The sequence below is a fragment of the Microcaecilia unicolor genome, chromosome 8 (genome assembly GCF_901765095.1).
Source record: "Microcaecilia unicolor chromosome 8, aMicUni1.1, whole genome shotgun sequence".
Taxonomy (NCBI): Eukaryota; Metazoa; Chordata; class Amphibia; order Gymnophiona; family Siphonopidae; genus Microcaecilia; species Microcaecilia unicolor.
The window spans coordinates 186,247,473-186,317,490 of record NC_044038.1 but is presented as its reverse complement, the minus strand read 5'-3'; the positions used below and the strand labels follow the sequence as shown (position 1 = coordinate 186,317,490).

Sequence of the window (70,018 nt, the reverse complement as noted above, 5' to 3'; positions counted from 1 at the left end):
ATGGTGCTTCCCCCCCCCCCCTTGCTAACTGGGTCAGAGTGTGCCCTGTTTTGTTTCCGGTAGTCCATGAGGTAGTGGCCATTTTTGTAAGCCAGTTTTAGATCCCTTTCACGTGTCACCCAAGTTAGAGAACGTTATAACCTTGAATGTGGCTGAAAGAGGGCATTGTATACCATTCTGCCAGCTCTGACCTACTGCTAATCTCAGTACCAGGGAGACTCTTTGCCAGTGGGGCACAACATCTGATCTGCAGTTAACTGTGAGTAAACGTGCTTATTCAAATAAAGGACTTTTTCAAAGAGATTAGTCTTCAGGTGTCAACTGGTGTGCCAAGGTTATACATCAGCAACAAGTCCTAGAGGCCTGCGTGTATGCAGGTCCCTGGAGCACTTTTAGTGGGTACCGCAGTGCACTTAAGGCAGGCGGACCCAGGCCCATCCCCCCCTACCTGTAACACTTGTGCTGGTAATGGAAGCCCTCCAAAACCCACTGTACCCACATGTAGTTGCCCCCTTCACCCCTAAGAGCTTTGGTAGTGTTGTACATTTGTGGGTAGTGGGTTTTGGGGGGGGTTTGGGGGGTTCAGCACCCAAAGTAAGAGAGCTATGCATGTGGGAGGTTTTTCTGAAGTCCACCGCACTGACCCCTAGGGTGCCCAGCTGGTGTCCTGGCATGTCAGGGGGACCAGTGCGGTACAAATGCTGGCTCCTCCCACGACCAAATGCCTTGGATTTCGCCAGGTTGAAGATGGTCGGCATTTTTTTCCATTATCACTGAAAAACAAACCCGGCCATCTCAAACCCGGCGAACTCCAAGGCATTTGGCCGGGCTAAACCGTATTATCGAAAAAAAGATGGCTGGCCATCTTTTTTTCGATAATACGATTCCGGCCAGCTGTAGCGCCGCCGCCAACATAGATCGCTGGTGATCTATTTGGCCAGCGACGTTCGATTATGCCCCTCTATGTTACTATCTTTTCTATGTAATTGAGGTGACAAGTGCAGTTATATAGATGGAGACAAGATGGGTGGGCCAGAGCCTACTTCCTGAAATTCACTCCCCTTATATATCTGGTTTTCATATCTGGACTGAAGGCTTGGCTTTTTACCCAAGCCTTTCATTCATCCTAGGTTCTCCCATGGGTTGGCTCCATTTGCCTTGCTGTTCCTTTTCCCTTTTCCTCCCTATAACATTTTCTCCTACTCCACCCTCCACACTTCCTTGCCTGCCCTTTCCCCTAACTAATGTAGTTTGAAGTGTGTTTGCATTCTGCTGTTTGTACACCTGTCCTATCCATTTATGGTCATTCCTTTCCTTTTTCTTATGATTGTAATTTTTTATTTTTGATTCATGCAAACTGCCGAGACCTGCCAGTTAGCCTACGTGGTATACTGAATTTCTAATAATGTATAAATAGATGGGTGGCTAAACTCAAAGCAACATTTTTGTACAGTTAAACAAGATATGAGAACATAAGAATAGCCATACTAGGTCAGAGCAATGGTCCATCTAGCCCAGTATCTTATTTCCAACAGTGGCCAATACAGATCACAAGTACATGGCAGAAACCCAACTCGTAGCAACATTCCATGCTACCAAGCCCAAGGTAAGCAGTGGTTTCCCCATGCCCACCTCAATAGCAGACTATGGACTTTTCCTCCAGGAACTTGCCCAAACCTTTCTTAAACCCAGATACACTAACCACTGCGACCACATCCTCTGGCAAGAAGTTCCAGAGCTTAACTATTCTTTAAGTAAAAAAGATTTTCTCCTATTTGTTTTTAAAGTCTTCCCATGTAATTTAATTGAGTGTCCTCTGGTCTTCGAGGAACTGGTCTAAGTTACAGGGTGTGCAGCAAGCTAGTCCATGTGCAGAGTGAGGTTATTGTCAGTCATAACGTGTATTAAAGGTTTGCGAGAAAAGCCAGGCTTTCACTTTCTTCCTGAAGTAGAGGTAGACGTGTCCCTTCTGGGAGTAAGTTCTAGAGTGTTAGGACTATTCCAGGGATCACATCACAAAATTTATTTTGATGAGGGTACAGATAGTGATGCTCCTTGAGAAGACCTTAGAGGTTTCAACTGTGTGAAGAGAGCTAATTTACCACCACCACCACCACCCCCCCTCGGTTTACAATCACGCTGCTTGTAGCCTTCTATCAGTTGTGCTGCAGCATTCTGAATTAGTTGGAGCTGATGCAAACTCTTTTTTGGTTTTGCCAGTGTACAGGGCATTACAGACGTCTAGTTGTGATGTTAGCATGGCATAGGCCGCTGTGGTCAGACTCATCTTTTCAATATATGGAGAGAGATTGTGTAGTTACTGAAGCTCAGTTTTTAAAGGTTGTTTCAATTTGCAGCATTAGGGTGAGTGATGAGTCCAGAAGTATCCCAAGATTCCTGACTGTGATTATAGGGGGAGTGCATGCTTCCCAAAAGGTATTTTGAAGTCAGGTATTTATTTACTTGTTTTGCTTGGGTTCAGTCAGAGTTTGTTGTTTTCGTGCCCATTCCTGAGTTGCAGTTAGACAAGCAGGCAGTCAGTTTATTCAAAGCTATGGGTAGATCTGGTTCAATGGGCATGAGTAGTTGCACAGCATCAGCATAAATGTAGAATTTTGTGCCAGTTGACTGAAGCAGCTTAGCCAGAGGCTTGAGGTAGTTATTTATTTATTTATATATTGGCTTTGTATCCCACATTTTCCCACCTATTTGCAGGCTCAATGTGGCTTACAGTGTTCTGTTATGACATTGTCATTCCAGGATAGCAGATACAATTAGTGATGTACAAAGGTTGAGTGAGGGAAAAAGAGGGGAGTTGGGTGGGTAAGTATAAGAGAAAGATTTTCTTGACTTGGTGGGTTTGCGCGGTACATAAGTACATAAGTACATAAGTAGTGCCATACTGGGAAAGACCAAAGGTCCATCTAGCCCAGCATCCTGTCACCGACAGTGGCCAATCCAGGTCAAGGGCACCTGGCACGCTCCCCAAACGTAAAAACATTCCAGACAAGTTATACCTAAAAATGCGGAATTTTTCCAAGTCCATTTAATAGCGGTCTATGGACTTGTCCTTTAGGAATCTATCTAACCCCTTTTTAAACTCCGTCAAGCTAACCGCCCGTACCACGTTCTCCGGCAACGAATTCCAGAGTCTAATTACACGTTGGGTGAAGAAAAATTTTCTCCGATTCGTTTTAAATTTACCACACTGTAGCTTCAACTCATGCCCTCTAGTCCTAGTATTTTTGGATAGCGTGAACAGTCGCTTCACATCCACCCGATCCATTCCACTCATTATTTTATACACTTCTATCATATCTCCCCTCAGCCGTCTCTTCTCCAAGCTGAAAAGCCCTAGCCTTCTCAGCCTCTCTTCATAGGAAAGTCGTCCCATCCCCACTATCATTTTCGTCGCCCTTCGCTGTACCTTTTCCAATTCTACTATATCTTTTTTGAGATACGGAGACCAGTACTGAACACAATACTCCAGGTGCGGTCGCACCATGGAGCGATACAACGGCATTATAACATCCGCACACCTGGACTCCATACCCTTCCTAATAACACCCAACATTCTATTCGCTTTCCTAGCCGCAGCAGCACACTGAGCAGAAGGTTTCAGCGTATCATCGACGACGACACCCAGATCCCTTTCTTGATCCGTAACTCCTAACGCGGAACCTTGCAAGACGTAGCTATAATTCGGGTTCCTCTTACCCACATGCATCACTTTGCACTTGTCAACATTGAACTTCATCTGCCACTTGCACGCCCATTCTCCCAGTCTCGCAAGGTCCTCCTGTAATCGTTCACATTCCTCCTGCGACTTGACGACCCTGAATAATTTTGTGTCATCGGCGAATTTAATTACCTCACTAGTTATTCCCATCTCTAGGTCATTTATAAATACATTAAAAAGCAACGGACCCAGCACAGACCCCTGCGGGACCCCACTAACTACCCTCCTCCACTGAGAATACTGGCCACGCAATCCTACTCTCTGCTTCCTATCTTTCAACCAGTTCTTAATCCATAATAATACCCTACCTCCGATTCCATGACTCTGCAATTTCTTCAGGAGTCTTTCGTGCGGCACTTTGTCAAACGCCTTCTGAAAATCCAGATATACAATATCAACCGGCTCCCCATTGTCCACATGTTTGCTTACCCCCTCAAAAAAATGCATTAGATTGGTGAGGCAAGACTTCCCTTCACTAAATCCGTGCTGACTTTGTCTCATCAGTCCATGTTTTTGTATATGCTCTGCAATTTTATTCTTAATAATAGCCTCCACCATCTTGCCCGGCACCGACGTCAGACTCACCGGTCTATAATTTCCCGGATCTCCTCTGGAACCCTTCTTAAAAATCGGAGTAACATTGGCTACCCTCCAGTCTTCCGGTACTACACTCGATTTTAGGGACAGATTGCATATTTCTAACAGTAGCTCCGCAAGTTCATTTTTTAGTTCTATTAATACTCTGGGATGAATACCATCAGGTCCCGGTGATTTACTACTCTTCAGCTTGCTGAACTGACCCATTACATCCTCCAAGGTTACAGAGAATTTGTTTAGTTTCTCCGACTCCCCCGCTTCAAATATTCTTTCTGGCACCGGTGTCCCCCCAAATCCTCCTCGGTGAAGACTGAAGCAAAGAATTCATTTAATTTCTCCGCTACGGCTTTGTCCTCCTTGATCGCCCCTTTAACACCATTTTCGTCCAGCGGCCCAACCGACTCTTTGGCCGGTTTCCTGCTTTTAATGTATCTAAAAAAATTTTTACTATGTATTTTTGCTTCCAACGCTAATTTCTTCTCAAAGTCCTTTTTTGCCCTCCTTATCTCCGCTTTGCATTTGGCTAGTTTAGTAAGGTTTTGGGTTTTCGTTGTAGGCCTTGTTGAAGAGGTATGTCTTCAGGGATTTACGAAAGTTGGTAATTTCGTCAATATATTTCAAGTCAATGGGTAATGCATTCCACAGCTGTGTGCTCATATAAGAGAAGGTAGTGGCATGTATCAATTTATATTTTAGTCCTTTGCAGCCGGGGAAGTGCAGGTTGAGGTACTTGCGGGATGATCTTTTGGCGTTTCTAGGAGGCAGGTCCACGAGGTTTAGCATGTAGGTTGGGGCGTCTGCATGGATGATTTTGTGTACAATCGTGCATATCTTGAACGTGATACGTTCCTTAAGTGGGAGCCAGTGAAGTTTCTCTCTTAAGGGTTTTGCACTTTCATATTTAGTTTTTCCGAATATGAGTCTGGCGGCGGTATTCTGGGCTGTTTGGAGTTTTTTGATAGTTTGTTTTTTGCAGCCAGCGTACAGTGCATTGCAGCAGTGGCGTAGCGGGGGAGGCTGCCACCCGGGGCGGGGCGGTTCGCAACTGCACCCCCCCGGGTGCAGCATGATGACATCCCCCCCTCGGCGCATCGACACCCCCTCCCCCCGACCAGCTCCTGCACCCTACCTTTAAAAAGAATGTCGGAATCCGAGGCGAGGTGCAGCCCCTCGCGCCTGCCCTGCACGTAAAAGAAATGTGGACCGTCGGGCCTTCTCTCACTCTGTCTGTCCCGCCCTTGCGGAAATAGGAAGTTGCTTCAGCGGAGGGCGGGACAGATAGAGCAAGGGAAGGCCCGATGGTCCACATTTCTTTTACGTGCAGGGCAGGCGCGAGGGGCTGTGCCTCGCCTGGGATTCTGATCGGGAGCTGGTCGGGGGGGGTGTCGATGCGCCAAGGGGGGGACCTGGCAGGGAGCACCCCCCCCCGAGCTGACACCCGGGGCGGACCGCCCCTCCTGCCCCCCCTTGCTACGCTACTGCATTGCAGTAGTCCAGGTGACTTATTACCATTGACTGTACTAGGGTATGGAAGATGTATCTCGGGAAGAAAGGTTTTACTCTTTTGAGTTTCCACATGGAGTAGAACATCTTTTTCGTCGTATTCTTCATGTGGATGTCAAGTGTGAGGTTTCGGTCGATAGTAACTCCAAGTATTTTCAAATTTTGTGAGATGGGAAGAGAACAATATGGTGTCGTTATAGTGGTGAAGTTGCTTGTGTTATGTTGTGAGGTGAGTACCAGACATTGTGTTTTTTCTGCATTGAGTTTTAGCTGGAATGCATCCGCCCAGGAGTGCATGATTTGGAGGCTTTGGTTGATCTCATTGGTGATTTCTTTTAGCTCATGTTTAAACGGGATGTAGATCTTGACGTCGTCTGCATATATGTAGGGGTTGAGGTTTTGATTGGCTAGCAGTTTGGCTAAAGGTATCATCATTAAGTTAAAGAGGGTTGGTGAGAGGGGGGATCCTTGGGGAACTCTGCATTCGGATGTCCATGGGGCTGATATGTCCGTATTTGTTGTTATTTGGTAAGATCTTGTGGTCAGGAATCCTTTGAACCATTTGAGAACTGCACCTCCTACTCCAAAGTATTCTAGTATATGTAGTAGTGTTTCATGATTGACCATGTCGAAGGCACTAGACATGTCGAATTGTAAGAGGAGTATGTTGTTGCCAGTTGCAATCGCTTTGAAGGAGTTCATTGCAGACACTAGAACAGTTTCAGTGCTGTGATTCGATCGAAATCCTGATTGAGACTCGTGTAGAATCGAGTGTTTATATAGGTAATCAGTGAGTTGTTTCGTTACTATGCCCTCCATGACTTTGGTTATGAGTGGGATAGATGCTACTGGGCGATAATTGGTTAGGTCCATTGTGCTCTTCTTAGTGTCCTTAGGCAGAGGAGTAAGTAAGATATTTCCTTTATCCATGGGGAAAAGGCCATTTTGAAGCATGTGGTTTATATGTTTCATGAGGTCTGTTTTGAATTGTTTAGGGGCAGATCTTATTAGGCTAGCAGGGCAGATGTTTAGTTTGCATTGCGATTTGGCATATCTTCCGAGCCATTGAGAGATTTCATCTGACGAGAGCGTGTCAAAGTTAGTCCATGATCGATCTGCTGGGTGTTCCCTGGGTATTGGGTCTAGGTATTCAAGGATGGCTGTGTACTCGGTTGCGTTACTAGGTATCGTGAGTCGGAGCTTTATAATTTTTTCATTGAAGTATTTTGCAAGATTGGTTGCAGATGGGGAGTCTGAATTATTAGAGGTCACTGGTGTAGTATTTAGTAGTTTGTTTACAAGGAGGAATAGTTTGTGTGTGTCCTTGTAGTTTGGTCCTATTTTGGTTTTATAATAGATTCTTTTGGTTCGCCTGATAGTGTATTTGTATTTTCTTTGTAGTTGTTTCCAGGCTGTGAGTTTATGTTCATCTTTATTCTTACTCCGTACTCTTTCTGATCTTCTGACCTGTGTTTTTAGTTCTTTCAATTCTTCGTTAAACCATGGTATTGAGTTTTTTCTATGTGAAATTCTGGTTTGAAGTGGTGCTATGTTGTCTAGTACTGTTCTGCATCTGTTGTCCCATTCTTGGAGGAATTGGGGTGAATCTGTGGGTGTTGTCCATTCGTCGGTGTAGAGTTGTTGCCAGAATGTTGGTGGGTCTATTTTACCTCTCGTAGTATAGGTTTGTTGCTCTTGTTTTTGTTGTACCTTTTTTGTTCTCCAGTGAAGGGAGAGGTTTGCTCTATAGTGATTGGACCATGGTGTAGCTGTCCATTTTGTATCTATTAGTGTGAGATCTGGTACTGATGAGAATTTGTGGGTAATGATATCTAGTGTGTGTCCCTTGCTGTGGGTGGGAAGCATGTTTGGCCAATGGAGCTCCCATAGTTGAAGGAAGTCCTTGCATTCGCGTACGTTACTTGCATTGGTATCTTCAAGGTGGAGGTTGATATCTCCTGCTATGAGAAGGTTCTAGGGGATTTATTAACTGCCTTTATAAAAAGATTCACCCAAGGCGGTGTACATAAAACATACAATTTTGTTAACAGCATAACAATAGTAAAATAACAAAGAATAAACTAAATACAATAAATGATAAATTTGAAAACAGTACATTGAAACCGAATAATAGAACTACCGTGAAACAGTATAAAAAATATACACATTTAACAGCACTGGAATTCAAATACCAGAAATATAGTACAATGTTAGCATAATACTAATAAGCATGCATTAGAACATCCAACTAACATAGATATGATGCTAAAGATTTTATTAGATAAAAAGAGGGACAGTATCAGGCTTATTTTCAAAAGAGAAGGGCGCCCATCTTCTGACACAAATCAGGAGATGGGCGTCCTTCTCTCAGGGTTGCCCAAATTGGCATAATCGAAAGCCGATTTTTGGCGTCCTCAACTGCTTTCCATCGTGGGGACGACCAAAGTTCATGGGGGCGTGTCGGCACCGTAGCGAAGGCGGGACTGGGGCGTGTTATCCAGTTAGTGTGTGGTATTCATAAGGTACTAACTGAATAATGCAGGAATGCCCACTCTGTACCCATCTGGAATAATATACGAAAAAAACCCTGTCCTTGGTAAAACTATATACTGGATACAACAACCAAGGATCCACGCAATGTGTAATAGGCTAACAGCACGCCAAAGTGAAGCACTTAACAAATGCTTATACTCCAATGCTCACGATAATTATTAGCAATACTTTTAATATTTTTGTTAAGAGAGTACCCTCAGAAAAAGCCACCAATTTTAAGGCAACATGATTGATTTCGCCCGGTGGTATAGCACATCTTTCATAGGGCTAACTCTCAATTACAAATGTAAGTGCTATTGCCTAAATTCAAGTGCTCACAAATAATATAGTGCTCAAAATGAAAAAATGAAAAAACGTGAACTTATCGTTCAGAAATCAATCATGTTGCCTTAAAATTGGTGGTTTTTTCTGAGGGTACTCTCTTAACAAAAATATTAAAAGTATTGCTAATAATTATCGTGAGCATTTGATTAGTGTTTCACTTTGGCGTGCTGTTAGCCTATTACATATTGCATGGATCCTTGGTTGTTGTATCCAGCACTCTGTACCCATGACATGCTCCCTTCTAAAAAATTTTTTTTTTAAATAGGTAACATGTGTGAGTTCTAACAGGTAAAATATTGCAAAATGTTTTTATTTGTCCCTTCACTCTCTGCCATGCTCTCTCCCCTTCACTCACATGCCCCACATGCTCATGCTCTCTCTCTCTCTCTCTCTCTCTCTCCTGGGGCCACTGCCAACTGTGCAGCAAAAAGTGCAGTTGGCAACTGGAGGAATGTGTCATGGCATACAGCAGAAGCAGTTAAGGCTCTGGTGGGTCTTTGCTAGCTGTATCTGGCAATCCCCACTGGCTCTTTTGATTCCATTCCAGCACTCCTCTTCTTCAGCCAGTATGGTCATAGTAACATAGTAAATGATGGCAAATAAAGACCAGCATGACCCATCCAGGCTATTACCCTATCACCCTTTTTTTTTTTTTTAGGGTTGTGACTGCCTGGTGCAGTCTAACCCACTTATGCCTTTTTTTTTCTTTAAAGTGCTCCTCAATAGTTCTGTCTTTTCTCCAGCACCCTGGACCAGCCCAACAGACAAGACTGGCAGTACCCAGGGTGCCACTTATCTCACCTCAGCTCACCTTACCTTACCCAAAGCTCAGCCCTGAAGGGGAAGGGAAAGGGGAAAGAGGATGGGATTTGATATACCACTTTCTCTGGTTACATCCAAAGCAGTTTACATATTATGTACAGGTACTTATTTTGTACCTGGGGCAATGAAGGGTTAAGTGACTTGCCCAGAGATGCAAGGAGCTTGCCCACTTGCTACAGTCTCACTCTAGCTTGAAACTGGTTCATGACAGATCATGTAGCTTCCTTAACTACCCTTAACTAGGGCTTTTCTTGTGTTTGTGACAAAATAATTAAGTAATAGTGTATGTTATATGTGAACAATACTCAGTATCAAATATCTCAACATCATTCAGGTGAGGTCCTGACTGACTGCACAGAACTGAAGAAACTCTGTTTGGCAGATTCTGCATGCTCCAACAGCTACAAGACCCTTGAGAATTGTTCCGTTAATGCCATCGCACAGCATAAGATAGAATCAGAGTGTCGCAAAGCAGCATTGGCCCTCCAGCTCAACCCTTTATTGCACTGCAAATGCCATCGAGGTATGAAGAGGGAGCAGCACTGCCTGAAGATCTATTGGGCTATTCACCCTTTCATGACACAGGGTAAGAGAACAGTAAGCTGCAAGATCAGAGGGACAGGGTAAGGTTTTGGTACTCTTACATTGGATATTATCAAGTGTCTAGATGGAGTTGGCGAGTGACTGAGGGAAAACTTGCTTAGTTTCGATGCTGGTAAGACCCATTGCCTACTGGATTCTGGTAAAAGAAAACCACCGATAATAATCCCAGGTTTGATGGGTAAACCAGCACTGTGGTAAACACCTTCACATATTTGGGAGTTCTATTGTACAGTCAATTTGACCTTTCATGAACAAGTTTCTAGCATAGTTAAAAAAGGTGTCTGTGTTTTGCAACAACTACGGATTGTCAAACATATTAGATATAAACAGTTTACATACTCTGCTTCTTGCACTTCTGATCTCCTGCTTAGATTATGGAAACAATATATACGCTGATTTACTCAACTCTTCCTTAAATGATTGCAAACAGTACAAAATGCCGCAATTCGTCTTATCTAATCTGATCCAGACATTTCTAGTCTACTTTACCCAGGAAGGGCTCAAGGTGGATTACAAAAGAAATAAAAATGGTACAAAATACCACTGAATTACAAAAAAAAAAAAAAAAAATCAAAAGAAATAACCAAAATTACAAAAGCAGAGACATATCAAATTTAAAACTAACAAAGTACTTCAGACTTATAAATCATTCTATTGGGGAATGCTCACAAATTTGATCACATATCACTCTTATATTTAGAATTTTATTGATTATCCATTCCCTATGGTATTAAGTTTAAGGTCCTACTATTAACACAAAGCATTTTACACCAACATGCTTCCTTACTTTGGAATCCTTAACCATTCCCTATGTTCCCACTAGAAATCTGAGATCGATACCCCAACATAGACCAATCATCCCTCCAATCACTCAAGCTTACTCGGAGTCCACTGGTGAAAGTGCAGTATTTTTGTCTGGCACCTGCTTTATGGAACCAGCACTTTACAAATATTTGTGAATAGGATCATTGCCTAAGTTTTGAAAAAGACTGAAAACTTTTTTTTTTACTCAAGTGTTTAATCTTCCAGCTATCTCAGAAGATGAGGTGATTTAATCATAGTGGCTTGGTGTGTGTGTGTGTATTTTTTCTGATTTTATTACTATGTATTGCTGTATGTTTGCCTTAGGTTTTTCCTATTTATAATATAGTTCCTTTTCTATTTTACATTCGTTTATTTATGTTTGTAAACCACCATGATCACTGGTTGCTAGGCAGTATATAAAGTTTTATTAAACAATAAATGTTTCCCATTCTTTGCTGCCAAAGGTTACAATTTTCTTGTGCTGTATTCTTATTCATCTCTATTTCTTGTTTTCCACAAAATGTCCAAAATCGGATTTAGACATCATATCAAAAATGCCCCTCCATATATTATACAAACACCATATGTTATACAAACAAGCACCATATAATACTGTATAGTTCACAACCAAAGAAAAAAAAAGGTAGTGCTTCAACCTGAACCAATCATATGTTCCCACAAATCATGACCCAGAAGAATTGAATAGAGGAGCATCCATTGTTTTCCTACTGTTAATGAAGGCAGTCAACTGGAGTGGATCTAAAAAAAAAAAAAGAAACATGTTTAACAGGCCAATATTTGACATCTCACTTACATGGAAACCAAAGCCAAAACCGAAACTGGCTTGGACCTGCCCCAAGAATTTAAAGTTTAAGTTTAAGTTTATTTAAGAATTTATTATCCCCCCATCAAAAAATATCTGGGCAGCTTACAATCTAAAATAGAGAGCATGAAGGAAGAAGACTACCAACAAACCAGAACAAAAGAAGGGGGGGGGGGGGAAGAACTGCAATGTTGATAGAAAAGATGGGGGGGGGGGGGGGGACACACATACGGGTAGCTTCGCAATTGTGACTCACTGCAAAGGGGACCGGCCTAGGACTAGGCATCCCTGGTTTTCAAAGTTGACTTGAAGATCTGGAGGGACAAAAGGAGCCAAAGCTGGGTTGGCAGAGCATTCCAGAGTTCAGGATCCTGGACTGAAAAAAATATAGCGCTTGATGGTACCCTGCACTATTTCTTGGAAAGAAGGGATGTTATATTTGCTTCAAATGCAATGTTCAGGTTGGACAGTTGGGCTATAGATGCTGGGAGAGAAATAGAGGTTCTCCAGTTGTAAGAATGTTGAATACAAGTAAGAGGAGTTTTAATATAATCTGGTGTGAAATAAGCAGCCAGTGAGCTTCTCTAAGGACAGTCATACTTACAGTGACCAGTAATCAGCTTGATGGCTACATTCTGAACTATTTGGAGATGTTTTAAATCCTTCGATCTGAGTCCATGGTAAAGGTTGTTGCAGTAATCAAGCTGAAGTTATAAAAAAAGAATGAACGAGGATGTTCAGAGCGGACTGGTCTAAGAACAATCAAATGGAACAAATCATCCTAAGTTTGTGGAATGAATGTTTCAAGATAGAAGATATCTGAGAAATAAATGTGAGCGAGTCATTGATGACACCTAAGATCTTCACACTATTAGTTAAGAGCACTGGAGTGGAACAGAGGAGTAGGGGAGTTGCCAAGGCCTTGTTGGGCACTTGGTTGGGTTAATGGATAACTTATCCTGAAGCCATGATGTGACCAGTGTCAAGTTCTGGTTTATGCCATGTATTTGTAATAGATCATTGAGGCAAGGGTAATAAGGACCTGAATATTGTCAGCATAGACAAATGCCTGAAAATTTAGTGACTGGAGAAAAGTAGGGGAGCCAGAATGATATTAAAGAGGGTAGGGGAGAGGATGGACCCCTATGATACTCTGGAGGCTAATGTGAATGATGAAGAAGCTGATTTAGTGGTATGCATCACATAAGCCTGATCTGAGGAGGTAAGAGGTAAACCATGCTAGGCTAATATCTCTGAGACCAATCTGATGAAGACAGTACAAAAGAAGGGGGTCAATGAAGAGAAGGAGGACAGACTGAGCTCTGTCTAAGTGTTACTAGATATTAGTGGTAATGCCTGAAAGGGTCATTGGACAGGAATGGTGTTGAGGAAGTCTAGCAATTGGGTATGAACAATGGATTCAAGAATCTTGGATGTGAATGTAAGATTGGCAGTAGGGCAATAGTTGCCACAGTTGCTGATTGGATTGGCAGGATCTTTCAGCTTGGATCTTACTGTAGCAGTTTTCCAAGCTGAAAAGACATAGTTGGACATAAGACAAAGTAACCACTGATAGGATAAAAGGAAGAAGTGTATCCAAGAACTGTTTAACAAAACTGGAAGGAATGGGATCTTGAGGAGAAGTAATTGGTTTCGTACATTGAATAATTCGAGACAGTTGGCTGCTAGTAAGGATGGAAAAGTGTGAAAGAGTGCAACTTGGTGGAAGTGAAGAGCCGTCTGAGTCCTGGCTACTGGGGGGTCACATTTGGTTGGTAAGGTCTAGCATAAAGTGAAAAGTTCATGCTCAAAATGAGTAGCTATAGAAGAGGCAGTAGGGATGAGGGCGGTGTGATTAGCCTGGGAACTTGGAGATGTAAGGGTCCTGAGCACTAAATAGAGAGCAGTTGCATTGGGGGCCTTTGCAACCTTATTACTGTAGCATTTTTTTTTTGGACACTCAAAAGGGCAGATTTATACACAGTAGCGGTGCATTTATATGCCAGAAAGAGCGGTATGGGTACAGAGAGGTTTCCTTCTGCGCTCTGATTGCTGTAGTTGATGCCTAAGAACAGCACCGACTCCCTTTACCCGCAATTAGACAGAGCCACCCCCAATGACTAGATACAGTCCCATCTTGGACCACCTTTGAGCCCCCCTGCTCTGGACCTACCAATTCACAATTGCTCCTGATTATGCTGGTTCCAATGTCAAAATGACTCTCACGACCTTTAGCTGCAGTCTTGTGAGACTGCTGCTAGAGGAATTGGCAGCCATTTTGACAGCAGAGACGGGGGGGGGGGGGGGCAGGAGTGACTGGGTATTGATCCTGCCCTAGTTGGCCACCAGACCACCAGGGCTTCTAAGGTATGTCTGGGGAGGGCCTAGGGGTGGTGGAAAGATAGCATTTATGGTTGAGGGCAGAGAGTAGGTGGCATTTTTGATTGGGGAGGAGTTTCAGTTGTAGTCAAATCACCAAAACCAAAATTCTGTTAGCCTCTAGTGTCTGGGGGAAGCCTACATGCCACATGCCTATATGTACATGCCATCCTGTTCCCACACATATTATATGTACATATCCAACTATGCGCTTTTATAAAAGCCCTGTCCAAAACTCAAATATTTTCAATTTCAGGTTAGTTTGTAACCCCAGAGGGTAAGTACTAGTTCCTCCTGATTGCTCTGCTCTCAAGCCTTGGCTCAAATGAGAGGTTTGTTCACAGTTTCACTTGACTTGAAGCAGCTGTCAGTGCTGTCAGGGAGATTTTCTGAGATAAGTGTGAAATATGAATGCACATGTATTATGGAGGAACCCCCGAACCATGCCCAGAAGATGAAATCTTCAGGTCCTGGCAGCATATACTTATAAGTGAACTTTTCTAAAACCTCCATGTAGACCTGTAGGCTGATGTCCATGAGTAAATCAGCTTTTCACAAACGTAAATGGTGCCCCTTAAAATCAGTTCCTATGTATTATGATACACTTTTTACCTTAATAACTAGAAAAGAACTGAAAATATTGAATACTTCTCTCATGTTCCCTTTTTCTAGGTTATTTTGATCTGGAAAGTTCTCCCTATGAGGATGAGGTTATTGAACAGACTTGGACTGGTAACCATACCCAGCTGGCTGCACCAGCATTTGGTATGCTTCAGAAAATCTTTATATGAAAATAGATAAGTAATATAGATACTTTCTTAATGAATATTGTTTAAAGACAATTAGATGAAATAATTTAATTCTTGATAAATTACTTGTTGCTATAACTCCCTTGTAAAGCATTTCTGGAGCCTTAAAGCAAGTGGAATGTCAGTTGCTCAACTGTAAGAATCTGTTTAACTTCAAGTCCTATATACCTCATCCAGAAAACTGTGAAATGCTTAATCAGAACCAGCTTAACCATTAGACAGACTAAGGGGCTCATTTTCAAAAGAGGAAAATGTCCAAAAAGTGTCATAAAGCAGTATTTGGACACATTTCTTCTCAAAACGCTGAAATCAAAATTTTTAAAAACCTGTTTTGCAGACATCTATCTATGCATTTTGTTTGCAATATGTCCATATCACAAGGGGGTGTGTTGGTGGTGTTGTAGAGGTGGGAATAGAGCAGGCTTAGGGTGGGCCTAATACTTGGATGTTTTAAGCTATAATGGAACAAAACAAAAATGTCCTGGGTAAAAATCTAAATGCTTGGGGCTAGACTTGTTTTTAAAATGAATAAGGGACTAAAAGATACCCTAAATGACCAGATGACCACTGGAGGGAATCAGGGATAACCCCCCTCACTCCCATCCCCCAACAATGTGCATAGAAAAATTACTCACCAACCTCTATGACAGCCTCAGATGTTATAGCCAGGTCTATCAGAGCAGCATGCAGGTCCCTGAAGTAGTGGAGTGGTCAGTGCATTGCACTTTAGACAGTTGGACCCGGACCCATACCTACCTGTTACACTTGTGGTGAAAAGTGTCAGTCCCCTCCCTCTAAAAACTCACCCAAACCCTCTTGTACTCACATATAGGTGACCCCCTCCACCCATAAAGGCTATTGTAGTGGTGTATAGTTGAGGGCAGTGGGTATAGGGTGGGTTTAGGAGGGCTCAGAAGACAAGATAAGGGGTTAATGCTGAGATGTGTACCTGGGAGCATTTATATGAAATCCACAGCAGTGGCCCCTAGGGTGCCCCATTGCTCTCCTAGGATGTCTGGGGGACCAGGCTACTAAAAATACTGGTCTCTCCTTGATTTTATGTGGGGTTTCTTTTTTTTTTTTTTTCAAAAATGGCCAAAAAAGAAACCCACAAAGCACAAAAGCTTGTTTGACGTGGTATTAAAAAAAAAAAAAAGACAGACATTTTTCTTCTTTCAAAAATGGGTATATTTCCTTTTCAGTTTTGGTGCGTTTAGCGCAAAATGACCAAAGTCCAACATAGACACACTATCGAAAATGCCTCTCTAAGTGGGTGTCACGTCTGTGGTCGTGACCACCCTCAGACTTACCCTATTTCTGGGAATCAGTGTCTGTCTACTTCTGAGTTGGCTCTGTTTCTGTCTCTGGGTGCTGGCCACTTCCAGCATGGTGCTGATTGCCTCAGTATACTGCACCTGTGTGGGTTTAACCTCTCTGTGCCTCAGTATACTGTTCCTGAGATAGCTGTATCTCTGTCTCTGTGGGCTGGCTGCTCTAATGGCTTCACTTCTCTACACTTGTGTGTATTGGGCCTCTCTGTACTTCAGTGGGCTGTTCCTGAGGTAGCTCTGTCTCAGGCTGGGTGGGCTGGCTGCTTCCAGCCTGACACTAATTACCTCACTAGGCTACACCTGTGTGGGTTAGGTCCAGTGGTGTGCTGGAGCAGGCTCTCACAGGCTCTCGAGAGCCGTTTGTTAAGTTTTTAAGAATTTTGGGAGCCGGTTCTCCATGGCTACTTTAACAAATGGATCCCAAAATGTGGGCTTGGGCCCCTCCTGAATTCTCTTTTACTTTGCTGGCGAGAGAGAGCCCCCTGTTAACAATTTACCAGCACACCCCTGGTTAGGTCTCTCTGGGCTTCTGTATGCTCTATGCCTGTGGCCTGAAGAGGTGACCTCATCTGTCAGGGCCTTCTTAAGGAACTGGTGTTCTAGTCTTCAGTGCCTTTGCATTGCCAATGCCTACGCAGTGCCTTAAGTCCCAAGGTTAGTGTGCTGTTTGCACAGTTAGCTTTCCTTGTATTTTCTTGTGGGCTTCCATCCCTTCTGCTTTGCTAGCAGGGGCATATCTGCATGGGGCCACAGGGGCCTGGCCCCCCGCAGATTTCACCCTGGCCCCCCTACCGCCGTCAACCCTCCCCTCCGTCGCTTACTTTTGCTGGCGGGCAGTGCCTTTTTCGTAAAAAAAAAGGTGCCGGTACTCGTTGTGGGCGGAGTCATCACATATGACTCCACCCCTATTATAGCCACACCCACATTACCCACGCCCCTTATACCAGCTACAGCGCATATAAACCGACATCATTGAAAATATTATACTAGTATAGGAGAAAAAAATAACGTGATTTTTTTCATTATAAATAATTTCTGTAAGCTGTTACAGCTCCAGTATACCCAGTGCAAAATAAGACAGCAGATGTAAATTCTCAAATTGGACATATTCCACACACTAAAATGAAAAAAAAAGGATTTTTTCTACCTTTGTTGTCTGGTGACTTTGTTTTTCTGATCATGCTGGCCCAGTATCCGATTCTGCTGCTATCTGTCCTCTTAACTCCGTTTCCAGGGCTTCCTTTCCATTTATTTCTTTACTTTCCACCTTTCTTCTTCATTTCTTGCCCTACATCCGTAAGTAAAAGTTGGGTCCTCTGCAGACTTGACGGTCCAGTGGATCCAGCTTCTGCCTATTTTCTACATCCATGTGTAGTTTTTCTCCTCTCTTCCTTTTCCTTCACCTCATCTCCTTCCTCACTCTTCCCTCGCCTCCATCCACCCACCCATGTCCAGCATTTATTCTCTCTCTCTCCCCCTGCCCTCCCCTCCATCCACCCATGTCCAGCGGCCCTCCTGCCCCCCCTGCCCTCCCCTGCCATCCACCTATGTCCAGAAACCCCCTCCCCTCTATCCACCCATGTCCAGCGACCCTCCTGTCCCCCCTGCCATCCACCTATGTCCAGAAACCCCCTCCCCTCTATCCACCCTTGTCCAATAACCCTCCTGTTCCCCCTGCCATCCCCCCATGTCCAGCGACCCTCCTGTCCCCCCTGCCATCCACCTATGTCCAGAAACCCCCTCCCCTCTATCTCCCCGTGTCCAGCGACCCTCCTGTCCCCCCTGCCATCCACCAATGTCCAGAAACCCCCTCCCCTCTATCCACCCATGTCCAGCTACCCTCCTGTCCCCCCTGCCATCCACCAATGTCCAGAAACCCCCTCCCCTCTATCCACCCATGTCCAGCTACCCTTCTGTCCCCCCTGCCATCCACCTATGTCCAGAAACCCCCTCCCCTCTATCCACCCATGTCCAGCTACCCTCCTGTCCCCCCTGCCATCCACCTATGTCCAGAAACCCCCTCCCCTCTATCCACCCATGTCCAGTAACCCTCCTGTTCCCCCTGCCATCCCCCCATGTCCAGCGACCCTCTTGACCCCCCTGCCATCCACCTATGTCCAGAAACCCCCTCCCCTCTATCCCCCCATGTCCAGCGACCCTCCTGTCCCCCCTGCCATCCACCAATGTCCAGAAACCCCCTCCCCTCTATCCCCCCATGTCCAGTGACCCTCCTGTCCCCCCTGCCATCCACCTATGTCCAGAAGCCCCCTCCCCTCCATCCACCCACCCATGTCCAGCGGCCCTCCTGCCCCCCCTGCCCTCCCCTGCCATCCACCTATGTCCAGAAACCCCCTCCCCTCTATCCACCCATGTCCAGCGACCCTCCTGTCCCCCCTGCCATCCACCTATGTCCAGAAACCCCCTCCCCTCTATCCACCCTTGTCCAATAACCCTCCTGTTCCCCCTGCCATCCCCCCATGTCCAGCGACCCTCCTGTCCCCCCTGCCATCCACCTATGTCCAGAAACCCCCTCCCCTCTATCTCCCCGTGTCCAGCGACCCTCCTGTCCCCCCTGCCATCCACCAATGTCCAGAAACCCCCTCCCCTCTATCCACCCATGTCCAGCTACCCTTCTGTCCCCCCTGCCATCCACCAATGTCCAGAAACCCCCTCCCCTCTATCCACCCATGTCCAGCTACCCTTCTGTCCCCCCTGCCATCCACCTATGTCCAGAAACCCCCTCCCCTCTATCCACCCATGTCCAGCTACCCTCCTGTCCCCCCTGCCATCCACCTATGTCCAGAAACCCCCTCCCCTCTATCCACCCATGTCCAGTAACCCTCCTGTTCCCCCTGCCATCCCCCCATGTCCAGCGACCCTCTTGACCCCCCTGCCATCCACCTATGTCCAGAAACCCCCTCCCCTCTATCCCCCCATGTCCAGCGACCCTCCTGTCCCCCCTGCCATCCACCAATGTCCAGAAACCCCCTCCCCTCTATCCCCCCATGTCCAGTGACCCTCCTGTCCCCCCTGCCATCCACCTATGTCCAGAAGCCCCCTCCCCTCTATCCACCCATGCCATGTCCAGTGACCCTCCTGTTCCCCCTGCCATCCCATATGCCAAACAATTCTCTCTTCACTTCCCTTCCCTGCCCTCTCCTCCCCTCCCATCGATGTCCAGCAATTCTTTCTTCCCTGCCCTCCCCTCCCATGATTTCCAGCGATTTTCCTCTCTTCCCCTGCTCTCCCATCTTCTCCCATGTCCAGCGCGGCGATTCTTCCTACAGCCCATCCTCCTCCCAGCGAGAACGCCGGTGCAGGTAACGAATCAGCGAGTGAGAGAAGCTGTCAGCGTCGGAGCTTCCCTCTGCGAGTCCCGCCTATGTTGTTACAACTTCCTGTTTCCGCATAGGCGGGATTGGCAGAGGGAAGCTTGACCCTGACAGCTTCTCTGACTCGCTGATTCACTACCTGCACCGGCGTTCGCGCTGCTGCTTGCTCAGTCCGACGCTCGTCGCTGACAACAGACCAAGTAAGTAGAGGGGGAGAAAAAGGTGCCGGTATGCCGTACCGTTGCGTACCGGCACAAAAAAAGCACTGCTGGCGGGGTACCCCAACCCCCGCCAGCCGAGATCCGCTTCCTCCTCCGAGTCCTACCTTTAAAAATATTTCTTCAGCTGGCGGGGGACTCCAACCCCCGCCAGCCGACCCGAGATCTTCTTTAACTTTCTTCTATCTTCGTCCTCCGCGTGGCCGACGACGTGTTGCTGCTGTTGTGCAAAGCTGAAATCCAATTTCGGAGTCTGACTGACGTCGTAACGTGCTGCGACGTCAGACTCCGAAACTGGATTTCAGCTTTGCACAACAGCAGCAACATGTCGCCGGCCATGCGGAGGACGAAGATAGAAGAAAGTTAAAGAAGATCTCGGGTCGGCTGGCGGGGGTTGGAGTCCCTCACCAGCTGAAGAAATATTTTTAAAGGTAGGACTCGGAGGAGGAAGCGGATCACGGCTGGCGGGGGTTGGGGTCCCCCGCCAGCAAAAGTAAGCGATGGCGGGGAGGGAGGGTTGGCAGCGGGAAGGGAGGGGGGTGTCCGGCAATGGCGGGGAGGGGGGGCGGCGGGGGGGGGCTAAAATGTGCCCCCTCCCTCTGGCTCTGGCCCCCCCTACCGCCGGAGTCCAGATACGCCCCTGTTTGCTAGTTACTATCACCTGTGGGCCTTGCCTTCTGGCTCAGGGTATTATTGCTCTGTGAGCTTCCAGCTCTTCTGTGTTTATTGCTCTGTGGGCTTCCAGTCTTTCTGTGTTTATTGCTCTGTGGGCTTCCATCCCTTCTGTGTCTATTGCTCTGTGGGCTTCCAGCTCTTCTGTGTCTATTGCTCTGTGGGCTTCCATCCCTTCTGTGCCCATTGCTCTGAGGGCCTCCAGTCTATCTGCGTATATCCCTTTATCTGTGGGCTTCCAGGCCTTCTGGGTGTATTACTGCGGCCTGGGGGTTTCCAGCCTTTCTGTGGGCTTCTAGCCTTTCTGGGTGTATCTCTCTGACCTGTAGGCTTTCAGCCTTTCTGTGTATATTATTCTCTGTGGGCTTCTAGCCTTTCTGTTATCCCTGTGCAGTGGCTCTGCTCCCTGTCTGAGGTTGGTTAGCGGCTGATGCTGCAGCCATTTCTCTCCTTTCTATCTGTTAGCTACTGTAGCTCCAGTCTACCCTTCCTCTGGCAAGCGTATCTGTCATTCCCATTCCCTTGAGCTTAGCTTGTATGTAGCTCCTGTGTCCTCTTTCCTGCCAAGTTAAGCTTCCATGGACACCCTGCCTGCCTAGTGTTTGGGTGAACCCGGATCCGGTCAAGCTGTGCCAGTTTCCCGAATCCTGTGAGAGAAGCCTGTATTGAGTATCCTGTATCCTGCTTCTCAAGCCTGAACCCTGCTGTAGGACGTTGTTCCTGGATTCCTTGTTGCTTTCCTCTTCAGCTCCAGCCCAGCCACTCCAGTCCTGTGTACTTCAGCCCATCTTAGGGTTGCCTGTCTCCTGCTGGGTGGTTTTGCCTGCTGCTGTCACCTCCGTGACAGCGGCCCAAGGGCTCACATTTCCCCAAGAGACCTGACAGTGGGTCCTTAGGGTGGCAGCATCAGTGGGGTGGCAAAGAGCAGTTGCATTGAAAAGAAATCAATACATCCCAACAGCCACAGACACTCAGAAACATCAGCAAGTACTTTGATCCAGATAAATGGCTTTTGGAAATTGCCATCACTGTGGATAATTTTACAACAGTACACCTACAAAAATGTCCAAAAAATGCCCCATGTGCCTTTGTAAGACAGGTTCCCAAAAAAGGCAGGGTTCACAAATGCTCTCACTCAAAGTTACATCTGCTCTGAAGGAGGTGAAACTCTGTGTTCGGTATGCAGGAACTGTATTTTTTTTTTCTTTTTCTTTTTCCAATTGGGAGCATTATTTGGATGCAATTTGTTTCAGTTAAGTGCTTCACACACATCCATTTCTGTTCTGCCCAACCTATACACTTGGGAATGCCAGGCCTGAACTGTGGAAAGTTACACGTGGTTATGTTGATGTGTGTATATGGGTAACAAAGGGAATTCACAACACAGACAGCAAAGGCAACAGAAAAAGTGGAGCTGGCTTCAAGAAACAGGGGGATCTACAAGTAGAGATAATAATGACTTTTTTCCAAGCATAGGAACCAGCTTTCCAAAATGATTGGGTTGCTAAGCTCAACAGTGAAGGAGTTTGTTCAGTATTGGTACTGAAACCCACAGAGCTGGCACCAGTGATTCCAAGGAACCAGACACAGACTGTGTTTCATCTAACAGCCTTCATCAAGGGTGTGTAGTCCAAAAAGAAAAACAAAACAAAAACTTACAAAGCAATAATAAATAATACATGAATAGGAACATAAAACAAACACAAACATTTAAATATAAATACATGCAAAATAATAATAAAAACATACCATTTGTATGTTGTACAGAGAAGTGTCACTGAAAATGGCAAAGACAAATCAAGATCATATGAAGTATCACATCATATCATATGTAATGAGTTTATCTTGTTGGGCAAACTGGATAGACCATACAGGTCTTAATCTGTCGTCATCTAGTATGTTACTATGAAATTTCAAGTCAGCTGAAATGCATGGAAATACAAATCAACAAAAACATCTAGAAAAGGGAACAATGAATAGGATTAGCCAAATTGCATTATTTCACAAAGGACTGTAACTTTTCCCTAATGGGAAAAGTGCAAACAAAGAATATCTTCACGAACATAAAAAGTCAAAAAAGACCAAAACTTAACAGAAGAATCTCTAAATGAAAATCTCAATCTTTGGGTGATACACTCATGAGAAATATAGAATCAGTGTTGTGTTTATCTCATAAAAATAAAATGCTACAAGTGCGCTAATGGTAACTCAGAATCACAGAACAACTTCCTAAGAGGGTCTTTTACTAAGGTGTATTAGTGTTTTTAGCTCATGCTAGAAGTCAGCTGGCACTAATTGTTGAGACCATGGGCATCTCAGCGTTTAGCGCCAGCTGATTTCTAGCACGAGCTAAAAATGCTAGTGCACCTTAGTAAAAGACCCCCTGAGAGATATAAAAAATGTTTACATCCCATAAAAAATACATTTCCATGAATTATAATAGGGTTCATTAAACAAAGGGCCCTACTTACTAGCGTTTTTAGCACGTGCTAAACGCTAGAGACACCCATATGAATATCTAATATAATAAAGCTCAAGCTCACCTCCAGTTCTGAAGCTCACTGAAGCTCAAGTGTGGCAGGGAAACAGTGAAGCCCTGTAGTGTTGTAGCCTGTCAGCACCACTCCCTCTCACTCTCACTCATACACCCGCCCTCAGCCACGCCCCTTCCGGACATAATTCACGAGCCCAACGTTCTAATGAAGCCACTCCAGCTCCATCGACTTCCGTGAAGGGTTCGTGGCATTCGTGGTGGTGAAGCCTCTCCACTGAGCATCTGTCCATCTCTGTCAGTCATGCCCTCGCGTCCAACGTGATGACGTCCACAGACCAACCATTACGTCGACGGTGGAGCAATGATCGACGGTGGAGCAACAATCAAACAAAGAAACGGTATGGGAAGGGAGCACTAAGGAAACACGCCAGCTCCTCTCTCTCCCCCCCCCCCAAGGACGCACCTTCCCCTCTCCACCCGCCGCCGACTGCTCTCTCCCTCCCCTCTCCCGAGTCACTGCTCGACCCCCTCCCCCTCACCCACTGTCCACCACAAAATGCCCAATGGACCCCGCCCTCCTACTTGACTCCCGCTGCTCCCGACACTGCCGTCCTCCGCAAAACAGCTGATCACCGACGCTGCTGTCCTCCGCCCTCCCGGCCCTACCGTACATACACTTGCCGACACTGCCACGATCCCCAAGCTCCCACCCTCCACAAAACAAACCAACGGAACGCCGGATGACCAGGAGGTAAACGTGCTCCATGCTAGCAGGCCGGGGGGAGGAGTCGCGAATAACGGCGATCAAGTGCCACAGAGGGGTGCAGGACCACTACGAGGTGGGGAGAGAGGCAGAGGGGGGGAGGCCCCTTGGCAGCCAGGCAAGCACTACGAGGTGGGCAGAGAGACAGAGGAGGGGAGGCCCCTTGGCAGCCAGGCAGGCAGGCATGCAGGGAAACATCAGTGCTAGCAGGCAGGGAATGGTGCAGGAGGAGTAGGAGGTGGGGAGACAGGCAGAGGGATGGAAGCTCCTTGGCAGGCAGGCTGCCAGGCACGCAGGCACTGGCACACACTCTCACTCCCCCACACACACACACACTCTCTCACAAACACACTGTCTCTCACAAACACACTCGCACACACTAACTCTCTCTGTCTGTCACAAACACACACTTGCATCTGGCAGGCAGAGAAGAGGGAGGGAAGGGGACCACCTTGGGGGCGGGGCACCCTAGCACACACTCTCATTCCCACATACTCACACTCTCTCTCTCTCTCACAAACACACACACTTGCTACCACCTGTTTCATCACACACACTCTCTCTCACACACAAACATTGACACACTCTTTTTCTCTCTCTCATTCTCTCTGTGACACACACACTCCATCTCTCGCACACACTCTTTCTCAAACATACACTCTGAGGAAAACCTTGCTAGCGCCCGTTTCATTTCTCACAGAAACGGGCCTTTTTTACTAGTATGCTAATAATGCTACCATGCCTTAGTAAACAGGGCCCAAAGTGTGCTATTGTAGATAAGTTACGTGTAATAGGACATATGGTAAGGATTGTTTTGGGTGCTACTTGATATGTTTTTATGATAGAGATCTATATAAAATCCTGAGTGGAGTGGAACTGGTAGATGTGAATCACTTGTTTATTCTTTCCAAAAATATATGGACAAGGAAGCACACAATAAAGTTACTAAGCAGTACGATTAAATCAAATTAGAGAAAATATTTCTTCATTCAACATGGTATGTTTTCCCACGGAGAAACTTCCTTGTAGACGTTCTAGAATTTTTAAGCTTATGTTTCCCTCCTTTAAAGGAGTTTGATACAAAATAGAAATCAATAAATCTAACAGAATCATGGAGAACATTCCAAGTTAAAGCTACCTTATAGGAAAAAATTGCTCAAGTATCTTTTTGTATTTAGAAAATGTCTACAGGCTTATTATTTTAGTACAAACTGAATTTATTCTGTTATTTTTTTTTTAGTCTTTCATTTGTGTGTGTATTATTTTATTTATTTATTTATTTAGATTTTGCTCACACCTTTTTTCAGTAATAGCTCAAGGTGAGTTACATTCAGGTATTCTGGGTATTTCCCTGTCCCTGGAGGGCTCACAATCTAAGTTTGTGCCTGAGGCAATGAAGGGTTAAGTGACTTGCCCAACATCTCAAGGAGTAGCAGTGAGATTTGAATCGGCCACCTCTGCATGTCAAGACCAGTGTTTTAACCATTAGGCCATTCCTCCACTCCACCCCATCCTGTTTTAACTTTTGTTAACTACTTCGGGACTTTTTCTAAGGGCAGAAGTGGTATATAAGACTGATGAATAGAACAGAATAATTAAACTCTGGAATTCATTGCTAGAGAATGTGGTAAAAAGCAGTTAATGAAGCAGGATATGAAAAAGACTTGGATAAGTTCCTGGAAGAAAAGTCCATAAACCATTATTAGGATGGACTTGGGAAAATCCACTGCTTATTCCTGGGATAAGCAGCCTGAAATGTATTTACACTTTTGGGATCCTGCCAGATACTTGTGACCTAGGTTGGCCACTGTTCGAAACAAGATATTGGGCTAGATGGACATTCAGTCTGTCCAAGTATTGCAATGCTTATGTACAAATCCTTCACTAGGATTCTGAACTGGCTTATATTTGGGCTAGTTTGGCTACGTTATGGTAAGGTAGACTATTGGCTACTGACTCCCTAGAAAAGGTGTGCGACTCCTACGTGTTCTACTGACCTCACCCCGCTTTCAAAGGGCTGGTTAACTATCCATGCAGCACATCCTAGTGCATACATATCGTTCTCACAGTGACTTCACCTCTTTCTTCTCCAGCACAGGTTTCTCTTTCAAAGAAGAATCCCACCTGGGAGGAGACAGGCCACAATGAAGATTAAGTACAGTTCTGTTTCGCTGTCCTTATACTCATGTAGGGTGCAGTGTTGCCTATTTCGGGGGATAGAAACACCTAAATCCCTCATATAAAGCTTTTGCATATCCCAGCTCAAACCAGAAGGATTTAAATGTTTTGTAGATAGGAGCTCTAGGAGACATTTAAAAGAAGCTTATAAGACTTTGAAAAGAGGTTTGCTATAGAGGCAAGAACTAATCTTTTTCAAGTACATCTGAAGCAAAAAGCTTGTGAGGGGCGTGGGCTGGGCCATTAGATGACTAAAGGTTAAGAGGAGTACTTGAGAAAGATAAAGTGACAGCAGAAAATTTAAAATGCTTCTTTTCCTCAGTCTTTTCAAAGGAGGATGTTAAGAGCCATACCTATAATGGTAACCTTCTATGCTCATAAAGATTAAAAGCAAATCAAGATCATTTACTGTTAGTTGAGAAGATGTAATAAACCAACTTGACAAACTCAAGAACAACAAATCATCAGGATCAGATGGCATTCGCCCCAGAGTCCAGAAAGAGCGCAAACATGAAATTACTAGCCTGTTGCTAATAATCTGTAGCCTATCAATCAAAATGGTCATGATACTTGAAGACTGGAGGGTGGCCAATGTAACACCAATTTTATAAAGGGCTCCCATTGTGATTTAGAAAACTATAGCCTAGTGGGCCTAAAAACCAAAATTACTGACATATAGATAGACATGGCTTAATGGGAATGAGTCAGCATGGGTTCAACATAGTAAAATTTTGTCTTACTAATTTATTAGATTTTTCTTGAAAGTGTAAAGGATTGTACAACGAGTGAGCACAGGCCTCATTGAAGGGGCCACTAAAATTGTTAACCCCTCTCTCATGGAAGGGCAGCTGTCAACAACACTAAAAAGAGCTGTGGTGCACCCCCTACTGAAAAAGAGCTCACTGGACCAGGACAAGCTCGAAAACTACTGATCAGTCTTTAACATTCCTTTCCTGGCAAAACTTATAGAATGGACAGTCTGCAGTCGACTCAACGACTGGCTAATTGAAAGTAATTGGCTAGACCCATGTCAATCTGGCTTCAGACCTGGGTATGGAACAGACAGTTCCTCATGTCCCTTCTTGATGATCTGCACAGAAACCGCGACAACAGATCTGCCTTGATACTAGTGTTGCTGGATTTCTCAGCAGCCTTTGACACTGTGGATCATAATGTCATGCTTACAAGACTGACAGAAACAGGTATCAGTGGCACAGTATTTACTTGGTTTGGGGCGTAGCCACGGGCGTGCCCGGGTGGGCCTGGGCCCACCCAATTTGGGGTCAGGCCTGCCCAGCAGCAGTGTTCCTGCACAGCGATTCCCGTCGCAGGCTCAGTTCGCAGCAATTCCCACACGCTGCTGCCTGCCGCTCAACAATCTCCTTGCAGCTACTAAGCGCTAACCCGGAAGCCTCTCTTCTGCCGCATCTTGACTGGGCAGAAACCGGAAGTTGTGGCAGAGGAGAGGCTTCGGGGTTAGTGCTTAGTAGCTGCAAGGAGATTGTTGAGTGGCAGCCGGCAGGCAGCATGTGCGAATCGCTGCAAGCCGAGCCTGCGACCGGAATTGCTGCAAGCTACAGGAACACTTCTGCTGGGTGGGCCTGCAAGGAGGGTGAGGGAAGATGGGGTGAAAGTTGCTGCACGAGGGAAGGGATGATGGAGAAAAGATGTTGCACGGGGGAGGGAAGACGGGGGACAGCAGCTGCAAAGGGGGGAGGAAAGATGGAAGGAAAGATGCTGCACAGGGGGGGACGGAAGATGGAAAGATGAGGCATGGTGGGTGGGGGAGATGCTGCACGGAAGAGATGCAGCAAAGGGGTGGAGGGGTGAGGAAAGGAGAAGTCTTGGCTGCATATGAGGTGGAGGGGAGGGAGACATGCTGCATAGAGAGGGGATAGGTGGTGAGAGGGGGAGAAATGTTGAACACAGGGGTGGAGAGGAGGGAGAAATGGTGGGCATAGGGGTGGAGGGAAGGGAGAAATATTAGACATGATGGTAGAGGGGAGGAAGGGAGAGATGCTGCATGGGAAGGGGAGAGAGATGTTGGACCAGAACACAAGGGAGAGGGAGAGAGAAATGTTGGACATGATGGTAGAGGGAAGGAAGGTAGAGATGCTGTATGGGAAGGGGAGAGAGATGTTGGACCAGAACACAAGGGAGAGGGAGAGAGAAATGTTGGACATGATAGTAGAGGGAAGGAAGGTAGAGATGCTGTATGGGAAGGGGAGAGAGATGTTGGACCCAGAACACAAAGGAGAGGGAGAGAGAGATGGTGGACAGTGGGAATAAAAGGGGGAGATAGACATGGGGGTGGATGAGAGGGTGGGAGAGGCACACAGTAGGTGGTGAGAGGGGAAATGCTGGGCCAAGGGGGAGAGGACAGGAATGAAGAGAGAAGGGGCAGGAAAATATAAGGCTACCAGGGTGGGGTGGGGAGGGGATCAGATGCTGGTTAGAAGGGTGGAGGGAGGAAGGTGATGGGAATGGTGGAACCCTGTGGGAGAGGCCAAGAGGGGGAGGAGGGGGTGGCAAGGAAATGAATGAGAGATAATGATTACAGAGGGTAGAAATATGGTAACGGGAGTAAATTAAAGATAAGAGAAAGTAAGGATGGGGAGGAGTAAGATGGGGAATGGGAGAGCTAGTGGGTGAAAGAAGAAGATGGAAATTTGATAGGTAGTTGAAAAGTAAAAAGGAGACGAAGAAGGGTGAGAGAGAGGCAGAAAAGAGCTACAAAGGAATGATCACTATGCCAGAGGCAGGAATAGTGAGGGAACAGACAGGAGAGAGGCGAAAAGACAAATGGACTGCAGCCGCTTGAAGAAGAATTCGCAGACGGCAGAGAGGAAAGCAGAAAAGAGAAATTGGAACCAGCAAGATGGAAAAATAAAATGTCCAGACAACAAAGGTAGAAACAAAGCATTTTATTTTGAATGTTTTAAATGGAATATGTTAGCTTTTGGAAATATGCATAGCAAATGTCTTTGTATCGCTTAGACTACTGCAACTTGCTTCTCTCAGGTCTTCCACTCAGCCATCTCTCTCCTCTTCAATCTGTTCAAAACTCTGCCGCGCGATTAATATTTCTCCAAAGTCGTTATGCCCATATCAGCCCTCTCCTGAAATCACTTCACTGGCTCCCTATCCATTTCCGTATACAATTCAAGCTCCTCTTGTTGACCTATAAGTGCATTCACTCTGCAGCCCCTCACTACCTCTCCACCCTCATCTCTCCCTACACTCCTTCCCTAGAACTCCGTTCATTAGGCAAATCTCTCCTAGTTGCACCCTTCTCCTCCATCGCTAACTCCAGACTCTGCTCCTTCTATCTCACCACTCCTTATGCCTGGAATAGGCTTCCTGAGCCATTACGTCTAGCTGCATCCCTGGCTGCCTTCAAATCCGGGCTAAAGGCCTACCTGTTTGATGCTGCTTTCGACTCCTGACTTGTAACTTTTATCTTATCTTTATGTGTCCTTCTGTCTGTCCTTCCCTTATCCTTTTTGGTCCTGTCTGTTTGTCCTGATTTAGATTGTAAGCTCTTTTGAGCAGGGACTGTCTTCTTCATGTTCAATTGTAAAGCGCTGCGTATGACTGGTAGCGCTATAGAAGTGATTTATAGTAGTAGTAGTATTGTGTTCTGTAGAAAAGGAAATGCATCTCTGTTTTATGTCTCCAGTGTTGCAGTAATGCTATGTTTAACTTCTTGGGGTTCCCTTTCAATTTTTGTCTAACTATTTTTATTTCTAATTTGTGATCCCTTGTTCTGTATTTGGTGAGGGTCTGTTGGTGTGATAGTAATGGCAGGTGAGAAATTGGAGGGGAGGCAAAGAGGAGAGGGAATCGGAGAGGGGAGCCCTCCTTTATTTTCTGACCTGGGCCCAAGCAGGTCTAACACCAGTCCTAGCCCTTGCTGTATAGCCGGTGAGGATTCCCAGGCATCCCCAGCTAAGGACCTCCTCCAAAGGCGACCAGAACTCCCTTCTACCAAGCTCTGGCAACAGCATCCTTGAGCCATCGACAGCTAAGCATGTGTGGGGTGCTGGCATCAGTGGCTTGGGGTCATTGCTGCTGCCTGCCAAGCTTGGTAAAAGAGAGTTCTGGCCACCTTCAGAGAACGTCTTCAGCTAACTGAGCTTGAGGATCCTCATTAACTAAAGTATTTATATTTTGAGGTGGAGGTAGGTCAGAGCAGAGAAAATTTTATGCTCACCCACTTTGGGCTCAAGCCCACCCAAAACTGGCTGTCTGGCTACGCCACTGGTTCAAATCCTATTTGTCAGATAGACAACAATTAGTTCTGTTCAGCAACAGCACATCATTACCTTGGGCATTGAACTGAGGGGTGCCACAGGGACTGTCTCCCATTTTATTCAATATCTGCCTCAAGCCTCTGGCTGAGCTGCTTTGGTCAATGGACACAAAATTCTACATCTATGCTGATGATGTACAACAACTCATACCTACTGAAGCTCTGAGTAAACTGTCTGCTTGCCTAACCAAAAGTCAGGAATGGGCGAACAACAACAAACTTTGCCTGAACCCAAATAAAACAGTAGGCAATACCCAACTTCAAAATACCTTTTAGAAAGTATGAACTCCCCCTAAAATCACAGCTAAGAATCTTGGGATACTGCTAGACTCATTACTCACCCAGATCTCACAAATTCAAACAACCTTCAAAAGTTGTCTCTATCACCTATGGCAGCTATGAAATCTCTCTCCATATATTGAAAAGACAGGTCTGACCACAGTGGTCCATGCCATAACATCACAACTAGACTACTGTAATACCCTGTACACTGGCCAAACCAAAAAAAGTTTGTACCAGCTCCAACTAATTCAGAATGCAGCATGACCACATCACACCCTTCTTTCAAAAGCTACACTGGCTACCAGTATCTTACAGGACTAAATTTAAAACTCTATGTTTGGTTTTCAAGGTCCTCAGACAAAATGGGCCAGAGTACTTAAAGAATAAGTTAGCCGTTTACACACCTTTGAGACCTCTAAGGTCCTCTCAAGGATCATCACTATCTGTACCTTAGTCAAGATAAATTGTACAATTTGATACCCACCAGCGAGCCTTCTTAGGAGTAGCCCCCACGCTCAGGAACTTGCACATATGTAACTCGAGACTACCTCTACGTCAGGAAGCAGGTGAAAGCCTGGCTCTTCTCCCAAGCCTTTAATACATAGGGTGACTATACACTCGTTCTGCATCTGAACTAACTTGCTACACACACTGAGGGGCATTTTCGAAAGGGATGTCCATGTTTTGATATGGATATCCTCGCAAAACGTCCCGATCCAGGGGCAGGGAAACCCATATTTTTGAAACAAGATGGACGTCCATCTTTCATTTCGAAAATACCATCAGGGACATCCAAATCCTTAAATTTGTTCATCCCTAGATCTGGTCGTCCCTAGACTTGGTCGTTTCTGATTTTCGGCGATAATCGAAACCAAGGACGTCCAGGAGCCAGCATTTGTAGTGCCCTGGTCCCCTTGACATGCAAGGACACCAACCAGGCACCCTAGGGGGCACTGTAGTGGACTTCATAAATTGCTCCCAGGTACAATAGCTCCCTTACCTTGTGTGCTGAGCCCCTCAAAACCCACTACCCATGACTGTACACCACTACCATAGCTCTTATGGGTGAAGGGGGGCACCTAGATGTAGGTACAGTGGGTTTGTGGTGAGTTTTGGAGGGCTTTCTGTTTCCTCCACAAATGTAACAGGTAGGGGGGGATGGGCCTGGGTCTGCCTGCCTAAAGTGCACTGCACCCATTAAAACTGCTCCAGGGACCTGGATACTGCTGTCATGGACCTGAGTATGATATCTGAGGCTGGCAATCAATATTTTTAAAGATATTTTTTGAAGATGGGCGGGGGTTAGTGACCACTGGGGGAGGTCATCCCCGATTCTCTCCGGTGGTCATCTGGTCATTTTGGGCATATTTTTGTGCCTTGGTTGTAAGAAAAACATGACCATGTAAAGTCGTCCAAGTGTTCATCAGGGACGTCCTTGCTTCTTTCGATTATGAGTCAAGGATGTCCAAGTGTTAGGCACGCCCAAGTCCCGCCTTTGCTACGCCTCCGACACGCCCCCTTGAACTTTGGCCGTCCCTGTGACGGAAAGCAGTTGGGGACATCCAAAAATCGGCTTTTGATTATACCGATTTGGACGACCCTGGGAGAAGGACGTCCATCTTCCGATTTATGTCAAAAGATGGGCATCCTTCTCTTTTGAAAATGAGCCCAACTGTAACTTAAATCAGTTCCTTATCTCTTGCTTAACTATACAAAGAACTTGCTAACCATCAAATTATCCCAACCGACTCTGTACCATGCATCTTGCTCCCATCATATATATGCTCTTGGTCCCTCAGCTATATGGTAAGATGTATTGTAGAAAATCTTTAGCATCATATCTATGTTAGTTGAATGTTCTAATGCATGCTTATTAGGTGTATCATTAGTATTATGCTTAACATTGTACTATATCTCTGGTATTTAAATTCCAGTGCTGTTAAATAAATCTGTATATTTTTATACTGTTTCAAGGTAGTTCTTTTATTAGGTTTCAGTTTAGTGTTTTCAAGTTTACCTCATTTATTTTATTCTTGGTTATTTTACTATTGTTCTGCTGTTAACAAAACTGTAAGTTTTATATTAAACTGTATCTGCTGTACACCACCTTGGGTAAATCGCTTCATAGAGGTGGTCAATAAATCCCAATAAACAAGTGGATGACGGTAAACCAATTGATGAATAGCGTATTTGGATTTTCAGAAGGTATTTGACAAAGTCCCTCATGAGAGGCTCCTTAGGAAATCAAAGCGTCATGAGATAGGAGGTCATGCCCTTTTGTGAATTGCAAACTGGTTAAAAGACCAGAAACAGCAAATGGGACTGAATGGTCAGTTAAACACATGGAAAATTGGAATACCCCTGGGTATGTACTGCGACCTGTGCTGTTTAAGATATTCATACATTATCTATAGATAGGAAAGATGAATGAGGTGATCAGATTTGCAGGACACAAAACTGATTCCTCCTCCTCCTTATCTTATCACTATAGCCATATAAAGGAGCAATATTGAAGCAAATCCTTGGCTTCTCTGGCTGTACTGGCTCTTTCACGGCCTCTCACTTTCCAGCTGATCACATCACAGTCCCCACTGGATCTAGGTGATTTGCTCACTATCTGTAGCAACAGAACAGCTGCCCAGCCTTAGAAGGGTTTCCCTGGAAGCTGCCACACCACTGTTGCCTCCTGGTTGTGAACCATCAGTTTTGGAGCAGGAACTTCTTACAATGGTGCAATCTGAGTTGCTGGAGGAGTAATGGAGGGTGTCCTTGCCAGCAACCTTGGGAGAGGTGGGATACCTGGAATCCAGGGGCAGCAGGAGGGGGCAACTAGCAGTGCAATGTTGGACGGCGGAGGACTGGGGTCTGTTACCTCAGCTGAGAAGTTTTTGTTTGAGCGGGGACCTTGTTGTCTCTCCTCTTGTGCTGAGAGTGTCTTTAGGAGTTTGTTACATTTTAGTGGATTTTATTTTGACCAGGGAGTGGAAATAGACTCTAACCACATTGTTGATTTTGAGCATGTTTCACCGAAGTCTTTTTTTTCTCCACTTTTATATTTGTTGAATTTTGAGTGTAATACTGCTTCTGCTCTCTACTCAGGGGATAGTCTTTCTGCATAAGTATAAAGCTGTTTTGGTTTTGAAGTTAAAAATTCTACTACTACTACTATAAATCTCTTCTATAGCGCTACCAGTCATACGCAGCACTTTACAATTGAACATGAAGAAAGACAGTCCCTGCTCAAAAGAGCTTACAATCTAAATCAGGACAAACAGACAGGATCAATAAGGATAAGGGAAGGACAGACAGAAGGACACAAGGATAAGATAAAAGTGACAAGTCAGGAGTTGAAAGCAGCATCAAACAGGTATGCCTTTAGCCCGGATTTGAAGGCAGCCAGGGATGCAGCTAGACGTAATGGCTCAGGAAGCCTATTCCAGGCATAAGGTGCGGCGAGACAGAAGGAGCGGAGTCTGGAGTTAGCGATGGAGGAGAAGGGTGCAACTAGGAGAGATTTGCCTAATGAACAGAGTTCTAGGGAAGGAGTGTAGGGAGAGATGAGGGTGGAGAGGTAGTGAGGGACTGCAGAGTGAATGCACTTATAGGTCAATAAGAGGAGTTTGAATTGTATACAGAAACGGATAGGGAGCCAGTGAAGCGATTTCAGGAGAGGGCTGATAAGGGCAAAACGACTTTGGCGAAATATTATTCGTGCGGCAGAGTTTTGAACAGATTGAAGAGGAGAGAGATGGCTGAGCGGAAGACCTGTGAGAAGCAAGTTGCAGTAGTCTAAGCGAGAGGTGATGAGAGTGTGGATGAGGGTTCTGATAGTGTGTTAAGACAGGTTATTTTACTGTTAGTGTGGGTTATTGATAACTAAGTCTTATTGCATAAAATGGACCCTGTGCTAAAATAGCATGAGTTGTGATAAAATAACCCATATTAATGGTAGCCTATGATGTCTAAATGTTACATGCAGAAATGCTAAGGAGGTAAAGTTCCTAGATGAAATAAATGATTGCTTCATGGAGCAGCTGGTTCAGGAACCAACAAGAAGGGGACTATTTTAGATCTTATCCTTAATGGAATGCAGGACTTTCTGCAAACCGTATCAGTTTTGGGGCTGCTTGGCAATAATCAGCCTGTTGCAGACAGAATTAGCCCTGGATATTCAATGCTGAGCTATGTCGGGACACCAGCATTAAATATTTGGAACTAATTCGGCATGGACTGGCTGTCGGAGCTTATGGGGGTTTTGGCCAAAATTTTGTTTGGGACCCACATAAGGGATGCAGGTGCTCTCAGCAACTCTGATTCCCTCCCCACTCCCTCTTGATGACCTGAAGTCTCCGAATGAGCCCCCTGCCCACCCCATAGGCTCCTCCAAATCCTTCTATTTCCCTGATGGGCTAGGGGGTCCTGTGGACAACAGTGATGCCCACTCGCTCCTGTCTGTTGTGGCTCCAGTCACAAAATGACCAGTGCAACCTCTAGTGGCTGTCTTGCGGTATCACTAGTACCACGAGGCAGACACTAGAGGTCGTGGTGGCCAATTGTGCATATATGTTCTTACATTACACTGAATGAATATTCTTAAAGCCTTGTATATCTTATCTCTTTCAGACTCAGACTTGGCTGGGGATGGAGCAAATCTCTGTGTACATGTGGCTGATATCTGCAATGCAGACAAAAAGTGCAGCAAACATCGCACAAACTATGTATCCAACTGCCAAGGGGTAGGAGCTGGGGAGTCTTGTAAACGGCGCAAGTGTCAACGATATCTGCGTCATTTCTTCAGAAAGGTGCCTGAGGACTTTATCAAAAAGATCTTATTTTGCCCTTGTCAGGATTCCTCATGTGCAGAACGCAGACGTCAAACTATTTTTCCAGATTGTTCCTTTCAGGTGAAATCTAAACCAAATTGCCTGCAATTGGTGGATACCTGTCACAGACATCATGGGTGCAGGTAGGTGTTTTGGCTGCACTTCTTCTCTTAAACTGCTGAAAAGTGGCGAGTGTTACACTGCCTCCTAGCCGAAATGGTGAAGATCCCCAAAGAGCTTCTTTTGTCATAATATTTCCCTTTCTGACCTCTTGCTATGAGGTGGAGCTGCTCATATCTAAGAATAGGAAATTGCCGTCAATGTTTGTTCATTTTGCAGAGAGTTAAAAAGGAGCCGAGTAAAGGTTGGAAATATATTTGAGGACAGTAAAAGTGAGTCATAGAAAAATACATAGGTCAATATTTTAGAAGGAATTATATGGTCTGTGCTGCTGCAAATGCATACGTGCTTAAAAAAAAAGATTCATAGTGTTTGTGCAGATAACTTTGGCTGTTTAAATTGTGAATCAGCCAAGGTTATTAGTATTAAAATGGGACATGGCTGGGTGGGGGTGGGGGGCTGGGGCAGCATTGTAAGTCGTTGGTGTGCATAATTTACATGTTTAGCACAAACCCCCAAATTCAATATATGGCGACTAAACTGCGTGTGCAAATTTGACAGTTCAGCCAAACTGCATATGCAACTTCATTGTTTAACAAGCCAGTAGGCACCAATAATTAACCAATAATGAGCAATTATTGACACATATAATGAGCATATAATGAGCATATAATGACACATTATAATTTACGCACACAAATTTTAGTATATTCTGTAAAGTGATATGTGTAAATTGTAATGCGCAGGGGGTGTGGCCAGGTCATAGTCGTTTCTGGAATTTATGCGCACTGTTATAGAATACGCCCAATCTGTCCCCAAGTTAGGTGTTTACACCAGGTTTTACTTGGCATAAATGGTTGCAACTAAATTTAGTCGTGAGTCTAGGCGCTACACATCCTATATAATAAAAAGCACCCTCAACGTTCTGAAGCTGAAAGAGTGAAGCCTTGAAGGATTCATGCTCCTGCTGTATCCATCTCCTGAAATGACATCACGTACTTCCGTGTTTGTAAAGACCAATCACTGGAAGGGAACGCTGCAGAGTTACCAGGCAACTGCATGAGACGTCACATGCATGAGGGTGTCGTCGTCCCTCCCTTCCTCCCTTCCAGTTCCAGGCCCCCTACCTTCAAATTTTAAAAGTCAACTTCACTTACGAAGTCGGGTTTACGGCGGCCGACAGCAACAGCGGTAACAGGCGTGCAGGCTCCGCCCTTCTTTCTCTCAGCTCTGGTCCCGCCCTTGCGGAAACAGGAAATGAGGTCGGGACCAGAGCCGAGAGAGAGAGAAGGGCCGAGCCTGCACGCCTGTTACCGCTGCTGCTGTCGACCGCCATAAACTTGACTTCGTAAGTGAAGTTGACTTTTAAAATTTGGAGGTAGGGGGCCTGAAACTTGAAGGGAGGAAGGGAGAGATGACGACACCCTCATGCGTGTGACGTCACCTTCCGAAGGAGGGGACCCTGAAACTCAGTCCCCTGGAACTCGGAGGGAGGGAGGGGGAGGACAACCCTGGAACTCGGAGGGAGGGAAGGGGAGGACGACCCTGGAACTTGGAGGGAGGGAGGGGATGACCCTGGAACTCGGAGGGAGGGGGAGATGACCCTGGAACTCGGAGGGAGTGAGGGGATGACCCTGGAACTCGGAGGGAGGGAGGGGGGGCCCATGGCACACACTCATTCTCACACACACACACTCTCACAGACACACTCACACCCAGTCTCACTCTCTCTCTGTCACACACACTCTCACATTCACTCTCTCTCTCTCTCACACACAGTCACTCTCACATACACTCTCTCAAACATACACACTCTGAGGAAAACCTTGCTAACGCCCATTTCATTTGTGTCAGAAACGGGCCTTTTTTACTAGTATTCTATAAACAACATTTAACGTTAGGCATGGGTTATAGTATAAAGCTAAGTGTGTTTTTTTCCACACCGATTTTTCAGCACAATTTATAAACTCTAGTCCCAAGTGCATAAATGACAAGAATAATTTTAAACAGGTAACTTATCCGTTTAAAGTAATGAAGCAAATTGACTTCTACGAATTATCATTGCCATTTTTCTAGTGGGTCTAGACCAGTCTAGACCTCCTGGTTTGGCTGGCGGGGGTCCTTGTGGTGGCAGGGGGGGTTGAGGGTGGCGGGGAGGGTCGGCGTCTGGGGCAGGTGGGCTAAAATGTGCCCCCCCACCTTGGGCTCTGGACCCCCTCCTGCTGAGGTCTGGCTACGCCCCTGGTTGTTAGGTTATAATATATAAATAAGGGCCTAGGTTTGGACAAGTTTCTGGAGGAAAAGTCCATAGTCTACTATTGACACAGACATGGGGAAGCAACTTTAGGATTCTGCATGGAATGTTTCTGCCAGGTACTTGTGACCTGGATTGGCCACTGTTGGAAGCAGGATACTGGGCTAGATGAACCATTGGGCTATTCTTATGCTCTTAAATTAAACATACAGTAAAAAAGTTGTACCATGAAACTCTAACATTTTTATGCACATGTAAAAACAGGACTTAATGTGCAATGCAAATATGTCTACTGCAGGTATAGGTCAGCTCTCAATACTGTGGCTGAAATACTAATGTGACCATGAACATAAAAAATTCAGGTGTGTTAACTGGCCCAAAGTGAAATAGCTGGTTAGCATGGTGGATTCCCTCCCCCAAACCTAGTGGAATAAAGGTGTCTCTCTCCACATCTCCCTGAAGCACCATTCCCTCTCCTCAGCAAAAAAAAAAAAAGAAATAGTAGGGCTCCCCTCCCCACTTTCAACAATCCTGTGCTCCCTGGCATCCTTTACCCCTGACATATGGAGTGGAGGTATATTCTCATGCCCTAAGAGGTGTCCCAGATGTATTTCCCTCAAAATCAGCCCTTTGTAATAAGACCCTCCCTTCCCCCATCCCCAGAACAGATTTTACCAGCTCAGGGGGGGGGGGGGGGGAACCTTCACTGGGAGGAGTGATGTCCCAGCAATTTTGCCTCCAGTGCAACCACACATGAATGATGCCACTCAGGGGGCTTCACAGAACAAGACTTTTTAAAAATTTTCTTTACAGATACAATAAAGTGTGATTCTCTCACTTTTACAGATCCCGCCTGGCAGACTTCCGGACACACTGCCAGCTCCTGGGCTCATCCCAGACCATCTCTTCATGTGAACAAGATGGAAGATGTCTGCAATCTTATACGAGAATGATTGGTGAGGAATATTTCTACAGCTCTGGGGAATGGTGCAGATCCTTTAGTCTCATTACTGTTCTGTGAACAATCTACAGCTTCTGTCTAGTATTTGTGTGTCTTAACTTGATATTCCTTTGTCATGTGATAATTAGTGAGAAGCCGAAAGAGACTCATGGTTTGAAAACTAAATGAGCGAAATGGAAATACATAAACCAAATAAAATGAAGAGGAGAGATTCAGAAACTGTTGTCACCTCTTCTGCTGTTTCACCAATATTGTGTGGATATATTGGGTTTGTTTGTTTTTTTGGGTTTCTTTTTGCAATTTGTATTGTAGCATTGCTGAGTGACTCAAAGATATTTAAAGATAAATCAACGAAAATATAACACACCCGTGATCACACTGAAAATCAATAAAGTATGTGAAAGATAGATACCAAATAGATATTTTTGTTTCATTCTAGTAAGGCTTATATCCATCTTTCATTAGAGCATGAGGCATCCACAAACATTTTCTGCTCTTTTCATGCAAAGACAATGTATTTACTAACTATGATGAAATAGCAGCAAAATCTTTCAGTGATATTTCCAATCCAGGCAGCTCTAACAGCTGTTCCCATCTTGGACTGATGTTCTTCTCTGGTATTATTTGATGCCCAAATAAGAGTGTTCACACACAGCCAGGCACCTGGTCATTCTCCTGTCATAGAGTTATCATCTGGAGCAGCTTTTCTGTGACATAAATTAGGAATAGTTTGCTGGTTAGAGTAGTGGGTTGAGGAGCCAGAGTTCAAATCCCACTGATACTCCTTGTGACCTTGGGCTGGTCACTGTTGCCTCAGAAACAAACCTATAAGTCCTCTAGCGACAGGGAGAATATCTCCTTACCTGAACGTAACTTGCCTTGAGCAACTACTGAAAAGGCCCGAGATAAATCCTAAAATCACTGTAAGATAGTCAGATTGGTCTACTTTGGAGGTGGCTAGAAGGGGTTTGACATGAAAAGATGCTAATTTATTTTCCATTATATTTCTTCAATTGCAGGTTTAGGGCAGTGATCTCTACCTTCAGTATGACAACTAGGTCCATCCCTGGACAAAGCAGCCAGTGCTCTAAGCAAAGGAGGGGTTTCCCTTCAATGCTGTGCCAGCCTGGGGGGGGGGGGGTATCCTTCCAGTGGTGCAACTGGCCTGTGGAGATAACTTCTACTGGTGCAGCTGACCGGGGGGGGGGGGGGGGAGGGGGGTCCTTCCAATGGTGTGTCTGGCCTGGCTGATCAGGCACATTCACATTGGTTTACATAAAAGGAAGGCCTGCTCCCTGTAATAGTGTAAAATAGTATGGCTGAGCAACCAAACTCTGAATCCACGGGGAGGCCTTTTATACAACAAACAACCCACCGAGCTTTGAGTCAAACAAATATAAATTTTTAATTCTACTAAACAAATTAAAGCACCTGGTTTACCAATTGCCAGTGTTACAGAAGTAATCCAACATGAATTTACTTGTGCACTGTACAAAGGTATTCCTTAGGGATTCCCTTTTCTTGTCTGGCCTCCTCTCCTCACTCTGGACTTGGGGTTTTAAGCTTACCAGCTGGGCACTGCCCATTCCTGCTGGTTCCCCTGCTCTATCCCTCTTCAGGTGGACCAAGCTTTTATTAAGGAGGGCTGGGAACTGCGAGTGTGCAGTCCTTTACCTCCCCCCACCCAATTCCTTCCTTCCTCAGTCATCTCCCTCCACTCCCCCAATACACATTCTCTTCTAACCTCATACCCACCAGTCTCTATCCCCACCTAGCAGTCAGCTTCTGAGATCCATCCTATATCCACCCCATCCCCTCCAAGCTGGCTCTCTTCCAAGTTCATTAGTCACAGTGGCGTAGCAAGGGCGGGGCGGTGGGGGCGGTCTGCCCCGGGTGTCATTGGGTGGGGGGGTGCTCCGCTCCCGCTGCTCTGCCTTTAACATTTTTTTTTTCGAAGCGCCGGAGAGTGGCAGGCAGCGCGCCTCGCATCTGCCCTGCTAGTAAAGAAGATCTCGCTGACGCTGACATCGTCGCCCTTCCAACATTGAGTCCCACCTCCTCTGAGGCAACTTCCTATTACCGCGAGGGTGGGCGGGACTCAGTGTGGGAAGGACGATGACGTCAGCGTCAGCAAGATCTTCTTTACTAGCACAGGCAGACGCGAGGCGCGCTGCCTGCCACTCTCCAGCGCTTCGAAAAAAAAAATGTTAAAGGCAGGACAGGGTAGGACAGCAGGAGAACGGATCTGGAGGGGGGGGACTCAGAGGGGAGAAGGGGATAGGGGAGGGGTGGGGGCGCTCAGAGAGGTGCTTAAAGAGGAGTAGGGAGGGTGGGAGAGCATCAAGGAGGAGAGAAGGGGATTGGGGAGTGGTGGGGCGGTCAGAGGGGTGCTTAAAGGGATTAGGGAGGGTGGGGGAGCTCAGAGGGGTGCTTAAAGGGGATTAGGGAGGGTGGGGAGCTCAGAGAGGGGAGAAGAGGATTGGGGAGGGGTGGGGGAGCTCAGAGGGGTGCCTAAAGGGGATTAGGGAGGGTGGGGGAGCTCAGAGAGGGGAGAAAGGGATTGGGGAAGGGTGGGGGAGCTCAGAGGGGTGCTTAAAGGGGATTAGGGAGGGTGGGGGAGCTCAGAGAGGGGAGAAGGGTGGGGGAGCTCAGAGGGGTGCTTAAAGGGGATTAGGGAGGGTGGGGAGCTCAGAGAGGGGAGAAGGGGATTGGGGAGGGGTGGGGGCGCTCAGAGGGGTGCTTAAAGAGGAGTAGGGAGGGTGGGAGAGCATCAAGGAGGAGAGAAGGGGATTGGGGAGTGGTGGGGCGGTCAGAGGGGTGCTTAAAGGGATTAGGGAGGGTGGGGGAGCTCAGAGGGGTGCTTAAAGGGGATTAGGGAGGGTGGGGAGCTCAGAGAGGGGAGAAGAGGATTGGGGAGGGGGGGGGGAGCTCAGAGGGGTGCCTAAAGGGGATTAGGGAGGGTGGGGGAGCTCAGAGAGGGGAGAAAGGGATTGGGGAAGGGTGGGGGAGCTCAGAGGGGTGCTTAAAGGGGATTAGGGAGGGTGGGGGAGCTCAGAGAGGGGAGAAGGGTGGGGGAGCTCAGAGGGGTGCTTAAAGGGGATTAGGGAGGGTGGGGAGCTCAGAGAGGGGAGAAGGGGATTGGGGAAGGGTGGGGGAGCTCAGAGGGGTGCTTAAATGGGATTGGGGAGGGTGGGGTGCTCAGAGGGGGGAGGGGAGTGCTCAGATGGGAGAAGGGGTCTGAAGCTGGAACTGGGGTCTGACATGGGGGCAGGAGGGAAAATGGGTCCATGCCTGGGGCAGGTGGGAGAATGGGTCTGGGGCTGAAAGGGGGGGGATGCAAGGCATGTGGTGGATGAAGGGGACTGGAACTGGGGGCTGAAAAGAGGGGGCAGAGAGAGAGGGGATGGAAGGGGGGCACATGAGGGAGGGCAGACCCTGGACGGATGGGAGAGGGAGGGCAGATGGATTGAAGGGGCAGAGAGAAAGGGCAGATGGTGGGTGGAAGGGGAGAGAGAAAGAGGGCAGACTGGGGCAAATGGTGGATGGAAGGGGCAGAGATAGAGGGCAGATGTTGATGGAAGGGGGGAGAGAGATGGCAGACTGGGGCAGATGGTGCATGGAAGGGGTACAAGTGGATGGAAGGGAGAGAGGGCAGACACTGGATGGAAGGGGCAGAGAGAGAGGGCAGACACTGGATGGCAGAGAGAGAGCGAAGACAGATGCTGGATAGAAGGAAGACAGTGAAAAGATGAGGAAAGCAGAAACTAGAGACAACGAACTGTAAATATATATTTTTATTTTTTTGCTTTAGGATAAAGTAGTATTGTAGCTGTGTTAATAAATGTTTATAATAGAACATGTAAATAAGGTAATCTTTTTATTGGACTAATTTTAATACATTTTACTTTCGGAGAACAAAACCCCCTTCCTCAGGTCAGAATAGGACACTGTAACAGTACTATACTGATTTGACCTGAGGAAGGAGGTTTTGGCCTCTGAAAGCTAAATGTATTAGTCCAATAAAATGATATTATTTGTTTTATTTCTATTTGTTAATTTGTAAAGTAGTGATTGGTATTTGTTAGTTTTTTCAAATTTACATCTGCTGTCTTTATATTTTGCACAGTACTAGAGGACATTTTCTGTTTCTGTGGTGTTGCATTGTATGCAGAGTCTGGCATCTTGGGGGTTCAGTTTAATTTTTGTCTAAATAGAAAGTTTATGATTACTTATTCTATAGTGGATTAGGGTGTATCTATTTGTGAAAAAGACATGGCTTTAGGTTGGCATTGACTGTGCAGGATCGACGATCTGTACTAATCTGTCTGTTTTCGTTTTACAATAGGTGAATTGATGTTCTAGTGCTCACTGTAGTGTTTAAGATGCTTTCCTTTTCCTTGTGTGACTCGAACAAATTACTGCTTATGGTATGGTAGAATTGCTCTATAGGTCCTGAGTGTTTTGTATTCTTGGTATGCCTAGTACTGGATTTCGGGGGGGGGGGGGGGTGTTAAAAAATGACCGGCCCCGGGTGTCAACTACCCTAGCTACGCCACTGATTAGTCCCCCTCATTTTCTCCAAAATCTTTCTGCTGATGCCATCTCTGGAACAATTGTTCTGCTCTTTTGCAGTTCCTTGTGGCACGTGAGTTGATGGGGGGGGGGGGGGGGGGGGGGGAAGAAGTATGCAAAAGACACCAAATATTCAGGGCCATCCTCTATAGAGTCAGTCAGTGGTGCTGAATTACACGTGTAGAGCACTGACCACTATCACCTCTATGTATGTCTAAATCTTATTCACTGACTGCCAAACAATACAACAGCAGTCACAATATCAGTAACATGAGGTATGACTTGCCAAACGTTTTATGCATTAACAACTCCTAAGTCCTCATCCCACCCCTCCGGCTGAACAATATAACCAAGATTTATTAAGCAGCATAAGGCCTAAAAATTCAAAAGATGGCTACGAGGTCTCGGGGCAAGGGTCTGCCAAAAAGGTTCCCAGATAGATGGAAACTGCTGACCAGTGGTCTGGGAAAAGTCCTGAATTGCCATAAGTTCTATCCGCATCTGCTTAATCATAAAGGCTCACCATTGCTGAAAAAACTGTCTCTTTCACCTTCATCCGTGAGAGAAGAATAGATTTCAAAGCAAATAAAATTGACTCTCAAAAAAAAAAACCCCAACCCTTTCGGAAGACAATGAGTTGAATTGTAAATCCTAAAAAGCAGCAACATTTGCTTATTTCTGATCTGAAGAAGAAGGGTTACCTTCAAAAGCTAATAAAAATAATGTATTTATTCCAATAAAAAAATGTATCATCTTATTTTCTTTTATATGTTTTGTTTTATTTCTATTTATTGCCTTTAACACGGCTGCCACATCACTTTATATGATCTGACATTTAGTGGGATTAGGTTAAACATCTTCAAAATTCCCAGGTATAGATTATATCTAGGAACTGGAACTAATAACCGTCCTTTTCTTTTATGGAAAGGTACTGCCATGACACCGAACTACACGGGTAATACCAGCATGGAAGTGTCGCTGTGGTGCAGCTGCGAAAGCAGTGGAAATGAACACGATGAGTGTGAGAAGATCTTTAACATGTTCACAAACAACATTTGCCTCAGTAAGTTCAACCAGAGACAGAGCAATGCCAAACGCAATGTAGAAAGGAGTGTTGATTGCATCCTGAGTAAAATGATATCACGTCTGATAATAAACCACATCTCATCCTAGTGACTATCTTTAATGAGACACTGAATATTTTATGATTATGAGAGCTTCCTTTCATATAAATGCTTAATTGTTTCATCACAGATCCACACCGCAGAGACTACGGATTCACATGTGCAGAACAGCTTTCTACACACATGAACAGACTTGTAGAAAATTGTCCCTGGCCTACAGATGCGCTTCCAATGACTAGCACATATTTTTGTGCAATATGAGCCTGACTTTATAACAAGACACCTATGTGAAAAGTTCCACAGGGCACCAATTTGAATCCTGTTCTGATATAGTCTTAGAACCAGCTGCAATACTGCACACATGCTGATGCATATTTACACCTGCTGTATGGACATGTGTATTTTATAAAATACAGTTGTGCATTGCAACTCAGCCTCCACTTCAACAGCTTACCTCCCTAAGAACAGCTATACACAGCATACATACTGTACATTCAGAGGTCTGCTGTCTACATACCACTTTAAATACTGCTCATAAGTAAGATGGCTCTAAACCATAGCAGCACCTTAAATTTCAAACCAGCCTCAACGGGAAACCAGTATAAGCCCTAAACATCCTTCCCCCGGTCACTAACCTGGCTGCCACATTCCGAATCAACTGTAAAAAAATGGAGGTGATTTTTTGGCAGCTCTATCAACAGTAGATTGCAATAATCCAGTCTGGCAGTTCACAGGGCTTGGACTTCTTTAATCAAAGCAGATTGCTGATCCAAAAGTTTTAGCTACCTAGTGTGTAAAGCCAAATTTCATACATCCCTCTCACATTTCCCCATACCCACTTAGCCCTGGCATTGCTGTTCCTATATAGACAACCAATAAACATCAATAATAATCCTCAATAAGGTCACACTCAGGTAATCCTGCTGATTGGTAGCCCTTACCATAGTGCACCTGTTCATACTCATTCCAACCAGTCAACAGGACTTTCACCCTCTGATGCGTTGTTGGTCAATCAGTTTCCAATCCAGTTCACCACTTTGTTCAGCCCTCTCAGCTTATTCATGAGTCTTCTGAAATCCAAATAGATAAAATCTTGCAAATTTTCTTCTTTGGTCATCCAGTCAAAGAATTAAAATCAGATTCGTTTGTTAGGATTTTCCTTTGGTAAAGCCATGTTGCCTCAGATCCTGTAACACGTTGGCTTCTATACAGTTAGCTATCCTTTCCTTCAGCAGCAACTCCATTATTTTTCCTAACACAGAAATGAGGTTTACCAGCCTGTAGTTTCCCATTTCTTCCCTGTCTCTGCTTTTGTAAAGAAGGACCACTTCAATTTGTCTCTAATCCCGCAGAACCTCTCCCATCTCTAAAGATCTATTAAATAAATCCTTAAGAAGTCCCGCCAGGACTCCTCTGAGCTCCCTCAGTATTCATTTTATTATTATTTATTTATTATTAGGATTTATTTACCTCTTTTTTTGAAAGAATTCACTCAAGGCAATGTACAGCAGAATAAATCAAACATAAGCAATAGACAATTACAGCAGTAAAAATATTCAAATTACAGTACAAACTATAGTATATTACATACGTCAACACAATATGTAATAGAACGTTTTAATAGACAGCGTTGGGTATAAGCAAAGATGGAACATATAGATAGTTAAGAGAGTAAGAGGAGTTTGAAAATAAGGTGACTAATTTAAAGAAAGATGCACATGAGGTCGGAGAGACAATTAAATGGAGTGGATAAACATGTCCTGCTGCATTATGTGATGGAACTCACAAGGAAAAGGGGTGACGCTGGATCTAGTGTTTCTAACGTGTGAGTGATGCTTCACCTAGGCAACAGTGATCAGTTACAAGGTCGTTTGCAGCAATGCCTTTGGTGGTGTCCATGCCAAGTTTGGAGAAGGAGACTGTGGGAGTGGACTCAAATGTTAATAAACAAGTTTCTTTATCGGTTATTTGGACTGTTGTTGTTGTCTACACTGACACTACCAGTGGGAGCACCTCCATTTTTAGACCCAGAGCCAATGGGGCAGAAAGGTGAACACTCCAGCCCCGTCCTACTAGACACCACGGAACTCCTCCGGGTAATTTCTGAGGGTAAAGGGGACTTATGAGGAGATCTGGAGGGGAAAAAGGGGTGAAGCTTGAAATTATGGAGGGGCTTCTGTTTTAAAGATGAGTCATGGGGTTCAGAATCAGAGAGGGGTTCATGGAAAGGGGATCAGGGGGCAATCGGACTTGCATAATGTCTTATGTAGGTTCCAGCCAATATTCAGCTGACACCTATATAAGTGTCTTATGCAGGTTGTAGCTGAATATTTGTCAGGTCCCACATAAAAGTACATGTACTGTTTGACCAGGGGTAATCAACCTCAGCCCTCGCCAGGTCAGGTTGTCAGGATTTCCCCAATGAATATGCATGAGATCTATTTGCATACAATGGAGGCAGTGCATGCGTATAGGCCTTTTGCATATTAATTTGAGGAAATCCTGAAAACCCAACTGGATTGTGGCCTTAATAACTGAGGTTGGACAACCCTGTGTTAGACTATACATTCACTCCGCACCTGGACTAGCTTGCTGCGTACTCTGCAGTTCCTCATAATAGGAGACAACTTTTCAAAATGATTAGGGATGCTAAACCCAATGGAAATTATCCCTACCTGGACACCTGGACATAGTCAAGTAGTTTGTTCAGTATTGGGGGTGCTGAAATAACCACACAGCTGGCTCCTATGAGCTCATATCTTGTTTAACCGTGCATAGAACTTGTCTTGCATCCAATTGACTTGTACTATCCATCTTGTCTCCATCTATATATCTGCACTTGACCCCTGGCTACACAGTAAGATGTCTCACTGTATTGTAGGAAAAGCGTTAGCATCATATCTATGTTATTGAATGTTCCGATGCATGCTTATTAGGTGCTTAATTGGTATTATGCTGTCATCTTATCATATCTCTATTATTTGAATGTTCCTCCATGATGTCTATTATAGTATTGTTTGTATTGTACTGACATTTATCATATTCCTGTTACATAATTATTCTACAGTGCTTTTAACTGTTAATATTTGATACTGTTTCATGTTAGTCCTGTTACTAGGTTTCAACTCACCATTTCCAAGTTTACTTCATGGATTGTGTTTATGCTTATATTTGGTCATTTTACTATTGTTATGCTGTTAACAACATTATAAGTTTTATATTAAACTGTTCCTGTTGTACACCACCTTGAGTGAATCTTTTCATAAAGGGGCTAATAAATCACAATAAATAAATAATTTGGGCAACAATCTTGGCTGATTATTGCCCCACTATTCAGTATCAATGCCTGGACATTGCCCAGCAATTAAAATCGGGCCTTAATTCTGCCTGCAGCAGTCAGCATGTAAAAAAAAAAACCTGGACTGAAGCCAGCTGAATATTTACCAATTTGTTTTTTTCTTTTCCCTGCTTGAATCCTTCAAAAGTTTGTTTTTGGTTTAGTGTTGTGTCTCTTCTAGACATGACCTAATTGGTTTATGCCATTTTCTTTTCTGTTTTGGAATGTAAAAATAGAATATATGCATAAATAAAAAAAACACTATATACATCCTTATTAACATCTTGATGTGAGCATTTACAGCAGCTCTAGGACTAGTGTGAGTGATTGCAGCTTTAAGGCACATTGAGGAACATTTTTGATATGACGTCTAAGTCCGACTTTGGATGTTTTGCAAAAAACTTCCAAAATCTGAATAGCAAAGAAGTCTATTTTCAAAAAAAGAAAAACATCTTTTTTTTTTTTAATACTGTTTAGAATAAGGTTTTGTAATTTGGATGTTTTGATTTTTGGTCAATTTTCGGGGAAAAAAAACAACAAAAAACATCCAAGTGCAAAATGCACAAAATCAAGCCATTAGGATGTAGGAGGAGCCAGCATTTTTACAAGACTGATCCCCCTGGCATCCCAGGAAGGAAATAGGGCACCCTAGGGGGCACTTCAGTGGACTTCATAAAATGCTCCCAGGTACACCTCACCATTGCTCCCTTACCTTGTCTGCTGAGCCCCCCCCCCCCCCAAACCCACCCAAAACCCATTCCTTCTTGCATCTACTGCACGAGATTTAAAGGGAATGTAATAACATTTGGAAACTTTGATATCCTCTGTAAGTAACAGTGCCCCCTTAAAATATTTCTGAAGCAGTATTTCAGCAGACAGTAATCCCATATATCAGGAAAGTTCAACAATCTGAGATTACTGGCCGTTATAAAAGTACAGTCCACATATGCAGTAGTATTAACAGCAGAGATAAGTGTCAGGTTCTGTAGCATGTGAGAGGCCTAAATGATTCCAGTCTACTTCTACTACTATAAATCATTTCTATAGCGCTACCAGACTGATGATTATTCTGTTTTCAGAAAATGCAATAGAGTCTCAGATGAGAGTTAACAAGATGCTGCTGACTGTCCGCACATCCTCCCACACCATCCAATGGGATGTTCCAGGTGCCTCAATTTCTTCAGTTCCTGACAAGGTGAGAATTAGTCACCTTCTGTATCTCAATATTTTTGATTTGTCTGTTGATTTGCATTGAGACAATTCCCACGAATACATAATGCATGTGTATTTGCTTCTTCTGCAGGTAGATGTTTGGTGGAAAACAAATCCAAACTTGCAACTACAATAAATTCCATGTTCATTTAATATACCATAAATCAATGACAAAGCTTTACGCAGTTTACATAATAAAAAAGGGGAGAAAAATAAAGAACATGGGGTAAAATATACTATAGAAGGCAAAAATGGAGGTGTAACCAACAACATTATTAAAAACAAAATTACAGAGCACACCCGAGGACATGGATTACTGGGACCAAGTCAGCATGGCTTTTGTGTGGGGAAATCTTGCCTGACCAATTTACTTCAATTCTTTGAAGGAGTAAACAAACATGTGGACAAAGGGGAGTGGGTTGATATTGTGTATCTGGATTTTCAAAAGGCGTTTGACAAGGTACCTCATGAAAGGCTACAGAGGAAATTGGAGGGTCATGGGATAGGAGGAAAAGTCCTATTGTGGATTAAAAACTGGTTGAAGGATAGGAAACAGAGAGTGGGGTTAAATGGGCAGTATTCACAATGGAGAAGGGTAGTTAGTGGGGTTCCTCAGGGGTCTGTGCTAGGACCGCTGCTTTTTAATATATTTCTAAATGATTTAGAGATGGGAGTAAGTAGCGAGGTAATTAAATTTGCTGATGACACAAAGTTATTCAAAGTCATTAATTTGCGACAGGATTGTGAAAAATTACAGAAGGACCTTACGAGACTGGGAGACTGGGTGGCTAAATGACAGATGACGTTTAATGTGAGCAAGTGCAAGGTGATGCATGTGGGAAAAAAGAACCCGAATTATAGCTACGTCATGCAAGGTTTCACGTTAGGAGTTACAGACCAAGAAAGGGATCTGGGTGTCGTCGTCGATAATACACTGAAACCTTCTGCTCAGTGTGCTGCTGCGGCTCGGAAAGCGAATAGAATGTTGGGTATTTTTAGGAAAGGTATGGAAAACAGGTGTGAGGATGTTATAATGCCCTTGTATCGCTCCTTGGTGCGACCGCACCTTGAGTATTATGTTCAATTCTGGTCGCCGCATCTCAAGAAAGATATAGTGGAACTGGAAAAGGTGCAGCGAAGGGCGACTAAAATGATAGCAGGGATGGGACGACTTCCCTATGAAGAAAGACTAAGGAGGCTAGGGCTTTTCAGCTTGGAGAAGAGACGGCTGAGGGGAGACATGATAGAGGTATATAAAATAATGAGTGGAGTGGAACAGGTGGATGTGAAGCGTCTGTTCATGCTTTCCAAAAATACTAGGACTAGGGGGCATGCGATGAAACTACAGTGTAGTAGATTTAAAACAAATCGGAGAAACTGTTTCTTCACCCAACGCGTAATTAAACTCTAGAATTCGTTACCGGAGAACATGGTGAAGGCGGTTAGCTTGGCAGAGTTTAAAAAGGGGTTAGACGGTTTTCTAAAGGACAAGTCCATAAACTGCTACTAAATGGACTTGGGAAAAATCCACAATTCCAGGAATTACATGTATAGAATGTTTGTACGTTTGGGAAGCTTGCCAGGTGCCCTTGGCCTGGATTGGCCGCTGTCGTAGATAGGATGCAGGGCTCGATGGACCCTTGGTCTTTTCCCAGTGTGGCATTATTTATGTACTTATGTACTTAATGTAATTCACAAAAAAATGGTCGCACTTATACAAAAGAAAAAAACCCTCTAGGATAAACAAAATATTATTTATATAAAAAAGGCAATAAATCCCTGGGTTACTGATAGCCCCCAAAGGAATACAAGGCCAGAGGCAGCCCCTGTCTTGTGGACCCAATGTGAAACGCTGGCCACTGTTGGTCCTGGGGACAATGAGAAACTGGCTTACTAGTGGCACGTCAAGATAAGTGTTTGTTTACATTCAGTTTTGAAGTTTGGATTGGTAATTCTGGGCTGTATTTAAGTTCACTATTTTCGTGGTTGGACATTTGAAGTTTGCTATTTTGGCCTATAGAAGGTTTTTTGCCAATGATGATGAGCAGATCAGTTTGATCGTTACAGCTCTATAGGTCAGTTTTGACTTGGAGCTCTTTGAGGCTTTTTCCTTCCTTTTTGATACAAGTAATATTTTGTTGTTTATCCTAGAGTTTTTTTCCTTTGTATAAGTGGGACCATTTTTTGTGAATTGTGATAAAATCTACTACTCAAGGGGGTATAAATCATTGAGCAACGAAAGGAGGAAAATCAAGAGACATTTAATACATAGGATAAAATATATTCCTCAAGAGGGGTAGGAATCCTTGAGCACCCAAAATGGGAAAAATAAGATGCATTTACAATATTCAAATCAAATACATGGGACAACAAAAGGAATATATCAAGGGACAGGATACAACACATGGTGCTCCTCAAGCAAAGGCAGGACTGACTAATAGGGCAGAAGGTATATGGCATTACACCTGGAAAAGAAAGCCTGAGGAATAAATAAGTTTTAAGGGAGGTCTTGGATTTTTTAAAGGAATATTAATTGGAGCTAAGCATTGTCCCCACACAAGGAATCAGCGAGATGGTCCTGGGAAAGGAACCCTGATACTGGCAGCTGATAGATGGCCCCTGATGGCAAAGTACCTGTGTCTTCTGCTCAGCTTCCACACCAGTATTTAATGGTAATGAGTTGGAGGAACTAAAATAAATATCTGTTAACCTGGAAGATGTAATAGGACAACTTAAACATCCTGCCAAACGAATCTGATTGATTTCTTTGACTGGGTGACCAAAGAACTGGATGAGAGACGTGCGCTAGATGTAATCTACTTGGACTTCAGCAAAGACTTTGATACAGTCCCCCACAGAAGACTCATGAATAAGCTGAAAGGGATGAACTTAGGACCCAAAGTGGTGGACTGGATTGAAAACTTGTTGACCGACATTCAACAGAGGGTGGTGGTAAATGGAATTTGCTTGGAGGAAAGGAAGGTGAGATAGCCCAAGGCAGCTTCCAGACCCATAACACTGAACATGTTTAGCCTGGAGGAAAGGAGAAATAGGGGCAATATGATACACACATTCAAATGTTTGAAAGAAATTAATCTACAAACAAACCTTTTCCAGAGACAGGAAGATGGCAGAAGTAGAGGACATGAATTGAGGTTTCAAGGGAGCTGCTCAGGGATAATGTCAGGAAGTACTTTTTCACGGAGAGGGTGGTAGATACCTGGAATGCCCTCCCGCAGGAAATGGTGGAAATAAAAATGGTAACTAAACATTACCTCGTGGGCCATGGTAGTCGGGAGCTACTATGGAATGAGGCACAGTTGATCGGGACTCCTCTAGGAGGTGGGAGGCTAGGATGCCGGCTGGTGCTGAACTCGTGTGTTTCATTGTCACAGATTAGTTTTAGAAGTATACTTCAGGCAGTGTTGCTTCCTCAACTGGACTATTGTAATTCTCTTTATAAAAATGTTGCAGCTGAATTGCAGCGATGTCTACAGCAAGATTTGATTCACGGTCTGAATAGATTTGATAGAATTACCTCTGTTTTGAATAATTTACATTGGCTGACTGTTCAAAAACGTATGCGGTTTACAATAATTATGTTAATTTATAAATCTTTGTATGGATTAAATTCCAAGGGAGTTGGGGAATTATTGATGATTTCATCACAAGGACAAACTATTTTTCTAGGACTCTTTGCCTAGGTTTTCCAGCAATTCAAAATGTGTGTTATAAGTCTATCCACGATAATTTATGTTCAGTTCAGGGAGCTAGATTGGAATTCATTACCATTAGATTTAAGACAAGTGTTATCATTTTCGAAAATGTTAAAAAAACATATATATGAATTCTGAAGGTTAGCGAGGTTGGATTTTGTTGATTTTTGATGGGTATATATAATGGGAAGAGATTGTTTTTTTTTTTTTTTTTTGTAGTTTTCTCTTCTAGAGAAGAGTTGGGTTTTTTTTTTTTAAGTTTTCAATGGGCTGCAGTGTGAACTTAAGTAGCCAGCAAACTGTTTTGGCCTGTAACTTCCAGTCCTCACCAACCTACCCTGACACAGTGACACACAAATTTTCCTCATGCAGTGGTGCAGCCAGGATTGTGTTCCCGCTCTCTTTCTATTGGCTGCACTGACTGTAGACATCACGTCTGCCTCACTCTCAGCTGAGCTGCACATACAGCGCTCTTGCCACACTGAGATTTTATTACTATTAGCTTCGGGCCAAGCAGGGAGTTGGAGAGGAGCAACAACATTGCCACCAGTCATGAATTTTGAAAGTGTTTTTTTTATGTGTGGCTGCAGTGCGGTGCTTGTTGGGCCGGCAGTGGCATACACATTAAGAGAGCTCCATTGCATTGTGGTCAGGCCCCAAAATATTGGAGGTGCTCGAGCACCCACAGAGCCAGCGCCTATGACTGAACATATGCACTGGATTTAGCAAATGGAAGTCTTCCTTCACCAATCTGCTACATTTTTTAAAAGTGTGATAAGAGAGCACAACTGCTGTAAGGCATGCATCTTATACAATGTGGACATGACAGCTGCTCTCCTTTAAACCCTTCCCTTCTTTCTGCTGCACTCTCTTCCTTTTCTCTACTTGACTTCCTCTTTTTCTCCTCTCTGCAGCTCTTCCTCCCCTTTCCTCTTTGCTTTGTTCTTGACTTCTTCCCTGCTGTCTCCCTTTCTTCCTCTCTCAGTCTCAGACATCCTTCCCTTCCATTTCTGAGTTCAAGCAGTTGCAACTTGAGCACATTGCTGTTATCTTGCACCTCCTTGTCAGACTGGTTCTTTTCTGTCCTTTTTTCCCACCCCAAGAAGTTCCTTTACAGATGTTCTTATTTCACCCTGCAATTGCTTGACTTGGCATTTCTGGCAATTTCCTTCTGTTCCTCTGGTCTTCCATTTCATTGAAAGACTGACCTAGGATTTGGTGTCCTGGGTCTTCATGCACAGCTACCTAGGGATTTCTTTCCATTTTATATATCGTTCCAACTTAGTTTTAGTTCAGTTCTTGCATGGACAATGCTCGAGTGAGGGCAATATACCAGGACTCATTCAGGAAACCTACGATCATGGCCCATAAATATAGCCACTAGCTGTTGCTGTTGTACAAGGAATGTGAGCACATGATCCACAGTCATGGTTTTCAGATTATATGGTCTGGCACCTTGTTATATGCTCAGGCCAGTTCTGTCTTCAAATGGTCATAGAACTTTATACAGTAATAACTTTCTTCTATTACATTTTCCTGCCATTAAGAATATTCGATACATTAGAGTTTTCAGTTCTTCCTTTTCATATCAGGCTGTCAAATGCTGGAATACCTTACCACCTGAGATTAGACTCTTATGTTAAATCTACAGCGATTCTGAAAGCTTATTTAAGTTATTTCTATTGTGATGTGAAATGATGTGAAATGCTTTTTTGCTGTATTTGATTATTTGCATAGTGGATACTATTTTCCTTGTTTATATTCTTTCGTAATTCACTCTGAACCTATTGGTAAGCAGCAAACAATAAGTACCTTTCTTCTTCTTATTATTATCATGGGACAGAGGATCCAATCATAGGATTAAACCTTTCCTTCCTGATCCGTCATTAGACAAAGCTTGTTTGAAAAAATATTTCCCTTTCGTTACACAGGAAAGAAAACAAGAAACACAGAAACACTTTGAACATCACTCAGAAGCCTCATCACTGAATTCCAAAATATCTTCACAGAATACAGCAACTTCTGCTTACCGCTGTTCCTTACTGCTATTCATGGTGTTGCTAAAAATTGTCCTTGCTTAGCCATGAGTATAAAAGACACTTACGTACACCAAAGTCTCATTCTATATAAAAATCTGGATGGGGCTTATACCGTCACCAAACTTCTGAGGAGAAAGGCTTTAGCTTGGAAAAAGACCATTCTAATATTTCACCAAAGTTACAGAAAATGAAGACCTCCGAGATTTTGTCCCTCAACAATTCTGCCAAAGTTGTGAAGTATTTAATAATTAAGATTATGTTGGGTTTGTATGTGTGTTAGGGGATGCGATTTTGGATTTAGCTAGAAGACAGGCAGTTCTGTCTATAAACATGAATTATCACATGGAAATTGAAAAACTGAAACTGTAATAATATACCTTATAGGAGAACAAACAATACTTATTCTGGCATATGTATTGCACCATCAACCATTAGATAAATATACAATGACTTCTCACCCAAACAGCTTACAATCAGAGGGGGTCATTTAGTGATGAGGGTGGGTTGCTTCAGGGACTGTAGGAATAAAATGGGCCTTGTGGCAGATAATGTGTGAACTATCAGTGAATGACCCTTTAACAGAGCAGTTCTGTAATCCATGTGCTAACATTTACATGTGTAAAACATATGTACATGTTTGTGCTCACATGCTTATGTGCTAGCGTACTGCCTATGTGCTATTCTGCAAATCCACACTTGGCTTTCAAAGTGCATTATTTGCAAGGGGACCATACACATGGGAGGAGCATATGTGGGACATGGGCAGAGCTCCCGCTTAGCACTTGACTTACATAATTCTGCAAGTTACCAGTGTCTCTGCCATCCCAGCTCTATGGCCGGTGTAAGTACGAGCTCCTTAAATGCCACATGCATTGATAACTGGTTATGTCACTATTCTACAACAAAACATGGGTGTCTAAATTCCTTTATAGGGCTACTACTGCATATCCTCCAGATGCCTATTGGAGGTGCCAGTTATACAATTACTTCCTAAATAGGTATCAATGGAATTGCCCGAGATGACAACAAGTGTAAGTGTGAAAGCAGACATCTTCTAATCCTTAGTTTATTATTTGTACACCAGCCACAAGCTTTCTGACAACCTATTAAAGAAAGGTAGGAGTGGAAGAAACCTGAAAGAAAACAATAATTCCATCCCCTGCACTCCAAGGTAGCACAAAGTCCTAAAGCCATCCTACATACATAGGAACATAGTAGAGTTGCATATAAGGACCCAGTTTGCTGAGCTGTCTTCCTCTCTGGTTCTCAACCACCTTTATTATATGAACATATAAATTCTCAACCTTACACCAACACCAGCTCCCCTCCCAACCCCTTAAGCGGTTTCCTACCACTGCTTTGCAGGCAGATTTCTGAGATAGAAAATAGTGAATCTTTGCAAAGAGTCAGATTATCACCCCCCCCCCCCCCCCCCACACACACACACACTTCCCATGAGTGAGGATGAAGGGTGAAGGGTGAGGAGTGAGATTTTTCCAGACAGTGCATTCAGATTATAAAGCTAGAAAGATTAATATTGCTTTGCAAATGAAAAATACAGTATTATTTGTTTTTCTTTGGAACCTCTGAAAGGATACAGAGTGAAGGCAATGTAAATAAATTCTCTGGGCTGAAAATTCCTCTTTACCAAGGGGCTAAAAATGTGCGCATAGGCACTTACAGGTACAAGGCAGGAGCCAACAGCTTGCAGGAACCGGGGCTCAGATTTCTTCCTACTGCTTGGGTCACTTGGCTTTCCTTCTCTTAGGTTTGCCTCATGATAGTCGTGACCTATCTGGCACTGAGACTCTAATGAGTGAGAGAAGAAGCTCAGAATGTGAGAGTGAGGAGGACCTCAAATGAGTGTAACACGCCCCTAATGAGTGAGAGAAGGGGTTCAGAGAGTGTGAGTGAGAGAACCTTCAAATGAGTGTGACACCTTCCTAATGAGCAAGAGAAAGGGATCAGAGAGTGGAAGAGTGAGAGAACCTTCAAATGAGTTCTATTGGAGTTTTATAAACCGCCCATCTTCCAAAAAGGATTCACAGTGGTTTACACATCAGAGAATTCTACAATAGACAGAAATAATATATCAAAGAAATATAACAATAAAAATTAATTCAAACATAAAAACAACTAACAGCAGTCCAACTATTGATCAAACAAGCAAGTCTTTAAAACCTTCCTAAAAGAGAAATAAGAAGATGTGTTTTCTATCAGTTGGTAACATGTTCCATAATCTTGTCCCAGAAAAAAAGAAAAGAATTTTCAATAATTATCTTAAAATGAATGTTCTTCAACAAGGAAAAACCAAATTTCAGAGTTCTTACAAAACTCGTTTCTGCTAAAACATGGAACAAGCGGTTCTTCTAACCCTTCTGATTTCAATCCAAATACCGATTTAAAAATTAAACAAAATCACTTTAAAATGTATATGTTGATGTATTGGCAACTAGTGAAGATCACACATAGAAGATGACACTATCAAAACAACTCAGCCCACAAACCAACCTAGCAGCAGTATTTTGAAACAGATGCAAATGGTTATGCAGTTTACTCAAGATCTGAAAATATAACGAGTTACAGTAATCTAGTTGAGGCAATAACATTGCATGGGCCAAAATCCTCAAATCCTCCTGTTGTAAATATGATCTTATTGCCATCAATTGTATAAGTCTATAAAAAAATCTTTTACTAAGGGCATTTGTCTATCAAAACGTAAATCAGAGTCTAAAATTATACCCAATACCCTTGAATGGTCCTCTATTTTTTTTTTTTTTTTTAGTTTCTCGTGTATTCAATGCTATCAACAATACTGGGGTTGTACTAACATCTCCAAACCAAAGTATCTTCATTTTTTGTTTAACTTCAAAAAATGTTTTGGAGCCCATCAATAAAAAAAAATATAAATCTAATAGAATCTAAAGTACTCTCAAAAACTTTCCAACACTGGACATAAAAGAAAAATGTCATCTGCATAGATAGCAGAAAATTTCCACTAGCTAACAATTACCCAAAGAACTCAAATATATATTAGAGAAGGTGAAAGCAGTGAGCCCTGAGATACTCCACATCCAGGGCTCCAACTAGAAGATTTACCACTTTTACCCTTAACACAATATGACCTAATCTTCAGAAATAATTCAAACCAACCCAATACTTTCCCAGTAATACCTTAACTTCTCTTCTCCAAACCATGTAAGATTGATTATCACAATTTTTCCTCTAAATTTGTTCAAGGCATCTACATAATCATTTGGTATTTGCAAGCGACCCACTATACCATAAATCTTTCCCTTTCCTAACCTTTTCTTCTTTAAAAGGTGCTAGATCATCCAGAGTCTTACAAATCACATCATCCCATAGGAGCTGACTCTGTGGGTGCTTGAGCACCCCCAATATTTAGAAAATTCCTTGTATGTGTCCAGGGAGGGGTTATTTCCATTGGGCTTAGCACCCCCAATAATTTTGAAAAGTTGGCTCCTATGCATCATCCCACATATCTAACTCATAATTTTGAGAATCTTGATACAACTTAAGTGAAACTTCACTCCAGAACCTTAATGGGTCCACTCTTCTCCTATTAAACTTGATTAGATCTTCTCTAATAGATGAGAGAAGAGGCTGAGAGTGTGAAACTGAGACTACAAATGAGTGTGACACTTCTAATAAGTGACAGTAGAGGCTCAGAGTGAGGAAGTCACCAAATGAGTGTGACATGCCTAGTGAATGAGAGAAGGGGCTCAGAAAGTATGAGAGTGAGAGAGAGACCTCAAATGAGTGTGACATATGCCTAATGAGTGAGAGAAGGGGCTAAGAGAGTGTGAGAGAGACCTCAAATGAGTTTGACACACTCCTAATGAGTGAGAGAAGGGGCTCAGAGATTACGAGAGCCTTCAAATGATTGTGACACTCTTCTATTGAGTGAGAGAAGAGGCTCAGAGTGTGAACGTGAGAGAGACCTCAAATGAGTATGACACCCTCCTAATAAGTAAGAGAAAGGGCTCAGAGCTTTCTAATGAGTGTGACACTCCTAATGAGTGTGACACTCCTAATGAGTGAGATTTGGCATCTCTGATATTTAAGTGTCATTGCAGTGCTGCCCTTCCCCCACCTCTTCTGGTGAGCAACTTTCCTTTTGGCTCTGTATTCTATGGTATACATTACAGTACTGCTTAGGGCAAAGTTTTGACTAGGAAGGTGTTGCAAAAACTCTGTAAAATAAAAATTTAATCCAATACCCAGAACCCTTCTATAGAAACCTACATAGCTTGGCAAAAGCTTTGGAATAATCCAACTAGCCAGCAAAATTTGTGAGGTTGCTGGTTTTGTAAAGTTGTTCTCAAGGTCATTTTGTGCTCATGTAATCTGCTCTTGTGCTAGTAATGGATTTCTTACTAAACCCTTATGTGGAAAATATATTAAAGAAATATAATACAAAGAGGAAAATGTGTCCCATTTGTGTCCTGCCTTTGTATTATGGCTCTTCCATCACAAACGTTTGTGTTGTACTTGGATGACACAGAGAGATATCATTTGCTATTGACTCAAAAGAGATGCAAATCAGTTTTAGAAGGCAGGAAACCACTTTGTGAGGGCTGCACAGCCTCTGCAGCAGGCATGCAACTTCAGCATATTTATATAGAATTCTCCAGTGATATAGTCACACATGAAGATCCCTTGCTTCCTGCAGTCTTCCCTCTTAATATCAGGGACAGATCCCTGCACAGGCCTACTGGGCCAGACCCAGGGGTCCAAAGGTCATGGGGGCCCTTCTCCTTATTGTCATGGTTGTGGCCGTGCCCCATGTTTATAATCACTTCTCCTCCCGGTGACCAGACTGTACAGCTGCTGTGGACTTTTTCCCCTGCTTCTCAGTCATGTCCCAAAGATCTTTCCAGTCCTACTCTGGTGCTCCTGCAGCCAAGCCTCCATCTTAGTTGTGACATCATCAGTAAAGTCCTTTATAAAGCACCTTGGCACTGTCATGCTTTGCCTTTGCAACAGCAGTCTTCAGTTGAGTTCTTGTGTGTGTGTGTGTGTGTGTGTGTGTGTGTGTGTGTGTGTGATTGTTGCACTTCCAACCTGCTTGGTCTCTGGTCTGTAATCTTGCTTCTGTTTCAGCCCTGCTTGTCATCTGCTCAGTTCTAGTCCTGTCTGTTCCAGTCCCGCTCGTCCAGTCCTGCATGTCTTTAGCTTCAGTTCCAGTCCAGCTTGTACCAGTGCTGTCCGTTTTCAGCTTCAATCCTTATTAGGGGTGGTTCACCTGCTGCTGCTGGTCAACAGCAGCGGCCCAAGGGCTTACTATCCCTGAATCCGTGACACTTATCAAGGTGGGCTTTGCTTAGCAGCCTACCTGTTCAGTACAGTGGCTGTGTTTTTCAGGAATGTGATAAATCTCTATTTATAAACTTCTGAAACCCTGACATTTGCCATTTATTAATGCTGGTGTCAGTACCCTATAACACTAACAGTATATTGCCCAAGCAAAATATTTTATTTTCTTCCACCTAACAATATCTATATAGACTATATTTCATACTCTATGCAACCTACTTATCAATAAGTGGAGACCTCCTGTGTGTTGAATGCTCAGTTTCCCCGGTGTTGTTTATACCACACCTTAGTTCTCTTACCTTGGAGAAAGTGACAGGATAACTCCTTGAGGTATTATATTGCCCCTGAAGCAGCCCTGCTGGGCAAAACACAGTCATGTTCTGCATCCTTCTACCTGCTCTCTACAATGAAGGCTTGTAACTTAATGTTCCACCGTGTCTGCTTCTTCATCTTCTATTTTACTGGGACTAGCAGACTGCTTGTCCATCTACTTTGTAGAACCAACCACTACCCCTCCCATCCTGGATTCAATCCTAGTCACAACACTCCTAATATCTTTTTAGACAATATCTTGGAGTAGGAACTTGTATATTAGATGATGCTAAAGAAGGACAAATCACTGTTTGGGGAGTAGGATTTGTTGCCCTCCTGAGGGGAGGTCCATGAGAGAACCCTCCCTGACACAATCCCCAGATATAGGCTCATTGGAAGAGACAGCTTCAAAAATGGAGGCACTAGGCATAGGAGAAAGGGTACATAAGTATTGCTATACTGGGAAAGATCAAAGGTCCATCAAGCTCAGCATCCTGTTTCCAGCAGTGGCCAATCCAAGTCACAAATACCTGGCAAGATCCCAAAAAAGTACAAAACATTCTATACTGCTTATCCCAGAAATAGTGGATTTTCCCCAAGTCCATTTAATAATGGTCTATAGACTTTTCCTTTAGGAAGCCATCCAAACCTTTTTTAAACTCCGCCAGAACTCTTACTCTTAGCTGCTTTCAAACCTTCACATTTTCCTCACAGCTGAAACTCTGCAATTATCTACCTCATCTACTGATCCTCTTCAAGCAATTCTCAGGACCCTTTCCTCCTTTCCTGCATACCATTATACAGTCTAGTCTTCAACCTGGAATCTTCCCAGTCGAATAGAAATGAGCTATGGTATTTCCATGATTGAACGATCCCAAAGCTGATGTCTCCCACCCATTTAACTAACGCCATATCTCCAATATTCCTTTACTTCTATTTCCCACTCTCTTCCTTGTGGTGTACCTTAGGAACCATCTTCTTCAATATTTATCTTGCACCACTGAGAATTACATTTTTTAAATCTATACAGTTGCTATCCAACTCCTCTCCACTCTGGACTCTGACTCTCTGACCTTTATCACTGATCTTTCAATTAAATTGGATTTCATAACCTACTGGCTTATAAACAACCATCTCAAAATCAACCCAACAAAAACTACAGCTGTACTGTTTTCTACTAAAGTTTTACTGCTCTTCCCAGGTTGCCTGAAATCTATAGAAACCCTGTTCTACAAGAATCTATCAAGCTACTAGGAGTCACCATTGATAATAAACTTAACTACAATGCTCATGTCTCAAATTTGGAAAAGAAATGCTTATTCACCCTACAACAGGTCCATTCTACCTGCTCGCTAGTAGACCGTTCCTTGATCATCGCTAAACTGGACTCCGTTCTACCAGATCTTACATCATTTCAACTACATTAATTGCAATTGATTCAAAATGCCACTGTGAAACTTATCTTGAGTAACAAAAAAAAAAAGTTTGATCACGTAACTCCCTTGCTCTATAGTGAACATTGGCTACTGGTTTCATAGCATTTTTCTTTCAAAATTATCACACTAGGACACCAAGTTTTTCATATAGGTACTCCTTTCCCCAGTACTGCACATATACCCCACCTCGTACCCTCTGTTTAGCCCAACAGAATATTTTAGTAATTCCTTCATACTATATAGTTAAGTTCAAATCTAACCAAAATTCTTGCTTCAAAGTAGTAGCCCCATCTCTATGGAACTAGCTCCCTTTGGACGTTAGACGAGAGCCTACTCACAAGACCTTCAAACAAAAACTTAAAATCTATTATTTCACCAAAGCATTTCCCCCAGACTGAAAGGCTGCAGGTAGGTTTCTAAGGTCTTATCTCTACTTCCTACCTCTCCCTGCCATTTTTGTATCTGCACCTTTTAGTAGCCCCTGTCCTTGACCCTTGATCCTTTCCCCACTGTGTATGTCTCCCTCCCTACTCATCATCCCCCTTCTAAATTGCTATGTGTTTTATATTTTAACTTTGTAAAATGCCTAGACATACACTAATGATTGATAGTATATCAAATAAAACAAACTATAACCACAACCAGTTACCATTTTTAATTAAAGATAATTCAATATTCTGAACTTCCAGAAGTTTAATGCTCATAATCCCAATCTTGGCTTCTTGCTGGTACGATGCCTGGGCTTGAGTGACTACTGCTTGAGAAATATTAATTAAGTCCCCAGAAAATCTTGTTGAGATATCTTTCAGACACGTATTGAGAACCTGGATTGCATTCCATAGTGACTCCAAAGGCACGATGGCTGGTTTCTTCACAACCTGGTGTTACCATCTAGAAGCAACAATCTGCCCCCAAGTTTGGAACAGGTCTCTCACTGAAGTACAGGTAAAACTGAAGCAGATGACTCCAACTCTGATCTTTCTTGGGGTGAAGAAGCAGCAGCAGGAATTCCCTCCAGCATGTCTGGCGAAAACTCTGCAGGGCTTTGCTCATGCTAACTGTCTGCCTCCAAAGTATTTGAGTTGTGGAGGGGCCATCTGTATAATGAGACTCAATGAAGCTCCGACTATGCTGCTTTCTGCAAAACTTTCAGCAAGCTCAACTGAAGTAGAGACCATATCCAACCCTGGTTTCACTTGTTACTGATCAATGGTCATCTGTTGGGTATCTGGAAAAGGAACTGGGGGCCGAGAGATTTCCCCACACCTTCCCGCTTATCTTTCCCATGACCAGGTAGAGGAGACGCTCAATAACAGACAAACATAATAGATGATGGCAGATAAAGACCTATATGGTCTATTCAGTCTGCCCAACAAAATAAACTCATAGATAATGTACGATACATATACTTGATCTTGATTTGTCCTTGCCATTTTCAGGGCACAGATCGTAGAAGTGTGCCCAGCACTGGCCTTGTTCTTCAGCTACTGAAGCTGAATTTGTCCAGCTATGATCAAGGCACAAACTGTAGAAGTCTCTCAGCACTGGCTTTGCTTCCCAATTAGTAGTGTTGCATCTAATCACTGCTAAGCTTGTTTGGTTCCATGTGTTCTATGTAGGATTCCTTTGTGTTTATCGCATGCATTTTTTAATTCCATTACTGTTTTCATCTCCACCACCTCCTGCAGGAGGGCATTCCAGATACCTACCACCCTCACCATTAAAAAGTACTTCAACATTATTCCTGAATCCCTCCCCCTCCCTTGCAAACCCAGCGGTTAGACCAGAGCTTCCTTGGGTAAGTGCTCCTAGGACGCTAACCCAACAGACAGACTAGTGCTTCCTTGGGTAGGTGCTCCTAGGAAGCCAACCCAGTGGTCAGACCAGAGCTTCCTCAGGTATGTGCTCATAGGATGCCATCTTGAATCCTCCCATTTCAAAACCTATTTCTTCGAGGCATTTGAAGGCTACCTGGGCTAAGCATTACCACTGATTTCCCTGCTCAGTTTCCTATCAGTGTCACCCTTTTTGATTGCGATCTTTGTCTCTCTCTCTCTGACTGTTTTCATTATTGAAGTTTGTAAAGTACAAGAAATTTGTAAACCCCTTTATTATGATTGTCATGAAAGACAATGTAGCAAATATATATTAACTGAAACTAATACAATTTTACTAGCCCTGATGAAGGGTGCAATAACTTACCAGTGGGAGAGGTACTATTTGAAATTGGCTTCCCTGGTTCTTAGCTCACTTCTCTAACTACTAGGCTACTCCTCCATCCTGTGCTTGTCAGCAGGGCTATAGCTAAAAAAAACCCTTGTAAAAGGGATTCATTTTTTCTAGGATACAAAATTATTTGTGTTATCTTTTTTTTTTTAAGATAGCAAAACTACTTGTGAATATGAAACACCATCATAATGAGCCCTAGAACACACTTCTCACCTCAGAGAATCACATTATAGGTTGTGGTTTTGTTTCAACTCATTAGAAAGAAAAAAAAATCCAAACAAACGAAGCCTAACCTTGTTTTTGTCTCCTAATGGAGACTTTTCTGTTGTGATGTTAGTTATGATCCAGGAAATTGTTCTTTCATTATATTTTAAGCAAAACCAAAGGTCAACACAGATCAATGTGTATAGTGCTTTCTGCATGAAAAAGCCCCACATCATTTCATTTGTAGCTTCAAATCAGACTAATATCCCCTGAAATATGGGCCTGAGTTGCTGGTAAACAAACTACAACTTCCAACCCACAGGGAAAGATACCAAAACCTATCTATTATGACTGTGGGACACAGAGTTTTAGAATAATTTCATCCACAGAAAAATGCCTAATAACACTAAGCTGTTCCCTAAATAGAAGTTAAGACCCTGTCCTGTTCAATGACATACAGGGATAAGGTGAAAAACAAAACAAAACCCAGCAGTAGCGGCCTTGTGCTACAGTTAAAAACATAGTAACATAGAAGATGACGGCAGAAAAAGACCTGCACAGTCCATCCAGTCTGCCCAACAAGATAAACTCATATGTGTATCCTTACCTTGATTTGTACCTGCCTTTTTCAGGGCATAGACTGTACAAGTCTGCCCAGCAGTATTTCCCGCCTCCCAACCACCAGTCCCGACTCCCATCACCGGCTCTGGCACAGACTGTATAAGTCTGCCCTCCACTATCCTCACCTCCCAACCACCAACCCCTCTTCCCCCACCTGCTCCACCACCCAATTTCAGCTAAGCTGCTGAGGATCCAACCCTACTGCACAGGATTCCTTTATGCATATGCCACGCATGTTTGAATTCCGTTACCGTTTTCATCTCCATCAACTCTTATGCAATCATAAGTACATAAGTACATAAGTACATAAGTAGTGCCATACTGGGAAAGACCAAAGGTCCATCTAGCCCAGCATCCTGTCACCGACAGTGGCCAATCCAGGTCAAGGGCACCTGGCACGCTCCCCAAACGTAAAAACATTCCAGACAAGTTATACCTAAAAATGCGGAATTTTTCCAAGTCCATTTAATAGCGGTCTATGGACTTGTCCTTTAGGAATCTATCTAACCCCTTTTTAAACTCCGTCAAGCTAACCGCCCGTACCACGTTCTCCGGCAACGAATTCCAGAGTCTAATTACACGTTGGGTGAAGAAAAATTTTCTCCGATTCGTTTTAAATTTACCACACTGTAGCTTCAACTCATGCCCTCTAGTCCTAGTATTTTTGGATAGCGAACAGTCGCTTCACATCCACCCGATCCATTCCACTCATTATTTTATACACTTCTATCATATCTCCCCTCAGCCGTCTCTTCTCCAAGCTGAAAAGCCCTAGCCTTCTCAGCCTCTCTTCATAGGAAAGTCGTCCCATCCCCACTATCATTTTCGTCGCCCTTCGCTGTACCTTTTCCAATTCTACTATATCTTTTTTGAGATACGGAGACCAGTACTGAACACAATACTCCAGGTGCGGTCGCACCATGGAGCGATACAACGGCATTATAACATCCGCACACCTGGACTCCATACCCTTCCTAATAACACCCAACATTCTATTCGCTTTCCTAGCCGCAGCAGCACACTGAGCAGAAGGTTTCAGCGTATCATCGACGACGACACCCAGATCCCTTTCTTGATCCGTAACTCCTAACGCGGAACCTTGCAAGACGTAGCTATAATTCGGGTTCCTCTTACCCACATGCATCACTTTGCACTTGTCAACATTGAACTTCATCTGCCACTTGCACGCCCATTCTCCCAGTCTCGCAAGGTCCTCCTGTAATCGTTCACATTCCTCCTGCGACTTGACGACCCTGAATAATTTTGTGTCATCGGCGAATTTAATTACCTCACTAGTTATTCCCATCTCTAGGTCATTTATAAATACATTAAAAAGCAACAGGACCCAGCACAGACCCCTGCGGGACCCCACTAACTACCCTCCTCCACTGAGAATACTGGCCACGCAATCCTACTCTCTGCTTCCTATCTTTCAACCAGTTCTTAATCCATAATAATACCCTACCTCCGATTCCATGACTCTGCAATTTCTTCAGGAGTCTTTCGTGCGGCACTTTGTCAAACGCCTTCTGAAAATCCAGATATACAATATCAACCGGCTCCCCATTGTCCACATGTTTGCTTACCCCCTCAAAAAAATGCATTAGATTGGTGAGGCAAGACTTCCCTTCACTAAATCCGTGCTGACTTTGTCTCATCAGTCCATGTTTTTGTATATGCTCTGCAATTTTATTCTTAATAATAGCCTCCACCATCTTGCCCGGCACCGACGTCAGACTCACCGGTCTATAATTTCCCGGATCTCCTCTGGAACCCTTCTTAAAATCGGAGTAACATTGGCTACCCTCCAGTCTTCCGGTACTACACTCGATTTTAGGGACAGATTGCATATTTCTAACAGTAGCTCCGCAAGTTCATTTTTTTAGTTCTATTAATACTCTGGGATGAATACCATCAGGTCCCGGTGATTTACTACTCTTCAGCTTGCTGAACTGACCCATTACATCCTCCAAGGTTACAGAGAATTTGTTTAGTTTCTCTGACTCCCCCGCTTCAAATATTCTTTCCGGCACCGGTGTCCCCCCAAATCCTCCTCGGTGAAGACCGAAGCAAAGAATTCATTTAATTTCTCCGCTACGGCTTTGTCCTCCTTGATCGCCCCTTTAACACCATTTTCGTCCAGCGGCCCAACCGACTCTTTGGCCGGTTTCCTGCTTTTAATGTATCTAAAAAAATTTTTACTATGTATTTTTGCTTCCAACGCTAATTTCTTCTCAAAGTCCTTTTTTGCCCTCCTTATCTCCGCTTTGCATTTGGCTTGGCATTCCTTATGATCTATCCTGTTACTTTCAGTTGGTTCTCTTCTCCACTTTCTGAAGGATTGTTTTTTGGCTCTAATGATTTCCTTTATCTTACTGTTTAGCCACGCCGGCTGACGTTTAGTCTTTTTTCCCTTTTTTCTAATACGTGGAATATATTTGTCCTGAACCTCCAGGATGGTGTTTTTAAACAGCATCCACGCCTGATGCAAGTTTTTTACTCTGCGAGCTGCTCCTTTCAGTCTTTTTTTTCACCATTTTTTCTCATTTTGTCGTAATCACCTTTTCTATAGTTAAACGCTAGCGTACTTGATTTCCTAGTTTCACTTCCTTCAATGCCAATATCAAAACCAATCATATTATGATCACTGTTATCAAGCGGCCCTCGTATCGTTACCCCCTGCACTAGATCATGAGCACCACTAAGGACTAAGTCTAGTATTTTTCCTTCTCTTGTCGGCTCCTGAACTAGCTGTTCCATGAAGCTGTCCTTGATTTCATCAAGAAATCTTATGTCCTTTGCGTGTACAGATGTTACATTAACCCAGTCTATATGCGGGTAATTGAAATCCCCCATTATTATTGTGTTGCCCAGTTTGTTTGCGTCCCTGATTTCCTTTAACATTTCCGCATCCGTCTGTTCGTCCTGGCCAGTGTGTAGTAAGTGTGTAATGGTAAGAGGAAAATCTATCCATAAAATCTAAGTTACAACACTTCTAGTAATTTTGCTGTCTCTTCCTAAAATGAGTTCATTATAATTAATCATTTGTATAGTGCATACCACATGTAGAAACCGTTGTACAGAAACACACAGAGTTTGTTTATAACAGGGTGCTTAGGCTATGAATATTCCTTCAAGGCTGTCTCCACTTGTGTGACATACTGGGTGTCAAGAAAGATGCTATCATCAAGTTTCCAAAATTGTTTTCTTTTCACAGGCTCAAGGAGTGGAAGAACCACACTAACTGGTGTGTACAAACTTTGCTTCCTGTACAATTTTCATTTGTAATCGATTTATGTTAAACATCTATAGCTATCCTAGTACGTTTATAATACTGTATTGTGAAATTGGATTCTTACAACAAATTACTTTATGCATTATTCTTTGTTATGCATCCTATACTGTTTATTGTAAGCCACACTGAACTCAAACTTGTTTGGGATAATGTGGTATATCAGTGTTACAAATAAATAAATAAATACATGAAGGAAATCATAGGCTTATGTTTTCCGCTATGATGAATTGTACAGTCAGTCAGTGAAAGAATGTTGGGGGAGTATGGTAGCAAATATTCAACGATACACACTGAAGGCTGTGGCAAGTATACAAGGGGTGGGGGGGGGGGTCTGCTCAGAAATGAAATGAGATGATCACATAGAAGTATTGTAAACAACGGGGATGTGTCTTATGTATAATACCCCTATTATGCAAGTGCAAACTGGTTTTGGGCAGAATTTGTTTTCCTCAAAAGTGTGTGAAGATGTGAAAGGTCAGACATTGACCTCTTCAAGCTACTTGACTGACTTTCACTAACTACACATGTCTGGACTGTATCATTTTATGCACCTTCTTCCAAAATAGGTAATACTAAAGGACATCACTCATTAGTGAGGACTGGTTAACAAGATTAGCAAGTATTATGTTACTAATCAGTATTACATGTATGCACTAACATTCCACATATATATTATCCTGGGTTGTACTTATAGAAATCACAAAATGTTAACTCAATATGAGGTGCAGTATACTGCTTTGTAATTCAGACAGAGAATCTGATTACTGAATCCCTGTCTCTCAGTGCTGATACGATAAACACTTTCTTATAATGCTATCCAGCTTATTTTCGAAAGAGAAAGACGCCCATATTTCGACCCAAATCGGGAGATGGGCGTCCGTTTCCTGTGGGCGCCCAAATTGGTATAATCGAAACCCGATTTTTGGCATCCTCAACTGCAGTCCATCACGGAGACAAACAAAGATCACTGGGGCATGTCGGAAGCATGGCAAAGGCAGGACTGGGGCGTGGTTATCGGCCGAGGAGAGATGGGCGTCTTTAGCTGATAATCGAAACAAGAAGGGCGTTTTTGACTAGAATTGGGTCCGCTTTATTTGGACCCTTTTTTTTCAGGTTCAAGTCCCAAAAAAGTGCCCCAACTGACCAGATGACCACCAGAGGGAATCGGGGATGACCTCCCCTGACTCCCCCAGTGGTCACTAACCCCCTCCCACCAACAAAAACCCACTTTACAAACTTTTTTTCCCAGCCTGTATGCCAGCCTCAAATGCCATACCCACCTCCATGACATCAGAATGTGTTCTATCCTCTGACAGCCTTTCCCTGGTTCTGATGTGGGTCTCGGGTGAGTGTGACACCTTTTCTGTTAAGGGCGCTGCAGAGTCACATCAGCAATGCATTGTGGTGGGTGTAGGGTATTGGGCTCCGTGATTCCACTAGCTTGTGTTAAATGCTCACGATGTTGGTAGTTGGTAGGCTCTACTCCCATGGTGCTTTTCCCTCTGCTTACTGGGTCAGAGTGTGCCCTGTTTTGTTTCCGGTAGTCCATGAGGTAGTGGCCATTTGTGTAAGACACTTTTAGATCCCTTTCATGTGTTAGCCACGTTACAGCACTTAGTTCTTACCTTGAATGTTGCTGAAAGAGGGCATTGTACAGCATTCTGCCAGCTCGGACCTACTGCTAATCTCAGTACCAGCGAGACTCTTTGCCAGTGGGGCACAACCTCTGATCTGCAGTTAACTGTGAGTAAAGGTGCTTATTCAAATAAAGGATGTTTTCAGCAAGATTAGTCTTCAGGTGTCAACAGCTGTGCCAAGGTTATACATCAGCAACAAGTCCTTTCCCTGGAGCACTTTTAGTGGGTACTGCAGTGCACTTCAGGCAGGC

General features: G+C 43.9%; 1 protein-coding gene across 1 annotated transcript; it reads left to right on the top strand.

Moving 5' to 3' along the window:
• The first annotated feature begins 9,823 nt into the window (after positions 1–9,823).
• Positions 9,824–49,077, top strand: GFRA3 (GDNF family receptor alpha 3). The gene is made up of 7 exons (XM_030213440.1): positions 9,824–10,124; positions 14,820–14,912; positions 35,162–35,504; positions 38,582–38,691; positions 44,197–44,331; positions 48,809–48,924; positions 49,033–49,077. Exons 1-7 carry the CDS (start codon positions 9,824–9,826, stop codon positions 49,075–49,077), a joined length of 1,143 nt encoding a protein of 380 aa, XP_030069300.1.
• Positions 49,078–70,018: the final 20,941 nt, after the last annotated feature.

Bases quoted from the DNA above. Each gene is read 5' to 3' on its own strand.
- GFRA3 (XM_030213440.1), top strand. From the start codon at position 9,824: ATGTTATATGTGAACAATACTCAGTATCAAATATCTCAACATCATTCA. The intron at 44,332-48,808 runs GTAAGTTCAACC...TTCTGTTTTCAG, and splicing joins CACAAACAACATTTGCCTCA to AAAATGCAATAGAGTCTCAG. The intron at 48,925-49,032 runs GTGAGAATTAGT...CTTCTTCTGCAG, and splicing joins TTTCTTCAGTTCCTGACAAG to GTAGATGTTTGGTGGAAAAC.